Source organism: Chenopodium album, chromosome 14 (genome assembly GCF_948465745.1).
Source record: "Chenopodium album chromosome 14, dcCheAlbu1.1, whole genome shotgun sequence".
NCBI lineage: Eukaryota > Viridiplantae > Streptophyta > Magnoliopsida > Caryophyllales > Amaranthaceae > Chenopodium > Chenopodium album.
Window position 1 is genome coordinate 6153648 of NC_137847.1, and position 72089 is coordinate 6225736.

Genomic DNA, 72089 nt, shown 5'->3' on the forward strand with positions numbered 1-72089 from the left:
ACTAAAATGAACTTATTAGAGCTGAATTGAACTAAATATTTTATGAGAGAAGAAAATTAAGAACTGAACTGAACTGAAAAAAACTGAAGAGAACAGGCCCTAAATCATACGAGTACCATAATTTTGTGATGACAAGAATTTTCAAACAAAGAGTTTTAACTCTCGAAAAAAGATAGTATTGGTTCACAATCAATAGTTTAAATCATACGAGCACCATAATTTTGTGATGACAAGTACTTTCAAACAAAGAGTTTTAACTCTCGAAAAAAGAGAGTATTGGTTCACAATCAGTAATTTAAATCATACGAGTATCATAATTTTGTGATGAGAAGTATTTTCAAACAAAGAGTTTTAACTCTAAATTAGTAATTAAGTCGCTCTATCATTATGTAAAGACAAGTAATTTCGAACAGAGAGATTATTATTTCGTAATCATGATTAGTCTTCTAATTAAGTAAAACAAAATTTGCAGTTGGTCATCATAGTTGGCTGGCTATTGAAATTATAAGTTAATGACTTGATGTTTTCTTGACAAAGAATATGGCCACCTTAAAAAAGGGGCCAGAAGAATATTCTTGTTCATTTCAAGATGATTGGGCTCTAAATTCTAGTACTTGTATTACATTTTTGTAATCTAGTTATATATTTTTAATGCCATTTTCCTCTCCCTTTTTGTACTTGATTTTTCTCTAAAGACTTTGAATATAATTTTTTTTACTAACTTGGGGGCTGGGGTTAGAAGACTTGGAACTTAGAAGGCAATTGACAATAGGTGTTTTATATCTCTAGTTTTAGCAAGCTACATTTCTTGAATATAAGAAAAATTCTAAACTAGATTGCGAAGTTAACTTTTGATTCATCAAAAATAAGGGGAGAAGGAAAACTATTAGAATATATAGTGATATATTCTGTTTTGTTATATTTGTTAGGTGTATAGTTTTGCCTTATACTTAGTCCTTAATTGTAGCTAATCAGTTTAGCATTCTTAGCCTAACTTTATGCTTGTAATTGTGTATATAAGTCAAGCTTAACTAATGAAATATTCACGAAATTGAATTCCTTCATGGTATTAGAGCGCCTAGGGCGAATTTCCGCTGCACCCTAGATGTTCTGCCCCTTCTCTTCTTCTTCCCTTTCATCCTCTTCTTATTTCTTTGCATAGCAGCCATGTCAGACTCCAAATTTCATCCTGCCACGACTGTTTCTAATATCAAAACCAACATTCCCATCACCCTTGAAATGGAGAATGTTGAATACTCCATGTGGGTGGAGCTATTTAAAGTTCACGCTAAATCGCATAAGGTTCTAGACCATATCATTACTCCGAAAACGAAGGCCCCTGCACCTTCAACAGACGAGGAAAAGGAGTTGTGGTCAATTCTAGATGAAACTGTTATCGGCTGGATTTATTCCACAATTTCGCGCGACCTTTTGCACCCTATAATGGAACCTGATTCTACGGCAAAGGAGGCTTGGGATCGATTGCGTGACATTTTCCAAGACAATCAAAACTCTCGTGCCGTAACTCTTGAACAAGAGTTTTCCAACACCAATATGGAGGATTTCCCTAACGTTTCGGCGTACTGTCAAACTTAGTTTTGACCTAATGAGCTTTCTTTACATAACGACTTAAGAGTCTCTCCGATCAGTTGAAAAATGTTGGAGCACTGGTGGATAACAACTGTAGGGAATATTTCAAGAATCCCACACTTGAGCCCCACTGTGATCATACACTTAAGCATGGTGGCGTCCAAAGAAAAGGAAGCTAGAGCAAAAGAGTCGCTAACAAATTTTAGGAACTTATAAACTGTTCACAGGGTGAAGGTTACACCCCTTCACGATCCATAAGATCGCTAACTCCATGGTGGTCTGGAATCATGACTGGATATTCGGGGATGAAAGTACAAATCCAACCTAAAAGAGATTGAACCAGCCCTAAAAATAGGCCTCTACTTTATTCTTCTCATATTCATGTGCGCTTTCTGACTAACATAAAATCAATAGATTAACCCTAAAACCTGTTTAATCTATGTTGGTTGAATATTAACGCACAACAAATCTATTATTGGCGATCACTTGAATTAAAATCACATTAGCCTAAACAAAATTAATAATTATCTTATTAAGCGTGATTTCAAGTACAAATTCCCTTTAAACCTGCAAGAAAGGGTTTGATCAAGCAATAACAATAATATATCAAGCAACATAATAATTATATAGACACAAGTACACAACAAATCATCATCATCATAATCTCAATCTCAACAAAGCATAATAATATTAACAAGATCCTATGCATGATACTAACAAGATTAATAACAAATCCTAGCATGTCACTGAACAATGAAGATCAAAGCTTTATCCTTAACATGATACTAACATGATAGAAGAAAATAGGAAGCAAACCTAAGCATGATACTAGAAAGCAATAAAAGCATCCTAACATGATACTAGGAATTAATATAATTCAAGCATGATTTCTATAGAAATATAACGATTAAAACAACTTACTTCGTTGCCTCGTATCTCTTTCTAATAACAAAATACACCCGTTAGTAACTTCAAGGAAAATATTAAATCAAACAATTAATTTAAATAATTGAAATAGAGATTTTGGACCAAACCCTCAGAAATTATCAACCTTTCACGTCTAGGGTGAAGGCAACTTCGAACTTGGCTAGGTGTGTCTAGAACTCGTGAATGCGGTATTGTATTTGTAAAGAGGGAAGGCTAGAAAGAGGGAGAAAGAACAAGCTATTGCTTTGAGAGAGAGAAGAGAATAGAATTAGATGATTGTTGATTATTGTTGGTGATTTGAAAACGGGGAAATACGACCCTATTTATAAGGAAAATAGGTCCCGAAACGATCAGAAAAAGATCGAATTCGATTCGGAGTAAAACTGCTCCCATCGCGGAGCGACACGGTCCATCGCGACTCGATGGCTCTGTCGTTTCACGATGGTTCACACGCTAACTCAAAGCCGTACAAAGTCCTTAATCTAATTAAATTAGACTAATTAACGTCCGTACTTATATTTTTAAAATCAGATTTAATTCTTTTAAAAACACTTGTTTGATTCCAAATAAAATTCTTTACTTTTCTAAAAGATATAATTACTAATTCTAATTCCACTAGAATTTAAGATAACCTTCTAGATTACTCTAGAAAATTAAAATCAATCCTAATGACTTTAGGAATATTAATTAATAGGCCCTCCACTTGATCATTGGGCCGTATATAAAACTCATTTCAAGCCCAATTTAGTATTTTGGCCATAACTTCCTCATTATTCATCGGAATTGGGCTTATAATATATCGTTGGAAAGCTCTTTTCGAGCCCAATCCAACTACACTATTATTGGACCCTTATCATGGATCAAACTAAACTGTACTGGACATTTTCCATAAAAATAGAGTACGAAAATAAATATTTTCGAAAACAGAAAGAAGTATTTTTATTAAAACGACCGCATCACAAGACTTTTCACATTTCACCTTGTTCAATAATCAATGACATGAAAGATATTCATCATTGGGTTTGGTTTTTGGGGAGACACAATCAGGTGTCTACAACAACCGACTTGTCCTTCAATTGGTTTCGGGTCTCACGGAACCTTATAATGTTGTTGCTACTTTGATTAGGCAGAGGAACCCTCTTCCTCAATTTTACCAAGCTCGTTCAATGCTCACATTGGAGGAGGTTGGTTTGGCAAAGCAGGCGGCTATGGCGTCAGCTATGGTGGCGAGTGCTCCACGAGAATCTTCTAATTTAGGGGGTGATTCCGGGGGTTCTCGTGGCAAAAATAAAAATCAGAAAAAAAGGGAACCGAAAGCAGTCCTGTGGTGGTCGCGGTTCAGGTGGTAGTCAGCCCTCCGGCGGTGGTCGCGGTTCAGGTGGTAGTCAGCCCTCCGGCGGTGGTCGCGGTCAGGGCTCCGGTGGTGGCTCCGGTGGTGTCCCCGATCAACAGCAGCAGCAAGCCTGGATGGCTCCCCCACCCCCCTGTGGCAGCAGTACCAGCAGTACGGGCAGTACCAACCTTGGGGTTGGAATCCTCAATGGGCAGCCCCACCTTACCCATATCCAACCCAAGGTTGGGCTCGTCCACAAGGCCCACAGAAGCAGCAGCCCGGTCTTCTTGGTCCACGACCCCAGCAAGCCTATGCAGCTTCTCAACAGTCCAATTCCTATGCTCCTACGGACATTGACTCGGCCTTGCACACCATGACATTGCAACAACCCGATCCCTCATGGTACATGGACACCGGTGCAACTTCTCACATGATTTCCTCCAACGGTAATCTCTCGTCTTATTTTAATTTGAGCAATCATCATAATGGTATTATTGTTGGTAGTGGTCATACTATTTCGATTCGTGGTTGTGGTCATACTACTTTACCTTCCCCGAACCCACCTTTGTCCCTTTCTAATGTCCTTCATGCACCCAAACTCATTAAAAATCTAATTTCCGTTCGTAAATTTACAACTGAAAATTGTGTGTCTGTTGAGTTTGATCATGGTTTTTCTGTGAAGGATTATCGGACGGGGATGCCAATAATGAGATGTGATAGCCAAGGGGACTTTTATCCTATCACTAACACTTTTTCAAGTTCTTGTCCATCAACCTTTACAGCTTTAGCATCTTCTATTTGGCATGATCGTTTGGGACATCCGGGTTCTTCTATTTTAAGGACTCTTAGTAGTAATAAAAGCATTGAATGTACTCACTCTTCTAGCTCTAGTGTTTGTCATTCTTGTGTACTCGGAAAACATGTTAAGTTGCTTTTAATGTCTTCAAATTCTACTATTTCTATGCCATTTGATATTGTTCATAGTGATCTTTGGACATCTCCGGTGTTAAGTTCATCGGGTCATCGTTATTATATGCTTGTGTTGGATGATTATTCTAAGTTTTTGTGGACTTTTCCTTTAGCCAAAAAGTCAGATGTTTTTGAAAAAATCTTAGCTTTCCAAGCATCTATATGTACCCAATTTGACGACCTATTAAAACTTTTCAATGTGATAATGGGAGAGAGTATGATAATGGACCATTTTGGGCTTTATGTGAGTCTAATGGTATGTCTTTTCGTCTTTCGTGTCCATATACATCATCACAAAATGGAAAAGCCGAGAGAAAAATTAGATCATTGAATAATATAATTCGAACTCTTCTTGCTCATGCATCTTTACCGCCATCTTTTTGGCATCATGCTTTGCAAATGGCAACTTACCTTCATAATATTCTTTCGAGTAAATTACTAGAGTACAAGTCTCCTCTCCAAGTTCTCTCTCAAAAGGAACCATCATACTCTCACTTATGTGTCTTTGGATGTTTATGTTACCCCTTAATTCCGTCAACTACCATTAACAAATTACAACCTCGATCTACACCGTGTGTTTTTTTGGGGTATCCACCGAATCATAGGGGTTACAAATGTTATGATTTATCTTCTAATAAAATCATAATTAGCCGACATGTTATGTTTGATGAAAGTGTCTTTCTTTTTGCTAATTTGCATACTCCCCCTTCCCATGCTTATAATTTCTTGGATGAGGGACTTAGCCCATATGTCGTGCACCATCTTCAATCTTCTGGGCAGCCCACACAGGCCCAAGACACTTCCCCTTCCTCTACTCACACTAGGCCGCGTCATACCCCTACTCCTAACAGCCCAGTTCGGCTCTCAAGCCCAACCTCCCTTTCTCCTTTTTCTGACGAGATGACCTATACTGGGCAGAATAGGTTTCAGCTGGACCGTGGGCCTGTTCAATCAGCCACGGCCCAGTTGAGGCCTACCCAAGCAGCATGGCCGGCTGCTAGCTCTTCCCCACAGCCCACAGCAGCTCCAAAGCCACCCATTTCACATCCACAACCACCTCCACCTAGAGTTGTCACACGGAGTAAAAATGGTATAGTCAAGTCTAATCCGAAATATAAAAATTTAAATGCTATGACTACTAATGTTACGAAATCCCCTTTACCTCGTAACCCCATTTCTGCTCTTCGTGACCCGAATTGGAAATTGGCCATGGATGATGAATTTAATGCTCTTATTAAAAATAAGACGTGGGAGTTGGTGCCCCGTCCACCTGATGTAAATGTTATTCGTTCTATGTGGATTTTTACTCATAAGGTGAAATCTAACGGTGATTTTGAGAGGCATAAAGCCCGTCTTATAGGTGATGGTAAAACACAACAGGTTGACATTGATTGTGGGGAGACTTTTATTCCGGTGGTGAAACCGGCTACCATCCGTGCTGTTCTTAGCTTAGCTTTATCTAAAGCTTGGCAAATTCATCAACTTGATGTGAAGAATGCTTTTTTGCATGGTGAGCTTAATGAGACAGTCTATATGCATCAACCCCTTGGTTTTCGTGATCGGACTCATCCTGATTATGTGTGTTTGCTCCGGAAATCTTTATATGGTACGATCTTAAACAGGCACCTAGCTTAGAGCTTGGTACAAGCGATTTGCTGATTTTGTTGCTTCTATTGGTTTTACTAATAGCAAGAGTGACAATTCACTATTTATTTATCGTGATGGCTTGAATGTGGCTTATTTGTTACTGTATGTTGATGACATAATTCTTACAGCTTCTACTGATGCACTACGGCGTTCTATTATGTCCCTTCTTAGCTCGGAATTTGCTATGAAGGACTTGGGTCCTCTTAATTACTTTCTTGGCATTGCTGTGACAAGACATAAGGGTGGATGATTTTTGTCACAATGGAAATATGCTGAGGAGATCATTGACAGGGCAGGGACGAGCTCATGTAAGTCTTCGGCCACACCAGTTAAAGCTAAGCCGAAGGTCAGTGCTTCGGGTTCCCCATTTGCATATCCCACCTTGTACCGCAGCCTTGCTGGGGCACATCAATACCTCATTTTTACGAGGACGGATATATCTTATGCCGTGCAACAGGTATGCTTACACATGCATGATCCGAAGAAGACTCATATGGCAGATCTTAAACGCATCATTCGGTATATACAAGGTACACTTGACCATGGCTTACATCTTTATTCATCATCTACTTCTTTACTCATATCATATACTGATGCTGATTGGGGTGGGTGCCCCGATACGAGACGTTCCACGTCCGGATATTGTGTATTTTTGGGTGATAATTTGATCTCTTGGTCATCTAAACGCCAAAGCACTACTCTTTCCAAGTCTAGTGCTGAGGCAGAGTATAGGGGTGTGGTCATTGTCGTCTCTAAGTCTTGTTGACTTCGTAATTTGTTATTAGAGCTCCATTGTCCGATTAAGAAGGCAACATTGGTCTATTGTGACAATGTGAGTGCTATTTACCTTTCGGGTAATCCGGCACAACATCAGCGTACCAAGCATATTGAGACGGACATACTTTTTGTCCGTGAGAAGGTGGCTAGGGGCGAAGTCCGAGTTCTCCATGTTCCATCTAGGCACCAAATTGCGGATATTTTTACGAAAGGACTACCACGAGTGCTATTTGAAGATTTTCGGGATAGTCTAAGCGTCCGTCCACCTCCCGCTTTGACCAAGGGGGTGTATTAGAATATATTGTTAGATGTATAGTTTAGCCTTATACTTAGCCCTTAATTGTAGCTAATCAGTTTAGCATTCTTAGCCTAACTTTATGCTTCTAATTGTGTATATAAGTCAAGCTTAACTAATGAAATATTCACGGAATTGAATTCCTTCAAAAACAATTCACAAAATGAGACACCAGTACACCACATATATGGGAACATTATTCTATCCGGCTAACTTGTAGATACTTTTAAGAGACATTTAGATGTTTGGTTAATAACTTTGTATCGATTTACTATGAAATTCAACCTTGAAATTTAGTATACTGATTGATTTTGATCTAAGAATGAAACTTATCCCCGGCCCTTACTAGTATATTTGGCTTAGCCTTTCGGTATTAGAAAGAAGCAGCCATCTCGAAGCTTTCAAACACAATCAACTTGTGATGCTTCAACCTTTACCACACAGCCACACTAGATCAGGTTAGGAGTAACTGCTTGTTGACGACTTTTCAATCCCGACGAAAGACAAGGAAATTGTAGTTGAACCTTTCCTAAGAGTTTATCTAATCGTCGCCTTAGAAAAGGATTGTGTATGCATAAGTTATTAATCTATTCTGGTGTAAATCTTTCTATTACAACGACTACTTTACTAAATTGCCACACTTAATTTTTTGCTCAAATGTCATAAACAACAAAGAAGTTACGGAGTATCTATCATCAAATAGAGGAACAAGCAAGAGGTTGAAAGTGCATGTCTTTCTAGAGGTTGAAAGTGCATGTCTTTCTTTCAGAAAAGATGCCACTTTTTCCTCCAGCAGCCCAAACAGAAAGATTAACAAACATCATTCATTTTGGGCTTATTAATTGAAAAAAGCTCTTTACTTTTTTTATTTTTATTTTATTTTTTTATATTTTTTTTTGGGGTAAGATGGTCCAGTAGCAAGGGAAAATCTTTCTCGAGAATCTAATACTGTCCAGACCTGCAATCAAACATCGTAATATTTCAAACATCACAACAATTTAAGTTTCGCAGGAGGCAAATCTTTGAAGTGCCTAATCAAATCGTCTAAAGGATGGCATTAACCAACAGAAGATGGAGTGACCAGGGAGGCAGATAATTATATACTCGTAATAGTAAACGATACTGATCACGCGCTAAAAACAGCCTACAACCTGTTTCTGCAGTATCCTTGCAAAGTTGTCCAACCATTGTGTTAGTATAATAGGAAAAACATAGAAAAACTGATGAAGACTGGAAAGCATGACTAATCATTAGAATGAGCTAATTATCCAAGTTTGTCCTTCCACATAGTATAATTGCATCGGTTTTGATTACTTCTAGGAACATTGGATGCAGGCGCCACACTGTCTACTAGAACATTGCCCTCACAGTCTATCATATAAGATATGTCTAAGCCTTCCAAATTAAGATGATAAACAATAAGGCTAGGATCACATATTTTGCTTACAGGATTGGAGGTTTCCTCACCTTCACAGTCTTCTACATTAGGAGAAATTTCAGCTGGTTCTACATTTCCTACTGTCGATATGGATTTATGAGGTCGGTGTCTCTGTGATGATGATCGTATGTCCCATGAAAGAACCTGCTCAATCAATTTCTTCATCTCACTGGGTGATGAATACAAACTGCTTCTCTTCTGAAAATAGATTAGAAAAAGTCAATTACATTGGAAAACTATGACACTCAAGATCATGCAGACAAGAACATTACAATTCTGGCATTGACAAGCACTCTTATCTATAACTGGAGTAAATCACTCAGTTTCCGAAAAGGCAAAAAATTGTCAACACTCAGTTTCCGTTGGGCCTACAGCATTGCCAAAATAAAGGCAGGCACATTCTAATCCCAATAAACATGGGGTACCTAAGAGTAATTTTGGAGATAATCTTCAGCATTCTAATACTCGTAGTAATTTTGGGGATGATCTAATCCATTGTGTGAGTTCATAAATGGAGAAACCCCAGGAATATTTAAAATAATCAGCATCTTTTATATTAAATACTTGTAATCAACTAAGCTTTTCTCATAATGCAAGAAGCTTTTCTTATCTTTAAGGACTATAAAGCTGACAAGGTTACCAGCATAGAAATAGTATTTTTGTAGAGATGACGGATATACATACCACTGATTCCCAACAATCTGCAAGAGCAGAGTGGAAGCTCTCAGAGAAAATAACAGAAGCTACAGCTAATAAGCTGTCTTCCTGCAAGAACAAGAAGAGAATTAGGATGGTTCTAATCAAATCATAGACACATATAATATGAAAATGGGAAGACACACAAACAAAATAAATTCATATGTTCAGTACGCCTGATATCTCAAAGTCATATCAGAGATTACAGTCAGAGAAAAGTTGCTTACACTAATACAGTCAAGGATCTTATAGATACAGTCAGAGAAAAGCACATTTAATTTAAAACAGGGAGAGCAAGTGACAGCAAACTTGGAAAAAGATTATAACATTCATCCAGCTAATTACTAGCATGCAAAATTCAATTGCCATATTGGTGCACCAATATTTACTCTCTAGCACACTTATAATTAGAAGAATGACTTAGGACATAAAAGGAACCAATAAGGGACTAGTAAAGGGGGTGGCGGCCTTTCTATTTAAACCAGAAATTTTTCTGGAGTCAAGAATCTCATATCTTGCATGCCAGCCATGTGTAGCTTGAACTCATGAACAGTCAACAAGCATAACAATTAGCATGGAGGAGCAGGAATGACTGAATGAGACTTGAGAGATAAAAGCAATGATCTCATTTTCAGGGGCACCAGGAGAAGAGAGATTGTCAGAGCTGTCAGTTTATCTAATATGATAATACCTCAATTCCTAAAAACTCCTTCCAGACTAATCAGCCTATAAGGTAACTATCCTCACTTAGGCCTAAAGATAAAATCCAACTGTGACTAAGGACAGAAATATTATCTTTCAAGATTTACGCTTTGTTTGGATAGGAAACAAGGAAGGAAAGGAAGGGGATGGATAGAAGAGGAAGGGAAGAGAGAAGAAAGGGAGGGGAAGGTGAGCTCCATTTTCCCTCCAAATCTCTCCAAATTTGGAGGGATTATGCTTATTAAAGAGAGAGGGAAAATGGATCCCTCCCTCTCCTTTCCCTTCCTTCCCCCAATCCTTTACCCAAACAAGAGAGTTTGCCCCCCTCCCTTTCTCTTCCTTTCTTTTCCTTCCATTTCTTTCTATCCAAACAAGGTGTTAGCCTTGAAACCAAACAAAGAACAAAAGCAGGACCAGATGATCATAAAATTTCTAATTCCTCTCTGAGAGTCAAGAAGATTAACATTTTCAAACATATGTAAGTAAACCATCAGAGAAAATTTACCTTAACCCATTCTGGCACCATTGAATCGTGGATGCTGTCACAGTATGGAAGATAAGGCTTCACATCCAGTACTGGCTGTCACAATTTTACATAAACTTAATTGCCACACTTAAAGCCACCAAAAACTTTAACCAGCACCTCAGGCCCTCAGCCCTAGCAGAAAATGCAAGGAATGAAGCACTTACTGTTCCATCTACCAAATCCACACCAGAAAGTAAAATCATATGTCCTTGAAAAGCCTCGATCTGGAGAATGAAAACAATTGCTACCTAAGTTAGCATGTGCTACTCAGTTCAATTACTTGCCCATAACTTGCAGAAATGAATCATATTAAGGCCAAAGGACTTAAAGATTTAACCTATCCTTCTCACTACACTAAGATTATCATGTTTGTTGCCTTGCTTAATGTTTCTAGAACATTTAGAAATTTCTTGGACCTAGCAAGGGATGCAGAATAGGAAATAAAATAAAATTAAATAGAGACTATGTAATATTTTCCTCGGAGAAGATACAATTCTTCAAATTTCCTTCACAATGTCTTTGACACCTCTTTGGCTAATGACAATTATATTCTTAAAATAGTTTTCAAACAATCTCTGTATGTTTTATTTCCTAACATTTTTGTAAGGTATTCTCTTTGAACAATATTCAAACATCTATCCTAAATGTTCCTCTCGAACAAAAAGAGCTACTTCACAAAGGGAGAATACTTGCCTTAGCAACAGTTAGACCAATTGGACTGGGACGATGGGGGGTTCTTGTTGCATATACTCCTTTTTTGCCTCCTTTTAATCGTGGCACCCTCACCTAATCGTTCATATAACAATTGTTAGGAGGGAGGGGGGGAGAGAAGACATAACTAACGTGGTACCAGTAATAAATATAGTGCGAACCTTGGCTTTGATCTTTGATCTGGAAGGCTCTAACCATAACTTATCCAAATCAGTATTTAAGTGGAACACATATATAATCCAAATATGAGAATACTCTTCAAGACCTTCCAAAGATGCCGGAGGAACCCTCATTGGGTCAAACATCAAACATGCTCGAGCAAGTGGCACCAGCAAAGGTTGTCTAGGCGTACCATTCCTACAGTAATTATAATTGGTAATGTTATATAAATTAAAGGTAAACTAGAAACATATCTCACGATTTCACTATACCAGTACACCCTAAAAGATCATTTGAGTTTTGCCGATACTTGATCACCAAATCCTACACATAACTCATACTTGCAACTTAATAGTTTCTACAGCAGTTATTACAAGCAAATAATTAGGCAAGCCTGGTTACATTATCCCTTATCATTTGCGCTCTTCCAATATTTAGTTTTTAGCCATAAGCAAGTTGAATATTAAATTTTACTTTACACCTATCAACTCCTCAAAATTGCTTCAAGTTCTGGCCCAAAAAATCATTAAGTACCTGGTTGAGAAGCAAGATTGGACCATACCAATCGGAATCATGGGATAAGATGTTGGATCCATATTATCTGTCTTCTGTTGCAGAAATGCCTTCCTCAATTCCTAGAGATATATCCAATGAAACATCAGGGACCTCACGAATCAATAAAAACAAAAGAAATCGTCAACATTCTATGCAACAACCATCATACAACAATGTCATATTATAAAGCAAATTTCAATGACACAAGCCAACACTTCTAATCACTACACTTCAAAAACATATGCTAATGATTTCTGAATATAAGAAACATTATCTAAATGACTCGGTGTTCTTCAGCGAGGATTCAACTCAAGAATGAAAAGGGCCATATCATACAAATTGGTTTGCCCTCTTCCATTAGACTATTTACATTACACCCCAACGAATTGAACAACTGTATCATTGGAGTCATCATTGTACATAAAATCAGTTCATTCAGTAGTTTCCTTCTCTTATTTTACATTCACGAATGGTTTCATTCATTTGATCCACAAAAGAATGAAACAAGAGCAATGGAAACCAAACCCATTCCACAACTTCACTTATAAAACTACAAAAAAGAAAAACCATCCAATAGCATTCAAATGGGTAGCTGCAAATGAACTTCTCAGACAGTCAGACCCTATATCTCAGATCAAAAATGTGGGGTTCGGATTCGGGTTCCGGTTCGGTCTCGTACGCAATCATAAACAACATCATTCAAAGTTTTCAAACCCATCAATACATTCATAATAATTGGAATAATCAATCAAAACCTCAAAAAGACAAGAAATTTATAATCAAAATATCTGAAACTTCAATGTAAGATCAACCTGTTGAGCTCTAATTCGGCCTTGTCGTTCAGCAGCACATTTATCAACAGAAGATTGAAGAGATGCCTCCAATTCTTTAACATTTGATTCCATGGCTCTCCATTTTTTTCCCAGTATATAATAAGCTGCTCCATATGAAAACAAATACATATAAGAAGACATTAAAGATGCAATCTTGAAAGAGAGTAAGATAGAGAAGCACCAGTAATGGCTGCAACAGAGAAAGTTAAGGTGAAGGTGGTGGGTAGCCATTGTGATGTTGCTGTGGAGTCGCCCATGAACTTAAGAAAAGGGGGTTCAGGGTTTTGCGCAAAGAGAATAGTTATGTACTTATGTTATATGGCCATATGTGTTAGAGAACCTCAACACTCATGCCTTTTTTGTTCCAATATTTGCGGATTTGGTACTTGGGATTTTGGAATTAGAGAGAACTAGAAAAGGGTAAGAGAATCTTTACCTCTGATTATCCTTACTTGTAGGATTCGAATCTTAGACTTCTAGGATCTGAGGTAAGAGTCTTATTAAGTGAGTCAATACTTTGTTGGTATAGAATTGTCAATTAAAAATTAACAATTTGATTACAAGAAAATACAAGTTTAAAACTGATAAACAACAAGGGGTATATATGTAAATTATAGCCAACTTTAGTTAACTGCTATTTTCTCTCTTCCCTTAGCTTTCTCTCTTCTCCTTCAACCTTCAATTTCAACAGTGAAATTAACACCTTTTTACTACGACATTGAATAAGCCGAAATCAATGGAGGAAGAAAAGCTTTCCTACGTTTTAGGATTAACCATGTCCTTTATTTTCACTTTGTTATTCGAGTTTTGCCGCGCGGGAATGGTGATATTAAGTCAATGTTAAGTCAAAATCAATGGTTAAGCTAATTGATGTGATACATACTAAGATGGAAATTCCTTATTCCTAGTTGAAAGCAAGAACTTTTTGTAACAACAAATTCTATTTGTTACTAACAAAGTCATGCAATACTAAAATGCTGATTATTTGGTACAAAAGTAAACCTTACATGGTACCAAATGACATACTCCAAAAAATTCTGTTGATATTAACAAAGCTGATATATTGTTCAAAAAAAAAAAGTTGTATAGGGTACTAAAAGTAAGTGGTGCTAAACTTAAACTTAAATACTATGTTGTATCAAAATGAGTGAAAAGTGTACATTTACCAAGTTGACTTTTGATAAAGTTTATAAAATCATCACAATTAAAAATTGAGCCGTCTGTATAGACGAGAAGTATTGTAAATCATAGATTTAACCTGAATTTCAATCAAAAATAAAGAGACAAATGATATCGAGATAGTCAAACATTTAAATCCATGCCTTCTTATCAGTTCATAGTTCATAGTTCAAATGTTCAATGAAAGTCCAAGGTAGTAGGAGATTGGAAAGTTCACCCTTACTAATCAATTTCAAAAAGAAAAAAAAAAAAAAAAAAAAAAAAAAAAAAAAAAAAGGATAGAACGATAAACAAAAGTGCAAAACACATCTTGGTTTACAGTAAACTAATTAGAAGTTATACTTCGTAACTGATTAATTTAATTTAATTAAGCAGCACACGACAAACCAATTAAAACTATGCATCAAACATAAACAAATGAATCAAAAATTCAACTCTTTATCCAATTACTCCTCCTTACAATTCAGAAATTGGAGTACACCTGAAGTCACAGAATTGAAGGTAAGAGAATGTTCTGCTATTTCCAAGATTCAATTTTTGTTTTAAACACATCAATTTATAGCTCTTTCGATAATGTGGGTTAAAGTTAATTAATTGTTAGCACATACAATATATCTGATCATCTGATATATATGTGTATTCCCTTTTGATTTTAATGCAGATTTATCACATAAAAAAGAATGTTGAAATCAGTTCAATTTCTACTTCCATACATTTTGTTTTCTTTTTACTTCTTTGAGGTTGATGTTGATTCTATCAATGCCCATTTATATTTGCATTCCAATTTTAGCAGGTGGGTATTTTTGGTTTCAATTATTTCAGCATTTATTTTTGGTTTTCTAGGGTTTAGGGTTTATGGGAATTGACTGTTTTGAATTAAAATGTGATTGATTAAAATTTTGGTAAGTGGGTTTATGATTAGCTCATCATATATGCACTAATTAGTAGTAATTATAGCAGGGGAGAAGCTGAAGCAGTGAGAAACGATACCATGTTAACAATTTTGAAAGAGGAGTTCACATTTCCTGTCGATTCGCCCCTGTTTAAAAACTGTCATGCTTCTACCATTGTTGAGGTGACTAATTTAGATGAATTCATGATTTGTTTACTTGGCATTGTTGTAGTGTATGTAGCTGAAGATTAGAGTTTTGTAGGTTGAGAAGGATCATTTTTTGGTTGCTTATTTTGGGGGAACTGAGGAAGGCGCACCGGATGTTAAGATATGGTTGCAAAGATATAAGGTAGTATCATTGTAGTCAGCAATGTGAACTCATACTTTGTGAATTTGTTTCAATTTATTTTGCGTAGGGCATAAGTTTGATTGCTGCGAGCAATTTAATTTGTTGTATGTAGGATGGCTCTTGGAGCTCACCTACTGTTGCCGATGAAGAACCTTTGGTTCCAATGTGGAATCCTGTACTTTTTAAGGCATGTGATCAGCTGCTTCTGTTTTATAGGGTTGGTCAAGGCGTTCAGAAGTAAATTCTATTTCTTTGCTCTTGACCTGTTGTTGGATCCTTATTGTTCTTGCTTGGAATGAAAATGTTAGAACTTCTTTGATTCATGGAAAACTTAAGTGAATTAAGTCTATCTTAACCCAAGTAATTTAGTAGAATGTTTGAAGAAAACTTAATGTAACTAGTGTTTATTGAATAAAAATATATATATTCTATCATTTTTAACTTAAATGTCTTGCTAAGCTGTAAGTTCTGGTATGTACAGAGCAGTCGGTAATTTTTGAATCAATTTGTTCATGTATTTTGGTGTTCTGACAGCCTTAAGCTTGGTTATTCTCAATAATGTGATGGATGAGTTGAAAATATCGACAATGCTGCAATGAAGTAGCTGTTTCTCTGTGTTTAGCTCTTGAGCTGGAATGTTTTTCCATCAAACAGCCTAAATGTTTTCTTTGCTACACGCACACACATTAAACTTTCCATCAAACAGCCTAAATGTTTTCTTTGCTACACACACACACATCAAATATTGTTTTCTCACTTTTCTGTGTTTCAAAATCAAATTTGTTTTCAAATGTTCAGTTACTCTTTCCTCTCCTATAATTATTTTGAAGTAGTAGATCAGAGTTCTCAGAATCTTATTTGCTTTTATATCCTTGCTTTATTCACTTCTAAGTGAAAAACTTATAGCTCAAAAGAGTAATAGGCTAGATCATTCCTAGAGGATAGTTAACATACCTGAATACAACCAGCTTAACCAAAAAACATTGAAATAATTCGAAATTTATCGTTGATCCTTTTACGCATAGAGTTGAAGTAAAATTCCTGCAAGCTGTTCCTATAGATTATTTCTATCCTAATGTTATTTTGAAAGATTTTACTTAAGACTCATCTCTAAACAGGCTATATAATAAGACCGGGGTATGCACCCCCATTCCCTTTACAAATCTACTTAAGTCTCATACTCACATTGACTCATTGTACGCCTATCTTGTGCAAGGCTTGCTTACGTATTTCATTTGACATAGATTGTCATTTTTCTAAACGTCTTTTGTATAGATAAGTGAGTGTCATAACTTCTGATAGAAGACACAAATTTTCATTACTACTGCATAGTCTTTAACAGTTTAACCCAGCGCTTTTGGCTTCCTTTAGCAGTTAAGCTAACTTCGATAGCTACAGCTCTTTCTGACCAAGGATTGTTCCCTTGACATATTTTTTTTGTTGGCTTCTTAAATAATAATGGAGGATCCAGCATGAGTACTAAATTACCTAATCTAAGAGTCTGCTGGTGGGAAGCGTCTATCACGTGTTATCTGGCTTTCTGCACTGTGAATAATAATGTTGAGTACTTTAATGTTAATGGAGTCAAGGACTGTAGAAATCAGCTGGATAATTGCTTATTGTAATTGTTTACTTGTTCTCATTGTTTGGTCAATGAACTTCAGTTGGACTGGATGCATGATGCGTTCATTTGATGGAGGTTATACTTGGACAAATAGAGAACAACTTCCTCCTGGTGTATTAGGACCTATAAAAAATAAGGTTCAGAACTTCAGAGTGCCCTTATATTTTTCACCTTTTCTATTTTGTAATCATTAGTTTGCCAATCATACATTCACACTCAAATATTGTGTTTTGTTCCTGTTCAGCCTATTCTGTTGGACAATGGGCAGATGATCTGTGGGTCTTCTGTTGAAAGCTGGAACTCTTGGGGGGCTTGGGTGGAGGTATGGCATTCTAAAATCATAAAAATTTGATCGTCCTTGCTCTGCTTTGAATTTGACTCCTTTTTCCCTTTTTCTAGGTAACATCAGATTTAGGTAAAACTTGGAGAAAAAATGGACCAATATACATCCCTGGTGAAGGTCTGAGTGTGATTCAACCCGTACCTTACCAGACAGCAAATGGGAGTTTACGGGTCCTTCTTAGGTCTGCTATTGATAGAGTTTGTATGTCTGAATCCTTAGATGGTGGTCACACCTGGAGCTACGCGCAGCCGACTGCACTCCCAAATCCTAATTCAGGTTTTTTGCCAGGACACATTTCAAGTAGTGATTCTTATTAAATCTTTTAGCAGAAATTTATGTGGACAAAGTGAATTAATGTCGTTATTTCAATCTAATGTATACTTGAGTGACAAAGCTATACTTGCAAGGGCAGAAAGCCTGCAACTGCTCAACCCTTGATTAAAAATATATACTCCCTCCGTCCCCAAAAGAACGATCCTTTTGGGTTGATTTCGCAGGTATTAAGAAAGTTAAATAAAAAGAAGTAAAAGTATATTGGAAAGATAAATTTACATGAGGTTTGTAAAAAAGTAGAGAGAGAAAATATTAAAAGTACATGAAAAAATAAAATTTTATATGGGGAAGCTATTTTTACACAAATATTGTTGTAAATTGGTGGGTATTTTAGTGCAAATGGGTCAATCATTTCGGGACTAAAAGTAGGCCAAAAGTGTCGAACTTTTGGGGACGGAAGGAGTACTAACTTACTAAGATTACACCTTGCATTAAGTAGTAGAAGATGTTAAGTTTGGTTGTACACATCAAACTATATATATACATCTTAACTTGATTTCTATCTATTTTTGCACTTGTGAATTGTAACTTCTTTGGCCAGATTAAGGAAAACAAATAAAATTCCCCAACTCTTTAGTTAAGAATTTTTGGGTTTACAGTCCACTAACTTAAACCAGATTGTTATTTACTAGGAATTGATGGGGTGAAGTTGAAGGATGGTCGTCTTGTGCTTGCTTACAACATTGAAACACGGGGATTACTCAAGGTTGCTGTGTCGTGTGATGATGGTGACTCATGGATTGATGCTTTGACACTAGAGGATACTTCAGACATGGAGTTCTCTTATCCTGCTGTCATCCAGGCCAGTGATGGATCAGTGCACATCACTTACACTTACAAAAGGGAACAAATTAAGGTGCATTCAACTTTCTCCCCACCCCCTCTATAACTTCTAGCTAATTAACTATTGTGCTCAATATCTAATAAAAACTGTCATAATGTTGGGTTTACAGTGATTGATTGATGTGTATCTAATATGGGATTTAGGCTTTGATTGATTGATTGCTCAATATCTAATAAAAACTGTCATAATGTTGGGTTTACAGTGATTGATTGATGTGTATCTAATATGGGATTGAGGCATTCATTAATTGATTGATTGATTGCTCAATATCTAATAATAACTGTCATAATTTTTGAGAACTGTCACCTTCAAGTTTTGACTATAACAATTTGTTCTTGACTTCCTCATCAATCAAACATCCGATCTATCCTTTTAGAAGTGTTGCATTCATTCTTGTTTGTCAGATGCCTGATTAAAAATTGCAATAACAATGTGAAATTTATCACACATTGTACAGTAGATAGTGTGAAGTCTCTTGATTGGGCATTTAGCTAAACCTTTGTCTTGCTTTTGGTCCAGCATGTTGTACTACAGCTCAATTGACGCGGTGAACCTTAAATTCCGTGGCAAGCCTGCTGAGGTATGAATAGTGTTTGCTTGATAGATCTGATATTTTTGCTTCTCAGGTTCTAATGTTTGTAACTGCAGCTTGTGTGTGTGTGTGTGTGTGTGTGTGTGTGTGTGTGTGTGTGTGTGTGTGTGTGTTTTCTCTGGCATTTCATATCCAAATGTGTAATTTGTTGAGATCGAGTGACATCTTCTTCTGTTAAGAAACTATTCTTTTTCTTGACAGCTGACGCTCAGTGCGTGCTTGTAGACTTCTCCCTCTACTCGGACTGCTGGATTGTTGCTGATTTTAAGCTGTGTTGCATTGACACACAAATGGACATAGATACTAGCAGGAATTCAATAATAATGTGTAATAAACTAACTATTCAGAAATAAACTGGTTACGTATTATTTATGCTTCTATACATCCTACATCGGCTATGTGTATTGGTGTTTGAGTATGTTACTTGTGACATTAATGTTTGGTTTTAAGGTCTTCATGATCTGATTATATGCCTAAGCTGTAGCAGCAGTGTAACGCTCTAGCGTGTATCACGCCAGTGGATTGTCACTCACTGAACGAGTAGACACGTGTGTACTCTAGGTTGTAAGTTAAGTTTGAAGTCGCAATTATTGTAGCTGTGTCAAGGTTTTGTTAAGGCCTTAAGGGCCTCCCAGTATATACAGCCAATTAAGTACTCAATTCCCCGACTCTTCGAGGATGTTGAAGTGGCCTGAGGCAAACAACCCGTGCACGTAAGATATTATCTGAAAATAATGTTTGAGGTTGACATCTGAAATTTGAAGTAATAAACGAAATAACAGGCTTGTACATTGAATTAGGATAATTTGGTCTTTTTGTTGGTCCGAAATCCGAATGAGCTACAAGGGCAAGTTGAGAGATTTGAACTTATGATGTACTTCGTATGAAGTATCACATACAAGTCCTCTATTTTAACCATTAGACTAAGATCTCATTGTTATATTTTGATCCTTAAATAACAGTGTTAAGTAGTTAACTATTAGAAATAGGAAAAAAAAAATTAACATAAATAATCTCAACTTTGTTTGTCGTTCTCATTTTGATCCTTACTTTTATTTTAATAATAACTCGGTTCAATCCTAATGATTTATGTCACATTTTCAAATTAGTCTGAGGAGGACTATAACTCTTACGGTCTCACCTAACATGATCCATCACGTGGCATCACTTGTTCCATTGTTTTGTTTCAAAGGAAGTATATATTGTAGTGGGTAGAGTAAGAACTATGAAGCTCATCTCTTTATCTAACAAATTTTCATGGCTTCCGGTGGCAATCAAGGGAAATTTGAAGCTAAGGTGATATGTCATCACAAATGTTGATGCTAGATTGAGGGTTGTCGACAACTCGATAATGGTGGAGCGTATACAGGGAAGAGGTTCTACGCAATTAGAAAGTTCCCAGTAAGTGTTATTGTTAAAGTTCCTAGCATATTGCTGTCATTTTAGTTAACCATATTCTGGTTGAATGTAATGTTACACAGTTTGTGCTTTTTTTTTTTTTGGTGTTCACACAGTTTGTGCTTTGAGAATATGACATACTGAGTTAAATAAATGTACGGGTTAAAATGAGGACAAAAGAAATTGGGATTATTTATGTTTAGATATATACTATGTAACACAACTCTATAACATTTTAAGAGAAGTTACCTTACCCGTAAATAACATTAACCCAATGGCTAATATTCGGGTTTACTCCGTTCACAAATTTCTGAATTATATAAATCAACTACAAATAGATAGAAATTAAAAATTTGTAAGTTAAACAAAGAGTAAAGCTTAAGAATTTGGAATTTCAAAGTTTATTGATGGTTCTTGAAGTTTAGATACCATACTCAATACCTTTTGCTATATAAAAAAGATTCTATTTTGTGATAAAATTGCTGCAATTTATGCCACTAAATTACTATAATTAATTAGCTAATCTGCAATTGTTTTGTGATTAGCAACATGCTATAAGAGTATTATATTACAAATTGTTACCACACATATAAATAAACTAAGAGATGGAGGCTTTTTATAATGAAATTTGGCCTGACTAATCACAAAGTCAATGATAATTGCCATGTTTACACATTTAATACACTCCATTTGCCAAATAAATGAAGAACTTTTAGATCAAGTTAGAAGAACAGCTTGTCTTAGCTTCTTTTATCATTTACACCTAGATTACTGCATTATTAAGGTTATGATGAACTAATGGCTGTTCTTTTGTGTGTCCATTCGAGTCGTTTTGATGATTGCATGTTCATTTTCTGATATAATTCAGCTATTGCAGTCTTGCAGGTATTTGGTCTGAACTTACATACAGTATGAAGTTCATTAAGCTTTGGGATGGTAAAAAGAGTTGCATCTGCACTGTCGTATTACTTATCCTTTTCTTTCTTTTGATTGAGGGAGGCAAAACAGAATCTTCCATGTTAAAGGTGGTGCAAGAGGAGTTCACATTTGATGAAGTTTCGCGCTCTTTCAACATGTGCCATGCTTCTACAATCGTCGAGGTAATTGTGAAAAATAACTGTGTAGTGTAACTTGCTCATTCTTCATCTCTGCAAGATTTATACATGTTTATTAGCTTTTGTAGGTTGAAAAGGGTCATTTTTTGGTTGCTTATTTTGGAGGCTCCGGTGAGGGTGCACCTGATGTTAAAATTTATACACAAAGATATAAGGTAAGTGTGTGTAATAATACAGTCCAATGAATTTATGCATTGAAAAGAATCATGTACTTAATTCATTTGAACTACATAGTATTGTAGTTACATAAAATGAGATGTAGGTGAATGTTTTCGTGCAGGATGGTTCATGGAGCTCTCCTATCGCTATCGAACAAGAATCTGAAGCTTCAGTCTGGAGTCCTGTGTTGGTTAAAGCTAATGATGAGTTGCTCCTGTTTTTTAGAGTTGGTCCAACCTTTCAAACGTTCGTAATTTGTTCTGTTCTGTTGTACATTCTGAAATTTAGCGCGATACTCCATATATCTTTGCACCCTCCCCCCTCCCTAGGAGACCAAAAGACAATTAAAATGAACTCAGACATACCAATCATCAATAGAATGACAGCTTAATTATTATTTTTTCAGCTAATAACAAACAATATGACATATGAAAGTTTAGTTATAACTTTGTGAATATATTAGTACGGAGTATTAACAGTTTGTGCTCGTGCAGTTGGACCGGTGCTATGAGACGTTCAGTTGATGGAGGAGTCACTTGGTCATCGCGAGAACAGCTCCCTGCTGGTATAATTGGACCTGTCAAAGTTAAGGTTAGGATCATATTATGATTAATTCTTACTATTAATTCATCTTCCTAATTTCATTAATGCTACGTTATAATTGTGTAATTTGAATTTGCAATGCAAGATTCTTAATGTACATGTACTTTTGTTTCTTCATACATATTCAGCCTCTTTTAATGGAAAATGGAGAATTGATATGTGGATCCTCTGTGCAAACATGGAATGCTTGGGCATCTTGGGTGGAGGTAATTACGTTCATGGATCAAATATTGTTTACTTCGTGAAGTTTTTGAGACGGTATTCTAAAGACATGGGATCGAATTTTGTTTATAAACATAACTTCGTGATTTTCTTATATACACCAATGAACTTACATTATGGTTTGTCTTTGAGACGAGTCTTTTTTATTGAATACGTTATGGCTTTAATACGCACTTTTAGATGACCCCGGATTTGGGAAGAACATGGAAGAAATATGGACCCATAGTGGTTCCAAATCATAATATGAGTGTGCTTCAACCAGTACCTTATCTCACAAAGAAGGGACATATTCGCATTCTTATGAAATCACACTCGAGCATTGGTAGAGTTTGCCTAGCTGAATCTCGAGATGGCGGTCGCACTTGGAGCGATGCTGTGCCTACTCAACTCCCAGATCCTAATTCAGGTACTAGTGTACTGGCTAAGGACTTTACTATTAGTCTATTAGCACACTTAGCAAAATTGATTCGTATTCAATTTTGAGATTGAATTTTGACTCTCAGTCTTAAATTGAGTGGTACAGTTTGTCTAACGTGTGTCTATGGGCACATGCTAACCTCTACGAACGCCATATAATTTCTGTTCGACAATTTTGCTGCCAAATTACAAAAAATGGTCTATATATCTTGGGATAGTTTCTTACTGACTTGATTTACTTCCATGATCAGCAATCGATGCAATCAAGTTACGTGATGGGCGTCTAGTGATCGTTTACAACACAACTTCGAGGGGAATTCTCAAGGTTGCCATCTCTTGCGATGATGGCGATTCATGGCTTGAAGTTTTGACACTCGAAGACACTCAAGGAATGGAATTCTCATACCCAGCCATTATTCAAGACAACAATGGATTAATTCACATTACGTACACTTCCAAGAGGACACAAATTAAGGTAATTTTTGCTTTTCATTTAGTTAATTTTGTCAATCAATTTATACAATTTAATTTCTATTGATAAAAGGATAAATTAAGGTGATTTTTCTTGTTCATTTTGAAAGTCAATGCTAATATTACACTTATTTATCATAACCTCTTTTCTCCTTGCAGCATGTTGTTCTTCAGCCTTGAGGGCCCTCGACACTTGTATTGTGATGACTGATGAGGATAAAAAGCATAATTTATTATGCACAAAATATATGTTATATTCTTGTTTAATTATGTAACAATTATTTGTATATAGATCTAGGTATTTGATAATCAAGTACATTTTATATACAAAAGTGTTTGACTTTAATGATGGATCTCACATGAATACATGATATCTAATATTTGATGATCGATGATCGATAATTACTAATAATTGGTACCATGTCGAGATCTAAGTAAGTTATTACATGATTAAGGTGAATACATAAATCTGAATATTAAATCAGTCTTTTATATTGTGTTTGGTCATCTACCTTAGTTTGAGCCTAAAGGTAGAAATTGTTTATGATTCATAATAATTGTAGCACTTAATAATTGACACAAATTTTAACAAAAATAGAAAGAAAAAGTAATTCGATTGTTTGATTGTGTAGATTAAGAATTAAATGAAAAGAAAATGAGTAGTTGAACTTTGTTTTTAGGTGCCATCCCCCAAAAAGTTGGCATTTGAAAGTTGTTTGTTGCATTTAACTTTCATTAATCCTAGTTTCTTTTTTTGATTGCATGAACAATAACTAATAGACACCATAATACATGTGAATATGTGATAATGTACCTATTTCATGTTCGTTTAATTGCGATGTGGAAATCCAAATTTATTTTAGGAAGAGATTATAGATTAAAAAAAATGACTCGTGTAATGAAACGAAAGATGGAGAGGAAAATTAGCCACTTAATAAAAATGTTGCAGAATGTTGTGATTAAAGAACGAGAAAAATATATTGTCGGTTTGAGAATTTATGTGCATGTAGCTTAATAATTTATGGCTTTTATATTTAATTTGATAAGCTTAAACTTCTTTAAGCATGGTTCATGGAGCTCTCCCGTTTATCTACAACAACTAGTTTTGATAGATACCATGTTAAATGATCAAATCAACAAAAAACTTAAGCTAATGGTTGAGAATTGAGATATAGGAATATATAGCCCATTTATGGCCTTAGTAGTTGTACTAATTTAGGGTTTTAGACAAGTCTTATTAGCTGAATTTATTTGAGTTCATTAGTTCCTATCCTTCTTAATCATGGATAGTGTGTGAAATTGTACTTTGATGGGCTTTACCCCAAGAAGTGGCCCAGTACAGTAAGACTGTAATTTGAGGCTTTTGTTCGTTTTTTGTTTGGGCTTAAATTTTGAGTACAGTACTTTTAGGATTTTTCTTCCCCTTTCTATTCTTTTTTTTTTTTTTTTTTTTTTTTTTAAGGGCGTTTTAAGTTTTTACAAGATGGGTAGTGTTTTTGAAAGAAGAAATAAGTAAAAATTTCCTTTTATATTTCCAACATTTTCTAAAAATTTGTAACAAATTGGATATTATACTTTTTAATTTTTACGTTTTGACAATTTTTTTCTTGTGGAAAGATTTCAAGTGTGATTTAAAAGTATGGAAGGAATTATTTATTAATGTACAACTTTGGTTATTTATATTTAATTATCAATTAGCATCTCATTTTATCTTGAATACTTTTGTTTTAAAAAAAATACTCCAATTTCTTGATTAATAAATTATAACATTGATCAATAAACTGATTAGTTGATAGGAAGTACATATTTTATCTTAATACATTGAAGTCAGCAAAATTACATGAAATCATATGTCGAACATAGTGTAACACTTTTTACAAAAATAGAGGGAATAAATAAGATATATGATCGATAAATTGAGACACTCATTAAAAAAATATATAAAAATGAACAAAGGAATTTCGCTTTTTACAATCTAGTTTTAAACACTATCTAAACTTAGAAAATTTTTATTTTTTTTTTCCAATTAATATTTATCATCTTTTTTAAGATTAAATTTAAGAAGTATGGAAGTCTTATAAACCAAAAATAAAAGGGGGATGCTTTGAATACTTTTAAAACTAGGTTTTCTTTACAGTGCAATAATGCATGACTTTTAAAAGGGTTGATGTTGCTTCATTATAAATACGTTGTGGGAGTGATTAGAGGCTTTTGCAAAAAGTCATACTTAACAAAAACTTTATAGAATAGGACATTCAACGTTAAAAAAAATTCAGTCCACATAACATTAATTCTATTTCTTAAAAACAAAACAATTCTGTAACATTATTTATATTAGCGCATTTATGTGCGACTGTCCAAATTATGTGGCCGCTTATAAAAAAATAAAGTAATCCTTATAACTCTGGACAAATAACTCTTATAATATTGATCGAGTAATCCCTGTAACACTAACAGATTAAGGCGCTATTCTTTTGAGCTTTTAGACAAGCAGAGTGAGGCCCTATTCTTTTGAGCTTCTGGGTAAGTAAAGCAGATTTTAACAGAGCAGAATAGGTGTCAGCAGAACAGAGCAAAGTAAATTGAGTCAATAGAGAAGAGTAGAGCAAACAACTTAAAAGAACAGGATCTAACCCTGTAAATCTGTAACATTGACAAAGTAACTCATCTAAAACTAATCAAGTAACCAACACTAACAAAATAACCCCTATGATTGCTTAGCTGGTCACACCCTTCGGTCAGCCACATATAAAAATTTATTATTATTCTTATTATTTATTTATTTAAATGAGTAAAAAAGAATGTGCGCAACTTTTGCAAGTTGGTAGTGAAAAATGGGCACACAAGGTTCAACTTTTAGCATTAAATGAGAAGTAGTGAGTCTGCAAAATGGTGCTGTATTGGTTTTTTGTTTGGTGATGACATTCATTTCAAAAGGTAACAAGGACAAGTAACAGGTCAATAAACCCTTCTTTATTCTGCCATAAAGTTGTTACAGATACACAAATATGGGTGTTTTTTGTTTATTGTTTTCCAACTTAAAGCTTTCTTTTGGGTGTACTTCTACTTCCCTTCTTTCAATAACTTTTTATATTTTAAGAAATTTTTACTTTTTAATAAATATTCCCGGTTTTGCTATACTATATGCGATATTGATAGCCCTAGGATTTAAGTTCTTGATTAACAATTGGTTGTTGTTGGTTATTCATTGTATGACTGTATGTAAGTCGTTGGTTGTTGATGTTTTACAATTTAAAATAGTGATTACAGTTTTCTATTTTAATTATTTTCAGTTAATATTACATCTCACTCTATTTAACCATGTGTGCCATTTTAAAATAAAATTTAGGCCAACATATATAAGGCTCAACCAGACCGACGTGAGAATGGACAATCTACCAAAAATCTAATGCAGTATGAGAGGCATACCAATAGGATATGATTGTGCATAAATATCATTTTTAAAAGTTGACATGATCACAACGAGACAGCTTACATGTTGGCCTCATAGACAGACCTAGGGGGTGGCCTGCCCAGGCCATGGCCCGGCCCATGATCCTAAATAATTATATATAATTCAGGTTGTAATATTATACAATACGTTGATTTGGCTAAGTTGGTTCTGTGCTTCCACTTTGTCACAATTGGTTTGGAGTTCGACTCCAGTAACGTACAAAATTCAGCATTGAATTATTATTATTTATTTTTCTCTATTTTTGGTTGGGTAAAAGCTATTAATGTCAAATTTGTATTTCTTAGTTCCCTTGCTTCTTTTTTATTCTTTGCTGTAAATCTAAAGTTGAGTTTATTTTTACTAAAGAAAAAAAAAAGAAAAAGCTGAGTTTATTTAATTATGAATAAGCTTTAGACAATTGGTCCGGTCTATATAAAATTCCTAGATCCGCCCTTGGTTGGCCTGCTTTTATAACGTACTAACTTATTTCCAAATATATAAATTTAAGGTATTACTAAATGGCCGGACACCATACTGACACGACCCAACCCAACATAATAACCAAGTATACATAATCGGTTTATACATGTGTTTTTTTATGGTTGACATAATTCTAATCATCATGAAATACGAGTATTTTTTTAACCAATTTTAAATATGACCCACATGAGTCACGCAAGCACAAAAGGCTTAGCCCGACCTCACCAATTCACCATAGCCGAGACTCGGGAGTAATACGGTTAATACAAGTTTAGAAATAAGTAATGGGCAAATTTGTTTCTTGTTTTGATGTTTTTATGATGTGTGAAAGTTTGTGGATGAGACAGGCTTTTTGGTAAGCCTAAGGCACAAATATCAATGCAAAGTAATTAATTTTGTCATTAAAAGCAAAGTTTAAAAAAGTGAGTGAGTAGTATCTTTCTCTTTCTATGTCTAAATCTGAGGGTAGATTTTCATTCTTACCTTTGCATGGGCATGTTGTTGTTGGCATGCTTAATGTTTTTTGGTTCAGTATATAAAACTTTCAGTAGGAATCTCTGAAGGCAGACCAGCTTTTCTGTTTAGGTTATTGTGCACTCACTTCTATCTATTTGTAATTTGTTGCATTTCTCTTCTTTTGTGCTCCACTATTTTCCTTTGTGTGTTTCCTTTTATGAAGTGGTACAACTTTATTTTTTGATGACACGGTAGTATATTAAGGACATCTTCACTTCAACTTCATTTTAGTTCAGTTTAGTTTCAATCAGTTTAGTTCAGGTTTTAATTTTCTTTTCACAAAATATTCAGTTTAATTCAGTTCAGCTCCAATCAGTTCAGTTCAGTTCAGTAAATGTAAACAAGCCCTAAGTCTTGTTCTTTTGAACTGATATAGTCTGGTCTACCTTTGAGTATAAATAAGTTGCTCTTTTTTGCTGACACCTGCTCTACTCAATAACTCAAAAGAACAGGACCTATCAGTAGTACCCAACAAGTAGCTTAAACGTGGTGTGCTCATCATTAACTTATTTTGATTATATATGGTGAATAAAAAATTAATGATTAAATATATATTTTTATTATTAATCGCTATTGATTTAAATTGTTCAAAATTGACATTAGATGGCAAGTAATTTAGTTATATATATATACTTCGCAAAATCTGCTTTTACCGATCAAGTTGGCTAGCTTTACTAATATAAGTAGATGAAACTCGTGCGATGTACGGTTTGTTTGAATTTTTAAAAATAATTATATATATATGTGTGTGTCCTTTATATATATATATATATTAAACTTTGTAAAGAATGTAGATGGTTTTTTTTATTTATATATGAGTATATAATTTGAAGAAATCACGACCTTACTAGGAAATATTTATGGATTCTAAAATCACCTTGTCACGGGTGTTATCAATCAATCAATTGTATAACTAATATATAAAGCTAAACTTTTAGTCAGGTTACGAGATTGCGACACTTGGCGTTCTAACTTTTCGCCAAGTGTCGCGCCACGTTAGATAGATTTAAATAGACTTCATAAGATAAAAAATTAGTTTAGAATTCTATTTTGATAGAATTTTAGGATAAAATTGTTAATTTAGAGTTTTATTATCGATAAAATACCAATATTTTAGATGTACAAATAAAATTATAATTTTATTCAAAAAAATTATTAGATTAATATAAATTTAGTTTTTATATCATAATATTTTTAGAGCGAAGGAAGTAGTTCAAAGCGTAAAACATTCATTTATAATATATACTAATCGGTTAAAATTATACACTTCACAATCTAATTGAATTGAGACATGTCAATTAGGGTTGGGTCATGAGTTATCTCAGATTGGATCACTTCAGGTTACGAGTCAAGAAATGTTCAACCCTTACCCAAAGTTTTGGGTTCGGGTCAATCCAACGTGCTTTGAACATTTATTTTATTTAGTTTATTTTTTGCTATTTTTTTTTTAATGTATAAATCGAACATTTTCACCAACATTATTATTAGTCATTACATGCCTACTAGATAACAAATCGTCAGAAAAGCATATCAGTTCCTAACTAATTTTGTATCAATGATGTATTTTAAAATTTGACATATAGATTATAAATTTAGCTTAAAATTCAATAAATAACCCGGGCATCGCACGGGGCACAAAACTAGTAATCAATAACTTAATACTAAAACAGACACCGGAAGTGAACGTGTCACATCTTGGTGCTGTTTTTTCCCTCCAAAACTCCTCTTCTTCTTTTGATTTTTTTTTTTTTTTGTTAATATTTGATTCTATAATAATATCATTTCAAATCTTTTATATTATCTTTATGACAAATATATATTCCTTCTTATTTGGTGTCCATAATTATTCTATATACATTTAATTACCTAAATAATTATTTCAACTTCTTTTAAAAAAAATAAAAAATTCAACTCCTTTTTAACTATCTTTTAAATGGAGTATTATTAGACTTTGCCAAAAAAGTTATAATGATAGATGTTAAAGAAATTACTTTAAAATATCACTTAATTTTATTTTTTTCAAATACCTCTAGCTAATATTTTATTTCTATTTCTATTCAATATAACTATATATATTCAAGTTAATTACAATTTTGTTTACGAAATTTTACTACTATACGTACATATTATCACAAATTGATTTATAGAGTATAGTATAGCTATAAAATAAATGTTGTGTTTAACAAATGATTTTTTAGATATAAAGATGACATGCACATATTATTTGTAATTTTGTGTATATTTGCACTTTTGCTAATAATTTTTTTTGGAGATTTTAGTTTGTTGTTCGATTGATTTTTTATGTTTATTAAAAATGCATTTATAATATTCACTAATATAGTCACTAGACCTGATCAAGCCCCGCCTGAAAAATTCTCAAGTTCGGGCAGACTAAAAAGTTCAATTTTTACATAATTTGTTGCTTTGCCTATTAATATAGATTATTATGACATTATAATTTCTATATATTTGATTTATATGCTTTATCAAATTTAATTTGTTGGATATAATTAATTTTCTTAAAAAAAAATAGACTTACCGTGTGTGGCACGGACCTTAAACTAGTTTTCTAATATAGGCGTGTTTGAATTGGCAGTGTTTCTTTAGCAATTTATTGTTCTCTATTAGAACGTTTATTTGTGCCCTAATATATATATTTTTGATGCAGTGCCCTAATATATATATAACTATACAAGCGTAGGATATCCAATAATGTATTCCGCAATTCTCATTTTAATAATTTCAATTATTTTTCTTAAAAAAAATATTCTATTCAGAATCAAATACACACATCATTTTAACATTAAGGAGCTCATTAATGCCCACTATTGATTAGAATGAGCCAATTTAATTTCTATGGCAATCATCAATTCACTAAAGGGTTTCCATCTCTACCATTTGTTAGGTCAATTAATGGATCAATACTTAGTACTCCCTCCGTCCCCAAAATTTCGACCCTTTTGGGTTGATTTCGCGGTTATTAAAAAACTTAAATAAAAAAGAAATAAAAACATATTGGAAAGATAAATTTACACGGGGTTTGTAAAAAAGTAGAGAGATAAAGTATTAAGACAAAATTTTATATGGGGAAGCTGATTTTGCATAAATATTATTGTAAATTAATGGGTATTTTAATGCAAATGGATCGATCATTTTGGGACTAAAATTAAGGGTCGAAGTTTTGGGGATGGAGGGAGTACTATAACAATTAATATCCACCCTAGCATGTGGATATTAAAAAGAAATTAACCATCCTAGCTAATATAATTTAAAATTAATAAATTGGAATCTTTACCATAAAATTGGAGAATATTCATCCACTAATAGTAGTAGTTGGCTTTAACTAGTTTTAGGTATTTGCTTTAATAATGTCAGATTTATCACATGCTAATTCATACACAATTCCTATACTGTTTGAGATTTTGAAAATGTAGGGCATATAATTATTGGACTAATTTTGCTTAGTAGTAAATTATTATATACATATAACTCTTTGGCCTAGCTAGCTTCCTACTCTAAAATTGGCATCCTTTTTATTACCATAGTTATGTAATAAAAGCATAGTCCTATGAGCTATGTATAAGAGGTAGAAGAAGAAATATAGAACTAAACTTCTAATTATAAACAAATTACAAATTTTATTACTTGTACTTTGTACAAAGTATATTATTTTTCTATATTGATCATCGTTCATTTGAACCTTAATTACTGAAATTACTTGAATCACTTGATATAATAAAATCCAATTAAATAAAGATTAAAAACAAGACTACATAATCTTTATTATTCACTTATCAAATCATACATTAATCAACACTAATAAATCAATCATCAATAAGTTAAACATTAGATTCCTTCCACACTTGATCGGGATGTTAACTAATTATACTCGTAAACTAATTATACTCGTAATAAATTTATATGTCACATCTTGAAACGAAAAGAGTACCCCAAAAAAATTAACATTACCATTACCATAATTTATTATCGAATTGCTAAAAAAAAATCCCCTCAGAGAAATAGCTAGTTCGAGTGCATTCAAGTAATACCATGAAGATTGGATGAGTAGAAATTATTGTAGTGAATGCTAAAAGGGATTATAAAATTATAGTATAAAGTCTAGAGCATATAGTGCCCACACATGAAATATAATGCTAGCTACTTGCAATTTGTTGCAAAAGATAATCTTTGGGGGAAATTGTCAATTTAGATGTCTTGTTCATGAGTTGCCATCTGCATTAAGTATCGCAATTCGCAACTAACTAAGTTGATTAATGTTACGGATAAGAAGATTGATGAATTCAAGACCCAGATGACATGCTTTTATTTTGTGGATATTATTGTCATCATATATACTGATTTTACTGCTCTAGAATTTCCTTTACCTTAATAATTCTATTATCCTACGGCCGCTTTAATATAAAGAATTTACAGAATATGTATTACATCCGTTAATCATTATACACAACAATGGAATATTTTATATTTTACAAATAATACCTCTTTATTGCACATACTAATTAACGGATGTAGCAGATTACAATTCATATTAATTATGGTTTTTCATATACTTTTACAGATTTTTACTTTTATTCATACTGTTTAGTATTTTCAAGTTTAACTCCCATGTTGTATATAGCTTTGGGTCCTTTGGTCTCAAATCATCAAAATATATAGTAGATACCACATATATTACATACAACACAAAGTTTTTATATGCGGCTGATCGCATCGTGCGGCCAGCACAATTATTTTTTTTAATTTTTTTTTTATTTTCTCTCTCTCCCTCTCTCTCTCCTCTCCTCTCCTCCATTTTCTCCTCGAAGCTCTAAACCAACCCAGACCTTCGTCGTCGTCGTCTTCGTCTTCATCTTTGTCGGCGAAATCAGCCAAATCGACCTCCGCCTCCGCCTCTGCTGCCGTCTTCATCTACTTTGTGGTGAATCGCAGATTTGAAGGAGAGATTATGAGGAATTACAACCAAAATTTGAAGCTCCAAACCCTAACATTTCCCCCAAATTTCAAGAGATTCAGGTACAAATTCATCAATTCATTCCAATTAAACAAGTTTTCGCAGCTGAACTGGTGACTATTGCTGTCGTCGTCTTCGTTAGTCTTCTTTTGTGGTGAATTTCGACGTAGGTGAGATGTGTGAGATAGGAGGTTGTTGCGGTGGTCTAGTGGCCTAAGTTTGACGCGGGTTGAGAGGAAGGTGAGGTGGTCAGGTGCGGTGGTCAAATGGCTTGAGATTGATGCGGGTTGTGAGGAAGGTGAGGTGGTCAGGTGCGGTGGAGGAGCGAGTGGTCAGGTGTGAAGGTGGTGGCTGCTACAACTAAGGTGGTCAAGGGTTACTAGGTCGGGTAGGGGTTACTTGGTCAGGGATAGGGGTTACTTGGTCAAGGATTACTAGGTCGGGTAGGGGTTACTTAGTTGGTCAAGGATTACTAGGCCAGTCAGGGATTACTCGGTCAGAAATTACTTGGTCGGTCAGGGATTACTAGGTTAAAGGGATTAATGGTTTGATCAGGGGTTACTAGGTTGGAAGGGGTACTTGTGTGTTAGCTGGTCACACCGTATGACCAGCCACACACAAAACTTGCTGTACATACAAAAGATAACCTTTAGAAAGTCTTCCTTGTTTTTCTTTACTTAATAATAAGGAACTCTCCCATACCACAATAGATACATACATTCAACATATAAACATATTGGCCGGTGCGTTGATGAACATGATGATGTGGATGTATTGTTATTCTCATTTTGAAGTTATTAGAATTTTCTATAGAAGTGTTAGGGTAAATAATGTATATGAGAAGTATAATCTACTTAGTACTCGTCGAATACTTTAACCAAGGTAACTAACATTTGTCACAAACACTTGTTTAATACGGAGTATATTTCTTTTGAGAATACACGCATAACAAATAACTAAAGGCTTGTTTGGTATTGTTTTTTGTTTTCAGTTTTCTATTTTTTTGAAAATAAAAAATCAAAAACAAAAAACAAGAAAAAGGTGTTTTCACTTTTCTGTTGTTAGTTTTCAAATTTATCATGATTTTAGTAAGTTTGTCTAATTTTTATTTTATTATATGACATATATCATATGAGTTTGAAATCAAAAAACCAAAAAACAGAAAACCACAACGATGCCAAACAAACCCTAAGTATTTTTATTTTCTTAATTGAATATTACAAAAATATTACGGAGCTATTTAGAAATAAATTAAATTATTTCTTGTAATGTATGTGTAATTAGAAATCATGTTAATGCCAAATAGAGTGCAAGAAAATAAACAAAAGTATTAAGTATGTATAGATCATGCTAATAGATTATATGTCAATATATATTCTCGCTAATTAATACCTTTTCTCACCTATAAAGAAACACCTTTAATCACCTTTTAAGGAATTATTATTAGTGCAATTTGTACATGCCTTTCTACAATGAAAGATAACATATGCATTAACTTTAAACAACATATCTTCGTTAAAGCCTAACCTTTTGGGTTTGGTGAACCCCATAAGTAGTTCTAATCGCATTTTAATTTAATTAACTTTATGTAGTTTCTCACGTAGGTATTTTTTATTTTATTTTTTATTTCTTTCTTTTATACAAGAAACCAAAAGAGTCAGTTACTCTTGAAGAAAAAACTACTTTTTTATTTTAATCTATTACATAAAGTTTATGCTTATGGGTAAAGACTAATTGATTATTAGTGCATGATAATGATCATATTAATATGATCATTAGTGGAGAAAATGAAAAGTAGCTTTCTGCTCGGCCTCTTCTAAGTGGGATTTTCTGATATAGAATTCTTGAGGATTCCCTTTTAATTTTTTACAAGATATAAAAGAATGATATGATGATGCTATATATTCCCTATACCAAAAAGCTTTTCAACACCGGATTTGGCATCTTTTATTTGTACTCTTTTTAATGAGAAAGAGATAACACAAAGTATTTTGAAGGAGTTATGAGAAACTTTATTCCTAATAAATTAAGCAAATTAAGGGTTAAGATAAGACTTAAGGGTATATTCTATTCGTTTGAATTTATTATACGAGTAGTAGAAGTTAACTTATAATAAGACCTAATTATCCCTTATTTTTACTACCTCCGTTTTTTTTAGTTGACACGTTTTGACTTTAGCACTATTCATACACTTTCCTTTGACCGTGTTTTGTGATTCATACGTGATGAAAAATATGGTCATGTGGAGTCTTGTTATATTTGTCACGGTATGTATTTTCAAAATATCAATTTTTTATAATTTTTGCTTATCCATAATCAAAGATACTAACGATTGAATCTGTGCATTGGCAAACGTGACTAAAGAAACGTGTCAACTAAAAAGAAACGGAGGAAGTATATCATATGTACATCTAATAGGACCTCAACTCATTAAACCTAATTAAAGTTGTTGATTACCCATAACACATTTTTTTTAAAGGTGAACCGAACACATGCATAATCTAACTTGTGAACTCGAAAGTCAGGCCGCACACATATTACTCAAAATTGAGCCGATTAGAAATCAATCCAAATAGCTCAGTCGTCACCTATGAGTCAAGATTAATAAAGATTGGAAAAGGAGGAAAATCAACTGGGTACTTGGGAGGAGACTTAGAACTTGTTTAGTTCCCCTTATTATTTTTGTTTATTTGAACTTGTCTGGTCTGATCTGATCTGATTTTCAGATTTGACCAAATTTTGACCTTAAGTATACAATAATCTATAAGGAAAAAATATATCAAGTGGGGTCTTGTTAGATTCGTAACAATGTGTATTTTATTAATATGTAATTTTCATAATTTTTTTTCACTATGAAATTAATGATATTTAGTGATTTTAATTGCACATAAAACGATGATATAATCTGAACTTATTTTTTCTGATCAGAACTGATCTGTACTTATTTTTCTGAAATAAGTTGAACTAAACAAGGTTTTAGGTCAAAAAAAAATAATTGTATGCACCAATATACAATACTTTTTATAAAATAACGCCTATTGTACTTTTAATCAGTTTTGAATAACTTTTAGCCTGTTAGGACTATGGTTTTTCTTTTTTTAAAATAGCCTGCTATGATAAAAAAAATTGGTCATGAATGGTTATAGCTAGATTATGATGAGGCTACAAAAAAAAAAAACATCAAGAGCATGGATACAATGTTGTATCTAATCAATCGCCTGTTATATAGTTAATCTTTTTCACAAATATATGTATACTCATTTTTCCCATATTCAAACTCTACAAGAAAGATTGTATCACTGGTTTCAAAAAAAAAAAAAAGAAAGATTGTATCACTCAATTTACTAAGAAAATGATGGTAGGTCTTCCTCGTATGTTAAGTAACGTAACATATCAATGATATTAGAGTATTTATTAGGAAATTTAAACAGTAGGTGCATTATTCATATTTTTTCTACTCACATATGCGTAGTACATCTGTACATGATGAACATAAATAAGAGCTTTATTCATGTGAAAACGGGTGCTTGGATTTGTTTTGTTCAATTGATCGAATTTAGTACTCTCTCCGTCCTTAATTAGATTCCTAATTTTAGTATTTAATCCTCACATAATAGAAAGAAGTAGGAATCTAATAAAGGCACGGAGGGAGTACAAGTTAATGTTGCTAATATAATGTTGCTGATAATAACAATTTGTTTTTAAGAAAAAAACACATATATGATATGTGTAACATATGTTGGCCAAAATAATGGCACTTCCATGGTAACATACTTCTTTTGTCTTAAAAAGCTATTCACGTTTAAAATCTTGCAACTATTTACAATTTAATATAATTGATTACCAATATATAAGAAAAATTTATAGTCACATATAAGTATGGTTTAGTTTGATTCGATTATTTTTTTTGGTGAAGTGTTTGATTCGTTTCTACTAGTGGTTTTACAATATCAAATATAATGAAACCTTAGAAAGAAAGAATAATTTGCACACAATTCTCTCTGATAAGATCTCATTATATCTTTCTCATGAAGCATCATAGATCTCCTTTTCCATGATAATAATAATATTTTTTCCTCTCAATCTAATATATATATATATATATATATATATATATAAAGGGGAGTTTTTTCCCCGAATTTTTAGAAAGTCACATAAGATTTAATTTTTTCAGCGCGCCGTGTAGGATAATAAATTTTAGTGGTAGCCAATTAAATACGAGATTATTAATTTCTTTTAGAATTAAATAATTTAAATGACACTTAAGCAAAATTGACGAATGAGATTTTCCAGTTTAAATTAATTAAATATAAAATATTATCTTTTGATATTAGGAATTTTATCTAAATATATAACAAATTTTAGCACATAAATATATATATAAAAAAAAATTTAAAAATTCAAATAAACCGTGCATCGCACGGATTTCATCTAATTTTTTTAAAAAAGAAATTAAGTGGAGAGCCAATAGCTAGCACCTTTAGCCTAATTAGTGCCTTGCTATTACACTCATACTAATAATAATTAAAGAAAAGGTCCCTTTAGTCCTTTTTCTTGCTCTAATCTGAAAGCTTTAATAAGTTAGGGAAATTAAAAAGGAAAGGGACCTTACTTTTTGATGGAAATGAGTGAGTTAGGCAAAGTGATGTTTATAAAGATAGAAGTTCTCAAATATATATTTGCTTTTAAGTGAAAGAAGCTACCAAAACCTTTTTAATTTAGCCCAGCTGTGTTAGTGTTTGTTGTCATATCTTTGCTTAAAGTTTGACCCAAGTGAGATGATTGTATAACATTCATATATTATAAGTGAATGAATAATATAAAGAGCACTAATATAGGTAGGATCTTTTGCTTGCACTAGTGAAAAGATATAACTATATATATGAGTCTTCTTTTGTATCATCATATATTCTATCAATTAGACTTTAAGATGAACCTTTTTATCAATCGAAATTATTTTTGAATTTATGCGCCGACAATGGTCTCTTTGGTACTCTAATGGAACATCTTTTTGAATTAACTTGGCTTTTTAAAACCGTGACTTGCATGAGTTTGTATGTTCATGTATACTTTTTGTGATGGAGGTAGAGGATGAGGAAAAAAGCAACGGTGAAAAACGTTTGAAATGATGATGTTTATATATGTAGAGTTGGACATGAACCCGACTGACATTCATAAGAATCAATCAAATATATTATGAAAATTGATTAGATGTAATATGACTAGATAACATGTCCGATATGGCATGAAAGGCACGTTTGTGGGCTATGAGCTTATACACGGACATCATCTTTAAAATATGACATGAACTCAGTCCAGTCCAGACAATTCAGTTCGTGTGTTATGGCATGTTCTCTTCAGCTTAATTTCAGTTCAATTCAGCTCCAATCAGTTTAGTTCATTTTAGTTCAGTTCCTAATTTCCTTCTCTCATAAACAGTTCAGTTCAATTCAGCTCTAATCAATTTAGTTCAGTTCAGTAAATCAAAACAGTCCCTTAGTGTGTTACCTTTGGCCAATTTAGAAAAACAAAATATAGGGACTCATTGGCACAACACCTAAGTAGGGATATGGATGGTATTGTTTATGAGAGATCGACACACATAATTTTTTCTTAGTCTGTTTTAGGCACGACCTATTTGAGTATGAGACATGTTAACATCATTGGGCAACAAGGATTGCATACTCTAACCACTCTTGCCCGGCCAAATCTATTTATATGAGTATTGTAAAAAATATGCCTTGAATATGATTTCAAGTCTAAGTAGCAGCAGCGAGCTATAGGCTTGTGAGGCAGCTCAGTATTTCGGAAGTAATTCAAAGTTATGACAAATGTGGCACTAAAAGCATGATCCGAGACGGCTAAGTATATGTAAAGCGTCTCCTTAGGCAAAAGGCTTACAAGTCTTGCAAGTCTCCCCCCAAGTACCTAGGGTTATTATAAATACTCCTAGCTTATTTCCTAGTCGCTACAATCATAAGTTGAGTGATTATTCAGAAATTTAAGAGTCTTTTGGGTATCAAAATAACATAGTCATAAATAATTAAGTTGTAGAGGGAGAGTATTGATGAATGTTGATATGTTAATAACTGGTTCTTCAATGGAAAAACAATATTATCCACCAATTCCACTTATTATTTACTTAAATTAGTTCAGTAAGTTGTAGAAGTTTTACATCAACTGGCAAGACAATATTCGCAAAGTTTAAATTTTTACCTGTCAAAGACCAAAGAGGTAAAAAAAAATACTTGTAAGTAGAAACGATAATTAATAGGGGTGAAAGTTCGGTTTGCGGTTTGGATTATAGCCAAAACCGAATCCAATCCGAATTAATTCGGTTTCGGAAATCTCAATCCGAATCCAAACCGAATTAAGATTCAATCCAATCCAATCCAAACCGAATTAATTCGGTTTTTCAAATTAGAATCCAATCCAAACTGAAATTTGTTCCTTTCTTTTGCAACATTCAAATCCGAAACTCAAATTTTACCCGAAAATTCCTACAATCATTTATTGTTAACTACATTCTTTGTGAGAGAGTAAGATATCGAGAAAGGAGAATTGAGAATTAGGAATTAGGTTCTTTTTTTTAAGTTTATATATGAAAGGGGAAAGTGGTTGGATACTTTGAAAAAGAAAATGGGCTTAAAGTATTGGGTTAAAATTCGGTTTGTAATTCGGTTTTCGGTTTTTTAATACCCCAAACCGAATCCAACCCGTAATCCATAATTTTTAATTTTTCCAATCCGATCCAATCCGAATTCAAAAAAAATCCAAACCGAATTACTAATTCGGTTTGGTTTTCGGTTCAGTTCGGTTTTAATCCGAATTACTTTCACCCCTAATAATTAATAAGTGATAAACAAGACAAAAGTCAAAATGACGGAAAGAATTGGAATGATTTCAATTTGGAATGATTAAATGACTTTTTGGAGCGTGGGGATAGTATTATTATGGGCTCTTTTTTGGTGATTATATCTAATAATTATTGGATTACCACAAAATTGAACACTAATTCATCCGAGAATTCTGGTTTTAATTATGAGATGCATTGCGTGCAACAAATAGTTCAAATCTATTATGCAATTGTTTGTTAAACATAATAATAAATTTTTCTACTTTCAACTTTTCAAGTAGATGCTATTTTTTGGTACATGTGGAATAATATCAATTGCCCTTCGAAAATTTCACCATACATCCGGGTGTACTATGAGCATGGTACACTCGGTCATAATACAAGGTTATTAAAAATTGTGAAGAGAACATTGCAAACAAATTAAAGTACATGAGTCAAAAAAAAAAAAAAAAATCAAAACGATTCCCTCCTTGATTTAAGGTATTGATTTGTTATTTATATTCCTTAATTCATGAAATTGATTTATTATTACATTTTATATATTAATAGAATACTTTTGGTGAATAGAAGTTCATTTTTTTTGTTAGGGAGAAAAATTGAATTTATAGAGAGAGAGAAACCATGGTAAATTTTGTATTTCTAAGTGATTCAATGTTATAATAGAGTTGATTTTATCGTTCCAGTATAATCTCTTAATGATGTAATTGATTAATTCATTGTTGAGAGAAAAGGTATTTAAAATTTTTTTTTTCCTTGTTTTCGTGCTATTTTCTGAGGTTGAAGATAATGTTCTTTGTATTATGATAATAAATGTTCTTTTATCATTTCTTGATACATATTCTTTTTTTATTGGAATGTATTATGTTCTTTAAATTTGATCAATATGTTCCTTGTATATGAACTATATGTTCTTTACATTATAAACATTGTACTTTAATATATGTAGATTAAAAATATTCTTTGTTGGGTTTCATTAATACAAATAATGTTCTTTTAAGTTAGATAATATGTTCTTCTATATTAATATGCGTTTGCTTTAAACCTTGTATTATTATTCTTTTTTTTATTCATTGCGCTCTCTTGTTTTTATCCCTTATGTTTTTTTGGTTATGGTGAAAATATATGATTAATTTTTGTACATATTTTTTAAAAAAAAAAATGAAATAAAGTATATTGAAAATAAAATTTTAAATTTGAATTTTTGAAATTTGAAAATGAAATCTTGAATTATTTTTGGTATAATATAATCTTAGATGAAGAAATTATGGAAAATCCAATATTTTGAAATGATTTGACTTTAAATGCGTGGTAAAAATCAATTAGTAACTATCTATTACCTTTTTTTTAAATTAGTTTCTCATAACTTATCATGTTCATCATTGAATGATGTGTTCTTTTATAATTTAATGATGTTCTTTGCATTTATAAGCTATGTTTTTTTTTGTTTTAATCCGGGTGTATGAACCAACCATTAATTGTCGTTGAGTTTAGAATGTTTTTAACTGATCATGAGACAAGTTTTTTAAAAACTTTTTTAAAAAAATAAATTGGTGGAGAACAAAGCTATAGGCTATGGCTCTATTCTTTTAAGCTGTTTTGCTCTGCTAATCCTTGCTTTATCTAGAAGCTTAAAAGAATAGGAGCTAAGTTTAGTACTTCATCTTAATTTTGCTTATCTGATTTTATTTTATTTTTTTAATCTGATTTTTTTTTTCTTTTCTAATATGATATTATTATCTACTTTGACTATAATTTAACCTTATATGTACACTAATCTGAAATGCAAATTATATCAAATAAGGTTTATTAATAGATTGTATTAATGTGTATTTTCTATATCTTTCGTAATTTTTTCATTACAAAATTAAAGATATTTAACTATAAAAAAAATTTGATCTTAACTTATTTTTTATTGGATCTAAAATAAATAAGAGATCTTAAAATAAGGTAAATAAAACTTAGCCTTAGTTGTTGACATCAATTAGATTAAGGCCCTGTTTGGGAGAAAGCTGAAAGCTGAAAGCTGAAAGCTGAAGCTGATTGAGTTAGCTGATTTTGACTAGCTGATTTTATTAACTGATTTGACTAACTTATTGTATTAACTGATTATATAAAAGTGTTTGGTAAATAGCTGATAGCTTAAAGGTGTTAGAGTATATGAAATGACCAATAAGCTAATTGTAGGGTAGGTAGTTTAGATAGGATTTTAAATTAAATGAAGTTATAAGTGTCATTTCACAATAATTAATGAATAAGCTAATTGAAAAAGCTCCTAAAATGAGCTTTTTCAAAAAGAGCTTATTTAGTGGAATAAGCTCTTTCAATAAGCTTACTACCAAACACTTGTATTAGCTTGTTTGACTAGTCAATCAGCTAAAGTTAGTCAAATAAGCTAATATACCCCCAATAAGCTTTCTTCCAAGCATGGCCTAAATCATACAAGGTGCTGGATCATCAGTTAGAGTACATTGATATATAGTTTCATCAATTTATTTGTAATGATTCAGTTTAACCTATAGTATTAAAGAAAACGGAAGGAGTATTGAGTATACAATAATTTACAAAAAACTTCAGGAAAATTGGCATTTAACAATTAACATTCTGCCAATTACTTTGTACTAGTACAATGGCTAATCACCGTTACTATTTATAACAATGCGATATCTATTTTTGCCGAACATAACCTAAGCCAAAAACGAATAAGAAAAGGACAATAGAAAAAGCGGCAAAGTAGTCGACGCGCTAAAGAGAAGAAATGGGGAAGGTATATAGCATGCCACAAGGCAGGGGAACGTACAAAAAGTATGTGGATTAGGGAACCGAAGAAAGAGAGAAAAGATGGTCGTAAAAAAGCGTGATTTTGATGAATTGAAAGTTGGCTCGATATACGCGTAAAAGCCAAGGGAGGGGAAACGAGGGCGTGCGTTACCAAAAGGGAATATATGATCATCATTTTTTGTTTCTCTAAAAGTTGTGCATTTTTACTCTCAAAAACATCATTTTTTTTTTTTTAAAGAGAATGATAAAAAAGGAACCTTTTAAAAGGTGAAGATTCCCCTTGTCAAAAAAAAAAGGTGAAAATTCCCAAAAAGTTACAATGATGGGATATCATTTACCGGTGTTCTTTTGATCTGCTCTGATCTGCTGAAATATATTCAGCTTTATTTTACAGCATTAGAAGTTGCTATTAAAATATGCTCTATTCTGCTCTATAGTGTTGGAAGTTGCTGCTCTGCTAAGTTGAAATCTATTCTGTCCAGAAGCTAAAAAAAATACAAGGCCTAAATCTCTTTAGGTATTCCTTAAACTATTAATCATTTTTTAATTTAGAAAAATGAAAAATGATTAATACATCTGATTTTGTTAAACTAAATAATTGGATTTATTAAAATAAATTATAAATTAATTATATTGATTAATAAGTGTTTTTGTTTCAAATACTTATATTGTAAATGAAATCTCTAATGACCAAGTTTTACTTCTAGTCTCCATTAATCTTAATTACCAAGTTACTTCTAAATTCTAATCCCAATTCAAATGCAATAATGCATGATCTGTGCCCCAGGGTGCACCATGCGCATTGTACACCCGGTTAAATAAAAAAAAGGCGGAAAGAACATTCAATTGTTTGAAAAAGAACATTCAGTTGTTTGAAAAAGAACATGTTCATTTTTGACAAAAGAACGTGCATTACTAAAGAACATCAAGACATTACAAAAAAGAACATGATAAAAACTTTATTGAAATTTCAGAAAAAATTACACATAAACTTTACGAAAGATAATATTTCCTCAAAAATAGTTTTCTCTCTTTAATTTTCCATAACAACTTTAGTTCTCTCTCTAAAATTATTTTCAACTAAAAATAATTCAAGATTTCATTTTCAAATTAAAAATTCAAAACAACATATGTTAAAAGAATAGAAGTTATAATGTAAAGAACATATAATTCATACCCAAAGAATAAACTGATCAATTAACTCAAAGAACATACGATAATAAAAAATTTAAAAATTTAAAAATTAAAAAAAAAAATTAAATATGATATATGATTAAAAAAAAATGTCATGTGTGTCACTTGTTACCTTAAAGAGCATACGAACCAATTTCAGAGAACATACTTTGTATCATTGAAACCCAAAAAACATGTTTAGTGAACATGTGTTAAAGAATAAAAGAATAAAAGAACATATTATCAAACATATAAATATAGGTATATTCTTTGTCAAACACGGTATGTTCTTTGTGAAACAACAGTGTGTTCTTTCTGCCTTTTGGGTGCACCATGCGCATGGTGCACCCTGGTGTACTATCCTATTTTCAATTTGGGATTGTCTAGAGATGAGCATTAGGGATGTTCATTATTGGGATAAAAATCGAAATCCAATCCAATCCAAATCGAATTATTAATTTAGATTGGATCCAAATTTTAATTCGAATCGGATCAAATTGAATTTTTTTAAAAATTCGGATTTTCGAATCGGATCGGACTGGCCTTGTTTGGATCCAAAATAACCGAATTAACCGAAATGTGAAACCATACTTTTACAAATAATGATTGTTTATATTAAATTATTAAGCACGTAATATTATGTTGATAATTACATTAATATAAATTATGTAAAACTATGTTTTCAATACTTATATTAATAATGTACAACTTTATAATTGCATTTTTATTTTTATAATCACTCTAGCCCCTATAAATTTACAATGTATTTTAATTGGGATTCTCGAATCTGATCCAAATAACCGAATTGTAATTCCGATTGGATCGAATTGAATTGATGAGAAATTCGGATCGGATTGGATTTGAAAATTAAAAACCGAATTTTGTTTCGGATCGGATTGGATTTGGCAATAATCCAAATCGAAAACCGAATGGACATTCCTAATAGGCATAAGTTAGGTCAACACAAAAATGATCTGACCCAATAGAAACCCAATACAAGCTTAACACGACACAAAAAGCACGATGGTGGGTCATGACACATGGGTCATGGCCTCATGAATTGTACATGAGCATCATTTTCAAAAGCTAACACGGCCTTAAGGTGATAAAAATTCGAGTCGAATCGTGCCTTACACATAAAATATCATACCCAAACCCAATTAAAAAAATGGTGGGTTTGTCGGGCCAAAGCCTATTTTTTTGGGGCCAATTTTAAGTTTTTAACTAAAAATATGTGTTTAGGCTTCCTAAGTTATACTTTTTTCGGGTCAGTCCAGATTAAGCTAGAAAACTGGGTCATTGATTATCATCTCTACATGATTCGGTATAAACACGGTGATTTAAACCTCTATCTTTTAATCGATTTATAAAACAAATTACCAAGGGACGCAGCTTGTTGCATGCTACGACTCTAGATGATTCACGATAAGTTGTGCACATGCTTCATTTTTTATGATTGACACAAGACTAACACGACACGAAAAACGTATATATTGCATTATTCATAAGATTTATAGTTAATGTAATTTATCAATACTAAATTTAACTCATACTCATGGGAATGGGAAGTAAAAATAAAAAATCATGGGATTTTGAACTTCACACAAAATGAGGAAAACAAAATACATTATCCCCTTTTGGTCAATTAAAATTCACATAAATTTTAATCTAATCCAAACAAGATTACAAATATCCTTAATAATATAAGGATGTAATTTTCCATGTAATATAATTCCCTATAGAAATTTTCTTCCCATACAAACCAAACAAACCCTTAAGGTATAAAATTACATTACAATTAAAAAGAGACGGATAATAATTACTACGCATATCATTTGTTTCAAGCTAAGCCAAGTTAAGGGCCTATCCTGTTCAGCTTAATTTCAGTTTAGTTCAGTTCTTGTTTTCCTTCTCTCATAAACAATTCATTTTAGCTCAATTCAGTTCAGCCCCAATCACTTCATTTCAGTTCATTTGTTTTCAGTAAATCGGAACAAGCCCTAAGTTGTGTAGGAGAGAGACTTCATGGTGTAGTGGCTTAGAGGTGTCCTCGCATCCTAGAGGTGCAAGGTTCGATCCTCATCAGTCACAATTCTCACAAATCCCCTGCCTTTACCCGTTAGAGCAGTTAGAGCAGATTGAGTCTACAGAGCAATGCAACTCTAAAGAACATGACCTTATTGTGATAGGAGCCTCAGCTGGGGTTCAATTGACCTTACCGTGTAAAAAAAAGGGGGGGGGGGTTAAATTATGTAGGATTTTTATATTGACAAGTTACTTGAAATTTTGTACTCCCTTCGTCTCATGATATAGTTCATATTTGTGTTTTTTCACGGTATTTAAGAAATATGAGGAGAAAATGGATGAAGTACATCAATAAAAGTGAAAGTACAATTATAATTATAGACAAAAGTTAGAGAGAGAAAGTGGAGAAAAGTATAAGACATGTGCAAAATTCTAGGATAATGTATGAAGTAGAATGAATAAAGTTAGAAAAGTGAGGGTAAAATAATCTTTACAGATTATCCAAAAATAGAAACAGGTGAATTTATTATGGGACGAAGAAAATACTTTTTATTTCAAAAATAAAAACATTTTGATTTTTTAAAATAGGAAAACATGAACTATATTATGGAACAAAAGAAGTACTTCTTATTTAAAAAATAAAACAAATAAACTTATTTACTTCGTATTAATTTTTAATTTTGAAAAGGTACATGTCAAGTAAGGTGTAATTGTAATACAGTGTAATCAAAATGTAAAGCTTACCTTTAAAAGAAATTTATTTATAAAAAAATACAAGTAAAAAAAAGGGAGTATATAGATGGAAAAAAGAAGCCAAATTAAATAAGAAAAGGCGGGAGTGGCTCTGAAAAGTGGCAGAGAATATTATAGTCAGTAGTTAAAATTAAGAAAATAAAATAATAATTGAAGAGAGGAGAGCACTTAATAAAAAATAAAAATGATAAAAGGTTGGAGTAAGTATGAAAAGGTGGAAGCCGTGCGATACCTTTTGCAGCAGGTTGCGTGTGAAAAGCAGAAAATTGGTTGAAATCCCTTTTCATTTCCATTTACACCACACTCTTTTACCCCCGTGTACTTTCACCTTTTTTTTTTTTTTAGAAAATGTACTTTCAATTCACTCCTTATTTATCATTACTTTCCTAATTCCTTTTTTGCCATCTTTGTTTTGTAAACCTTATTTTTGTCGACTGATTATTGCCATATGAAATGCATGGAATAATTAGGGATCTTAATGGGGCAGCGCGAGTTCAATATTGAACCACTTTTTTCATTTTATAATAATCACAAATTGCACAATATTAATATTTGTAATTATATACTTGTATTATTAAGAAGTATAAAAGATTAATATAATGAAAATATGCATGAAAATTTATCCAAAAATATTTTACATGATACTCCATAACATATGTTTTTTTTTTAATTTTATATATATATATATATATATATATATATATATATATATATATATATATATATATATATATATATATATATATATATATATATATATATTAGTCAAAAGTAAATTAAAAATCTAAAATCATCCTTGTGCCACCCTCCTTAGTGGCATGTTAGCCAATTAAGGATTTAGGATGCATCCTTTGTACAAAAAGTACAACTTTTTTTTTTTTTTTTTTTTTTTTTTTCCGGGAGCTTTTGAACAGAGCAGATGTTAGCATAGTGGAGCAAGGCTCAGCAAAATAAAGCATAGCAGACCACATCAGCTAAAAGAATAGGGCCTGCATAGGTGTGTAACCTGAGTTGATCTTGTTTATATAATTTAAAAGCTATTTGATTCAAATTATAGTTCATGTATAAAATAACACACCCTTTATTTATTTTCGATAACAAAAAGAGTTAGGGCCTTATCTGATTTATTGAATTGAGCTGAACTGAATTGAACTGAATATTTTATAAGAGAAGTAAATTTAGAACTGAATTGAATTGAACTGAAATTAAGCTAAAAAGAACAGGTCCTTATCCCCTAAATTATTACAGCTCAACCTATTTTATCATTTGTTGATTTTGTTAATTATCACTTTCCCAAATAGCATGAATTCGTTTTATTTTATTTGGCTAACTCTTGTGTATTGTGGGTTAAGCCTAATTTAGAGCCGAGGAAAATCATTTCGTAAAAAGCTTGATATGGTATCAAAACCAGATCGACACATATATGAAAAACTTTAATATTATGTGTCAAATACTCAAATGTCAATTAAATAGGAATATTATCAAATATCATTTCATTCATTAGAACTTTAGAAGTAGTCCATCTAATCTTTAAAAGAAAAAATTTATTAACGTTGTCCCTTTATCATAGAAGTTTTTGTACCCTCCAAATTAAAACACATGCTCGGTAGTCCACAGTGGATAATGCACATTGTTGGAACTTGGAAGAATGACTTGAATTTGAAACTGCATGAACTGACTTTCATAAGCAATATTAATTTCCAAAATGATTAGTGACTAAGGGTTGTTCTTTTCAGCTTAATTTCAGTTCAGCTACTAATTTTCTTCTCTCATAAACAATTCATTTCAGTTCAGTTAAGTTCAGCTTCTAATTTCCTTTTATGATAAACAATTCATTTCAATTCAGTGAAGTTCAGCTCCAATCAGTTCAGTTCAGTAAATCAGAACATGCCTTAATAAGATCGACATCATTTGGTAAGCTAACTACTAGATCAGATTTGATTGAAGTGCATGTAAGATAATATGGTGTTATACTCCGTATTAGTAAAAACAGCTAATCTATGATCTATAAAATCTTAATGATGTATGAATGAATAAATCAAAGGAAAAAAAAAAAAATAGTCCTTAAAAAACTGCTCTGATGGTATTGTTTGATAACCTTTAAATTGAAATCCAAAAATTACTATTTAAAATATTCTCTTTTCTTCAATTAGATACACAAAGATCATTGTATTGAACTTTATAAAACAAGATTAGATCACATACTAAAATACAATTTTCATGTACATAAAAAGCATATAGGTATCCATCTGTCCAAATAACCAAATATAAATCTAATCTTATCCTATCTTCAAGCCCGTGGACAACACGCAACATGCATGCGAGTGAGGAATTAAAATTAAGGAAAAATGAATAAATGTAGAAAGGACAGTCAAATGAGTCATAGAGAGAGAAAGAAAAGGCAAAATCCCCTTTGATGATACTCTTTCTTTCTCATCTCTCTAAAAAGCTACTTTCTCTCTCTTCATCATCTCTAATGTCACTCAATCAACTATAGCTTTTTCCTTTCTTTTTTCCCCAGAAATCCTTGCACCCCCAAAAAGTACTTTTTCTCTCTCCTTCTAAAAATAATTTAACTTTTATGTATTTTTTTTTTAAAAAATAATAATAATTTCAACTTTCTCTCTCCGCAATCAATGAAAACAAACAATTTTAATCCACGTAATATAATGCCACCAAACATTTCTTTTTCTAGCGTAATTTTTTTTACATCCTTATTTGTATTACCCATCAAGCAACAATGATTATAAATTTTGTAAGAAGAAATGAAAAAGGATATATTTGAGTGTATATAAGAGCAACTCCAATGGTTGTAGCTAGGGACTTGCTAGCAATTTTAAATAATCTTTAGCTACTAGCTTGACCATCGGAGCAAAAATATGCAATTAGCTTAGTCTAGCAAATTAGCTTTGCCAAGCTAATTTGCTTGAAAAAAAACTTGCCAAATAGAAAATGCCAAAAGTTAATTAGTAATTAAGATAAAAATAATAAATTAATAATTTAAATAATAAGCTAATAGCTAGCCGTTGGGGCTCAAACTAGTTACAGAGATAATTAGCTTGAAAGCTTATGTGGCATGACAAGCTAATTTGACAATTAGCTTGCCATTGAAGTTGCTCTAAGTATAACAGGATTTCATCATTTCTAAAATTATAATTTTACCAAATTTATTTCAATTATTTTTCATTGAAAAGTTAAATTGTAGATGAGACAAGAATATCCAATACATTGATTGATGATAAAAAAGTTTAGATAATTCATTTAATCCATCGTTAGTACTCCATACTATTCGTTATATATACGAGTATAATTATAACATTCAATTTCACTCAGTTAATTTAAGTAGAATAGATTCATTTAAAACAAAAAATCAGAAAAAAAAAGATTAAATTGTTTGAGTTAACTGAATATATTCTAACTTTCTTTGTTTAAAATTATGAGTTTGTTTGAATTTATTAATCCGTACATTTAAACTTATATACTATTTGAACCAATTGAATACTTCAATATGTGCCCTTGAATACTTTAGTGACGGTTTTCACCAATTGAAAAATGATTCTTAACAAAGTTCAAATAAATGTTAATAAAGGTTAACTAAATTTAGTCAACAAGTACAATAAATTTTAAAAAAGATTTATTTGAGTAAAATATTGTAAAGAATACTCATTAATCAAAATCTACATTTCAATAAATAGGTGTAAAAGAAGATGATCTTTTACCGAGTACTCTTATCGCTTCCTTCATTTCGGAATAATTACAAGGGCTTAAAAGAATAAATTTGATTTTTGTACTATTTACACACTTAAACTTGACTATCAAAATGTTATTGTCAAATGCTCCGTATTGTATACTATTTTGAAATATCAATATATCTATAAGAACATGGTTTTTTTTATAGAGTAATTTTGCTAATTGACTATTGGTACATAGGTGATTAGGACTGCATTAAGGGCCTGTTCACATTAACTGAACTTAGTTGAACTGAAATGAAATAAATATTTTATAAGAGAGGGAAATTAGGAGCGGAGCTGGACTGAACTGAACTGAATGGAGCTGAACTGAAATTAAGTAAATGTGAACATACCCTAAGTCGGAAGTACCCATATGCAATCCTTCGCAACAACAATTGGTAGGAGATTAGAACCTAACTATTTAGAACTGAACTTCGGACCCGAATTAGCTTAAAAGATGAATGAGGTGGAAAAAAAAAACTCATTAAATGTACATCTTTGAATTAAAAAACTTGAATAATTAAATTTATATGTTGACAAATAATACTCTTTTTTTTTTTAAAAGGGTAGACAAATAGAAGAAAGGAGTAAAAACTTGAATTAAAAAATAAGCCAAAGGGGAAAGTAAGAGAAAAAAGAGAGATAAAAAAAAAAAAAAAAAAAGTAGAAATTTCAATTCAGTTAAGTTATGCAAAGAAGGTGATGTGATCTTTCCCTTTCGCGTTGAATTCTCTCTTCCAAAAAACACTCCTTTTTTTTTTTCCTTTTTACATGTACTCTTTCACGCCTTAAAAAATCCAACCTTTATTTTATTAAAAAAAAATAAAAAATAAAGAAGGAAATGTGGAGCTTAAAAAAGCTGAGCTCCTACTTTTAGATGTTCGTTTGTTGGGTTCTGTAGATGGAGGAATTTTAGTTTCCAAAGTTTTTTCTGTCTCTTTCTTTCTTTCTCTTATTTACTGGGTCGGTTTGTGTCGTTGAGTTTGATTTTTACATTTTTCATTTATCATTTTCCCTCGGGCCTCCAAAATGTGAATTTCGTCAACTTGTTTTTAATTTTGCTATTTCACACTCTTTCTTTCCTTCTCTTTTGTGGGTCATAAAACATAGATAGATAAGAAGTTGTAGTTTACAATTCTTAATATCATATCATTCATTTCTCTTTCTCTTCTCTTGCCCTCTTACCACTCTCAAGAACCACCCCCATAAATCATCTTAATTATACTCCTTAATTTGTTTAATTATCGGATTCGATTCCGAATTGGGTTAAATATAGTGAAATTTAAGAGGAGATCATTCCGATGAGGGGCGGATTGAGCGCGATCCAGCAAACCCTAACGCCGGAGGCGGCGAGTGTGTTAAGCCACTCGATCGCCGAAGCTGGCCGGAGGAACCACGGCCAAACCACCCCTTTACATGTAGCAGCCACCCTTTTATCATCACCAACCGGGTTCCTCCGGCAAGCTTGTATCCGGTCCCACCCCAATTCTTCACACCCACTTCAGTGCAGAGCTCTAGAGCTCTGTTTTAGCGTCGCTTTAGAGCGGTTACCGACGGCACAAAGCGGTGGTAATGGTAGCAGTGGATCAGTTCATGAGCCGCCGATATCGAATGCGTTAATGGCGGCCTTAAAGCGGGCTCAAGCTCATCAAAGGAGGGGGTGTCCTGAGCAACAGCAACAGCCGTTGTTGGCTGTAAAGGTTGAATTAGAGCAGCTGATTATTTCGATACTTGATGATCCTAGTGTTAGCCGGGTCATGAGGGAGGCTTCGTTTTCGAGCCCGGCGGTTAAGGCTGCTATTGAGCAGGTTGTTAGCACACAACCCAATTCTGGGCCCGGTGGGGTCGGGCCTAGAATTGGGTTGGGTTTTAGGTCCGGACCCGGCGGCCCATCTCCGTTGGGTGCCGGACTACAAAGGAACTTGTACTTGAATCCTAGATTACAACAGCAGCAGCAGCAACATCAAGGGAATGGAATGTTGCAAGGAAAAGGGGATGATGTAAAAAAAGTGATGGACATCTTGTCAAGGTCTAAGAAACGGAACCCGATTCTAGTAGGCGAATCGGGGCCGGAGGAGGTGGTCAGGGAAGTGATTAAACGAATCAAGGATGAAATACGCGACGGGGTGTTGCAAGGGGTGGAGGTCATATCAGTAGAGAAGGAACTCGGGTCGGATCGTGCGCAATTGGGAAGCAAATTGATGGAATTAGGGGCATTGATTGAAAAGAAAATGGTGTTGAATTGTAAAGGAGGAAATGGGGTGGTAATTGATTTGGGTGACTTGAAATGGCTGGTTGATCAGCCTGCTAGTCAAGGTGTATCCGAGGCGGCTCGAGGGGCGGTTACTGAGATGGGGAAGATTTTAAGGAAATATGGTGAAGGGAGTAAAATTTGGTTTATTGGAACAGCTACTTGTGAAACTTATTTAAGATGTCAAGTTTATCATACTGCAATGGAGAATGAATGGGATCTTCAGGTTGTTTCAATTGTTGCTAGACCCCCTTTTACTGGGATGTTGCCTAGGTAACATAATCTTAAACCCCCTCTTTTTAATTTTTATATTAATTTGATGTTTTTTATATTCTAATTGTTTGTTAAAAATTGACTAATTCTATTAGATATGCTTTCAGTTTTAAGTTGAATTTTCTTGAGAGCCAAAAAAAAAAAAAAATCAAATTAGTCCACCTTTGTTATAAAGATTCTGTAGTTTTTTAGTCATACAACTATTGATAGTTTATCATTTTGATTGATGAGAATTTGTGGAATATAGGATCTAGTATAGTATACGTGTGTACCATGAAAGTACAATATTTGAGTTGAACATATAATCAATCAACATTTATATATGTTTGTGTGCAGGTTGGGGTCTAATGGAGGAATATTAAGTAGCTCAGTTGAGTGTTTAAGCCCGATGAAAGGCTTTCCGATGCCTGCTTCGTCTTTAACTAGGCGGGTTTCTGAAAATGTGGATCCTACTAGAAGATTTAGCTGCTGCCCTCAGTGTACAGAGAAGTATGATCAGGAGCATGCAGATGTTGCTGCTGGGCAGACAGAGAAGCAATCTTCTGATGTAAAATCGGATGCAACTCGACAGTTGTTGCCCCCTTGGTTACAGAATGCAAAATCGAATAGTGATGAGACACTTCAGGTCTGTTCATATTTAAATTTTGATGTATTTGGTGTATTAGATGAAGTTTACTGTCTAGAAGATTAAGGTTTGTTTGTTGTGGATTGCAGTGTAAGGAGCAAGATATGATCTTGAGACAGAAAACGCAAGAATTGCAGAAGAAATGGAGAGAGACATGTTTGCAACTCCATCCTAGTTTTCACAATAATATGAGCTCTGAGAGAATCGTTCCATCACCCCTCTCAATGACGGGCTTGTACAATCCGAATCTACTTGTGCGCCAACCATTTCAACCGAAATTACAGCAACAACCCAGAGGCCTTGGGGATGGCCTGCAGCTCAATCTTTGCTCTCCTGTTACTCAGCAACTTAATTCGGGAAATCCCAAAAGTACACCAGGGAGCCCGGTGAGAACAGAACTTGTTCTAGGTCCAACAAAGACTATGGGTACAGCTCAAGACAATGGCCAAAAGGACGGCCTTAAAGACTTCCTCGGCTGCATTTCATCTGAATCAGCTGACAAACCTGTGTCTGCCATTCCTGATGATGTAGACTCGTTCAAGAGGCTGCTTAAAGGTCTGATTGCCAAGGTGTGGTGGCAGACAGATGCAGCATCTGCTGTAGCTGCTGCCGTAACACAATGTAGATTAGGAAGTGGAAAACGTCGAGTTGGAGGGTCAAAAGGTGACATATGGTTGCTATTCTCCGGTCCTGATAGGATGGGTAAGAAGAAGATGGCTGCTGCTTTATCGGAGCTTGTTTCTGGTGTGGGTCCTATTATGATCTCTCTTGGCTCTAGACATGATGGTGATGAATCTGAATTTAATTTCCGTGGTAAAACCGTGATCGATAGAATCGTAGAGGCGGTTAGGAGAAACCCATTTTCGGTGATAATGCTGCAAGATATTGATGAGGCTGATATGCTAGTTAGAGGGAATGTCAAACGGGCAATGGAAAGGGGAAGGATTACCGATTCTCATGGCCGTGAAATCAGTCTTGGTAATGTCGTTTTCATTGTTACATCAAGTTGGATGCCAGAAAGGCTGCGAAATTCATCCGATGGCGTGGTTACACTTAATGAAGAGAAGATGACCTCCTTAGCAAGTGGTGGTTGGCAGTTGAAAATATCAATAGGTGAAAAGATTACCAATGCAGGGAAAAGATCACCAAGTTGGCTGAGTGATGGTGATCAGGAAAGGTCAACAAAGCAAAGGAAGGAGGAAATGGGTCAGGAAAATTCATTTGATCTCAATCAAATGGCTGATATTGATGATGATCGACTCGATGGATCCCACAACTCGAGCGATCTCACCATTGATCACGAGGAGGAGCATGGCCAGGAGAACAGGGGATCTCCCACAACCTCTTCAGAAGCACCCAATGAGCTGCTAACTTCAGTAGACGAGGCTATCATCTTCAAAGCAGTCGACTTTAAACCAATCAGACAAAATATCGAAAGGTCCATCTTATCAAAATTCTCATCTACAATAGGTGAATCACTGTCAGTTAAGATTGAGGGGGAAGCCCTTGAAAAGATCCTAAGTGGGATTTGGTTAGGACAAACCACATTAGAATCTTGGATAGAGAAGATCTTGGCACCAAGCATTAATCAGCTCAAAACAAAATTGCCCTCATTGGCTACCGGGGAGGGTAAATTGGTTGCTCGGCTTGAGCTAGATCAAGAATCTGATAGCCGGAGTCCTGGCGATTGGCTACCAGGAAGAATCATGGTGGTATCTAATGCACAGTAATATTATGGTGTATGTAGGAGAGATGTATATATACTTGAAAGTTAGTCTTTTGGCGGGATATTATGGAATTGTTCTAGGAGAAATACAGTTGAGGGAAGACCAAATACAGGGGATACTTTAGGATGGTTTTAAAAAAAAAAATTCTTTAGTACAAAAGTATATGGTCTCTCTCCTTATTATTTAATTTCTTTTTGATGTTTTTATCCACTTAATTTTTCACAAACATATATATATATATATAAAATATGTTGATCACATATAGTATAAGATTAGATTATATTCTGTTACATGAACAGATGATTTAGATTATATTCTGTTACATGAACAGATGATTAAAATAATAAGATGAGGGATTCCTCACTTTGACTATCACTTACATTTCTTTTTGCTCTTTTTGAAGTTACAATATGAAGGCATTGTTTAGGGTAAAAATACCCCAGGTACGTGGCCCAATCTCATGGTGACACGTGGCCCAATAAACAGGCGACACGTGGCCCTATGAGAGTGAGACACGTGTCCACTTGTCATGGTGACACCTGTCAGCCATCTCTAAATGCCCCAATGCCGCAATCAGAATGAGAAAAGGGCCCTGATGACCTCAGGCCCAAATCCCGAGAAAACCTTGAAAGCCGTAAAACGGCGCCCCCCACGACACGTGGCGACTTTGATTGCGCAGCCAATCATGTCACGAAATTCTAGGGCATAAACCCTAGAGGGGTACATGTTCCCACCCCTATAAATACCCCAATCATTTATGATGGGAGGGGTGGATTGTGACATAACATAAATATAGAGCATTAAAGAGCTCCAACTTCTCTCTACTTTCTCTCTCTAGCCTTTTCCGTTTCCGTTCACTAACTTGAGCGTCGAAGGCGAATATTCCGAACACCGGAATATTCGTTATTTTGCAGGTGTCCGAGTCTTTGTCAACAGAGCGTGACCAGTATCCGAGGGAATCACAAAAAACCCCGAAACATTTGGCGCCGTCTGTGGGGATACTCGTCCGTTATGGCAATAGATGGTCAGACACCTAATTCTGGACCTCGTCCAGGCGAGGATGGATATGTAGAGGACATACGTACTACCATACACTCAAGCAATCCTTTGACTGCCTCATTTGAAGAGGCCGAACAACTTCCTGTCACCCCAGCTACCCTAATGGCCGAGCTGACTAAGCTCCGCAAGGAGTTGGCGGCTACCCAGCAAAAGGGGAGAGGAGGCACTTCCAAGAAAGCCAACAACAAGACCAACGCAACTGATGCTGGTAACATCCCATTCCGCCGTCCGCATGGAAGGTCTCCCCGAGTCCCACGGACCAACTTCTCTAGCCTGCTGGCGAAAACACAGTCGGCTGGGGGGAGGGGCAGACAGCCAAAAAGAGTTGAGACTGAGCCGTCACAGCGTTTCAAAGACGCAAGGGATTACATTCGGCACAGGCAAAGGGAGAGGGCCGCATACTCTGACACGGCCTCTACCCCAACCATGCCGGAGGAAGTCTCCAACCAATCTTTCTCCCAATACACCAACACGGCTGCTTCCAGCAAGAGCCATACTATTACTCCCCGTCCAATTCAGCCATTGCCATATCAGCCCCCTCAAGTACTCAATGGGTTGATACAACCAACTCCCCAAGTTTTTGGGCAATATGGGCCGTATGGTCAGATGTTCGGCCAGACTCCCTACCTGGATGGAACGTCCGCTCAGCCTCAGCCTATTGATTGGCAAATGCGTTTGTTGAATTTGGGAGATAAGCCGCCTCCGTTTTCGCAAGACATACTAGCATCCCCTCAACCAGCAAAAGTGAAGAGTGTACTAGTGGGTGCCTATGATGGTACGGGCAACCCAGAAGAGCATGTTACCTCGTACAGGAACTTGATGTACTTGCAAAGTGTAGATGATGCTACATGGTGTAGATGCTTCCCGACCATTCTCAAAGGGGTGGCCCAGGACTGGTTTAACAGCCTTCCAGCCGGATGCATCAATTGCTTTACCACCCTCAGTTTGTTGTTTGTGGGAAACTTCTCATACAACATCCCACCAAGAAAGACAAGTCTCAACTTGACTACAATTGTCCAAGGAAAGAATGAAGGACTACGCTCGTACGTCCAAAGGTTTAACCAAGAAAAAGCCCAAATTCATAATCTTCCGGACGAAATGGCTTACTCAGAATTTCTCCGGGGATTAAGGCGTAATGGTTTTAAGTTTGATCTAGTAAGAAAAAAGATTCGGTCATACGCAGGTGTATTGCGGGAAGCCGAAGCCTATATTGAGGCCGCGGATTTTTGTTCGCTTACCAAATCAGAACAGCCGGCCAAGGGGGCTGAGAAGAAGCAATCTTCTCAGCAAGACTCGGCCGGTCGAAAGAAGGAAGGAAACAAAAGAAAAGAAATCTGGGTAGCTGATGACAAGCAACCCAAGTCAAAGAAAAGCAAGACATACGAGCCTCAGTATGAGTTCAACAAGGATGGTTACTCCATTTTGATGGAGATAAAAGACAAGTTTGAGTTTGAGAAGCCTCAGCCTTTGAGAGGCTCGGCCCAGTACAGAAACAAAAACAAGTATTGTCATTACCACAAGGATGTGGGTCATGACACGAATGAGTGTATCAACTTGAAGAGACTGTTGGATAAGTTGGCCGACAAGGGTCTGCTGAAACCCTATGTGACCAAGTCCAAATTCACCTTCAAGCAGACAGACAACACGTTCGAGAAAAAGCAACAAAGTGAAAAGAAGAATGACAAGGAAGATGATGGGAATAGCACTGATTCAGGTTTTGTGGCCGTCATATCAGGAGGCTTTGCTTCAGGCGGCCCTACCATGAAAGGAATCAAGCAGGACGCTCGAAACCTGTCAAATGTGATGCAAACGGACGTTGTTAAGGCCGAGCCATTTCCTGAAGTGATCATAAGTGAGGCTGACCGTGGAGAGGTCAAAGCTTTGCACAATGATCCCATGGTCTTCGTAATGAAAATAGCAAATTTGAAGGTGGGACGGATATTGATTGATACGGGCAGTTCGGCCGATATCATAAGTCTCTCTGCCTTGAGGAATTTAAGCTTCCCAGAAGATGCTCTCCAAGATATAACTCACCCCTTAGTAGGATTTGGGGGGAATATCATTCATCCAGTCGGACGGATTGACCTTCCCATCCGTTTCGGGCAGAAGGGAGAAGGAAGAGACATGGTCGTCCGTTTCCTTGTGGTAAAAGAGTTGACTAGGTACAATGTAATCCTTGGCCGCCCTACTCTCAATGCAGCCAAGGCGGTCATAGTGCCCCATTTGATGTTGCTGAAGTTTGAAAGGTCGGACGGAAAAATTGGAACAATTCAAGGAAGTCAGAAAATGGCTAAGGAATGTAATCAGCTGGCCGTGAAGCCAACAGCACGCGGCCCAAAATTGTCCGAGATTAAGGAAGAAGGAACCTCACTCCCAGCATACCAGGTCGGCCAGAAGCGTACGGCGACCAGGGCAGAAGAAGCCTAGCAACTAATGACTGTCGGCCGGCCAGATGAGTTGAGGCCCCAGCCGGCCGGCAGCCACCAGGATATAGTGCTTGACTCCAACCACCCAGAACGGACAGTTAGTGTCGGCACTATAGCCTTGGAATTGCTTGGGGATGAGTTGGTTCAGCTGTTAAGGGAATTCAAAGATGTGTTTGCATTTGAAGTTGGTGAAATGCCAGGAATAAGTCCTGACCTGGCCGTGCACAAGTTGGCCGTGAATCCTTTGATAAAGCCTGTCCGCCAGAAGAAGAGAAATCACGGGGAGAAGAGGAATCAGGCGGCCGCAGCAGAGGTAAAAAAGCTGCTGGACGCCGGTTTCATTCGGCAGTGCTTTTACCCAGATTGGGTGGCCAATGTAGTTCTTGTGAAAAAGCCGAATGGGACTTGGAGGATGTGCGTGGATTACACGGACTTGAACAAGGCGTGTCCTAAGGATAGCTTCCCCTTGCCTAAGATTGACCGTTTGGTTGACTCTACGGCCGGACACGCCCTTATGAGCTTCATGGACGCATACTCCGGATTCCATCAAATTCCTTTGTGGGAAGAAGATCAAGAGAAAACAGCGTTTGTGACCGAGCAGGGGTCGTACTGTTACAAGGTTATGCCGTTCGGCCTCAAGAATGCTCCTGCTACATTTTAGAGGCTTGTTAATACAGTCTTTATAGACCAGCTCGGCCGGAACATGGAGGCATATATTGATGACATGATTGTCAAGTCAAAAGAGCCGGCCGACCATCTCAAGGATCTACGAGAAACGTTCGCCGAACTCAGGCGGCATAAGATGATGTTAAATCCAAAGAAGTGTGTATTTGGTGTTGAGTCCGACAAGTTTCTCGGATTTTTGATTGATCAACGTAGAATCGAGGCCAACCCTGAAAAAATTCAAGCCGTCCTTGACATGAAGTCTCCAAGAACAATCAAGGAAGTGCAAAGACTGACCGGCTGTTTAGCAGCCCCTGGAAGATTTTTGTCAAGATCAGGGGATAAGTGTCGTTACTTTTTTCAAACCATTAAAAAGAAAGCCATGTTCGAGTGGACAAAGGAGGCCGAGGAAGCATTCGTACAGTTGAAAAATCACTTGCATACATTGCCTCGCCTCGTCAGTCCGCTCAAGAATGAGAAGCTATATATCTATCTTGCCATCTCCGAACACTCTCTAAGTGCCGTCCTTCTTGCTGAAAGGGACGGCCATCAGGTCCCGGTGTATTTTATCAGTCATGTACTTCACAATGCTGAGCTGAAGTACCCCCCAATTGAAAAATTTGGCCTGGCCTTGTACATGGCATCAAAGAAGCTGCGGCCATACTTTTTAGCACATTCAATTGTGGTCTATACAGACCAACCCTTGAAGAAGCCGTTCTCAACTTTAGAGGCAAGTGGCCGCATGCTCAAGTGGGCCTTAGAGCTCAAAGGTTTTGATCTTGTGTTTGAACCAAGGAAGGCAATCAAGGGGCAAGCCTTTGCGGATTTTTTGGCTGAAATGACACGGCCTGATCTTCAGCCGGCCGGGGACCAAGTCTGGAAAGTGTTTGTGGATGGTAGTGCAACAGCGACCGGGTGTGGCGCTGGTATTATATGTGAATCTCCTGAGGGAGACAAGTATGAGTACGCGTTGAGGTTTCAGTTTCAAGCGTCAAACAATGAAGCTGAGTACGAAGCATTGTTGGCCGGCCTAAGGATGTGTAAAGCGGCCGGGGCAACCAAAATTGAAGTATGCTCGGACTCCCGGCTAATAGTCCACCAAGTCAATGGTGGCTTTGAGGCCAGGGAGCCGGCTATGATGAAGTACATGCAGCTAGTTAAAAATGAGGCCGAAGGCCTAGAGCTTTTTTTCTCTCAAGCTAGTTCCCCGTTCAGAGAATCATCAAGCGGACGCCCTCTCCAAATTGGCTTCCTCGGCGTCATGTGATACTCCAAGATCAGTGTTTTGGGAAGTAAAGGAAAAAAGGAGCATTGATGCCGAGCCCGTTCAGATAATAGATAGAAGTTCAACCTGGATGGACGGAATTATTTCCTACTTAAGGGATGGAATACTTCCGGACGATCCGAAAGAGAGTTGGCTATTGAAGAGGAAGGCGGCCTGGTTTGAGATGAAAGATGGGGAGGTATTCAAAAGAGCCTTTGTGAAGCCTTACCTTAAATGTTTAACTCTTGAAAGAGGGCATGATGTGTTGGATGACCTTCATCAGGGGCATTGTGGTTCGCATATTGGAGGACGAGCCTTAGCTGAAAAGGCGACACATTTGGGATATTACTGGCCGAGCCTGAAGTCGGACGCCATGAAAATGGTGAAAAAATGTGACAAGTGCCAGAGATTCTCAACCCTTATTCATCGTCCAGCAAATAGTCTATCAGCCATCAGTAGTCCGCTTCCCTTTGCCAAATGGGTAGGGCTGGCAAAAACTGACCCGATCCGAAAACCCGACCCGAACCCGACCTGAAAAAAGCGGGTTAGGGTTGAGTTTTTCGACCCGAAAACTTAAATGGGTCAACACGAAACCGAACCCGAAATTAAATGGGTTAGGTTAAGGTTGAAAATCTCAACCCGAAAACGACCCACTTAACTCGAAATAAATTTCAGGTCAAAATCAGGTCGGGTCAACCCGAACCCGACCTGATAACCCGAGCATTATAAGGTAAAAAATATAATAATAACGAAAAAAAACAACAAAACTGATAAAAATTAAGCCCAAGCCCAATATATGTGACTAATATCTAAAACCCTAAAATCCAAAATGCCTCCTCCTCACAAATCAGCCGTTTAGGCTATCTCTCTCTCTCTCTCTCTCTCTCTCTCTCTCTCTCTTCAACTCTCAACTCTTCAAACCTCTGATCCAAATCAACCATTTTCAGTTTTTCCATTCTTAAATCTTCCTCTCCTTCATAATTTAAGTGTTTAAAGATTCACCACTTCAACCTTCAAGGTAATTACTATTTTGGATTTTGCTTTTATACCATTTTTTTTTTTGGTTGTTGTTTGAATACGAATCTTGCATGTTTATTGTTGTTGTTTTTCTTTGCTATTCAAAGCCTAATTTTGATGTTATTTGTTGTTTTAATTGTTATTCAAACCATAATTTATATGATATTGTATTTTTGTTTTAATTGTTGTTTGTGTTTGTTATATTATTGTATTGTAGGGATTGAGTCCTTTATTATTGACGTTTGCTTTTATTGTTTTTAGTAGATTTGGATCCTCACACGCAACAAACATAGCCCCTGCTTCAGCTTGCTTCAAGTCTCCATCATTGTACAATATTTGATGACTATGTTGTATAAAGTCTTATAAAAAATTAAAAACATTGATTGCTTTTAAATTCTGGTTTGTAATTTATTTAGTATACTATATTTTTGTATCTAATCTTTAATTAGACGTGCTAAATAACTTAATTTAAATATCAGGTTGAATTCGGATTGACCCGAACGTGGCTACTATCAGGTCATTTTCATGATTTAAACCCAAATAAAAAAAATCAGGTCAATTCAGGTTACTTTCGGGTTGACCCGAACCCGAAAATATCAGGTTCAGGTTGGGATTCTCAACCCGAAAACTTAAATGGATCAGGTTCGGGTTGAGGGGTAGCTGACCCGAAATCAGCTGACCCGAACACGAACCCGACCCGACCTGATCCATTTGCCAGCCCTACAAATGGGGCATGGACATTTTGGGGCCGTATACTCCTGCATCCGGCCAGAGACGATATGTACTAGTGGCAGTAGACTACTTCACTAAATGGGTTGAAGCTGAGGCCGTCCGGGGCATTAAATGGACGGATGTGTCAGCCTTCATTTGGAAAAGCATAATCACTCGGTATGGGGTACCTCAGTCAATGATGTTCGACAATGGACCCCAGTTTGAGACGCGTCAACTCAAAGAATGGTTGGGAGACCAAGGCATTACTCATTGTTTTGCCTCAGTTGGCCGACCCCAAGCCAATGGTCAAGTTGAGGCCTACAACAAGTTGATTTCAAATGGGATCAAGCGCAAGCTTGAAAAGGCAGGCGGCCTATGGACAGACGAGTTGGTCAATGTGCTATGGTCCATACGGACAACAACAAAGAGTTCTACAGGGGAGACTCCATTCTTTTTGGTCTATGGAGCTGAGGCTGTACTCCCAATTGAAATGTACGAGCCCACTTTGCGGGTAATGCTTTATGATGAATCGGCCAATTGGGAGGCCATGAAGACCGCCCTAGATTTCCTTCCAGAAGCTAGGGGCAATGCGGCGCTTAGGCATGAAATTTATCGCTTAAGGATGACAAGGGCATATAACCGCCGAGTGTCTAAGCGGCCGCTCAAAATGGGGGATCTAGTGTTGAGAAAAATGGAAGCTGTTGGCCGTGCCAATGAGGACGGCAAGTTGACTCCAAACTGGGAGGGGCCGTACAGAATCAGGGAAGAAGTCCGAGACGGCACATATCGCCTTGAGGCAATTGATGGCCGTCAGATCCCACGGACATGGAACACTGATAACTTGAAGAAGTATCATGTTTGAGTTTTGTTTCTTTAAGTACTTAGCCAAAAAGCTGTTTATACAGCTAGGTCTACTGACCGAGCCTTGTAATTAAAGCCATACGGCCACAACAATGTACTTATGACAAAAATTAATGAAAAGTCAGGCATTGTTGAATTATTTGTTGTTATTTATGATTAAAGGCCGAATGAAATGATTTACTAAGTTGCTTCCAATATGGCAACACGGCTTACCATTCTTAATAAATGGCCGAAGTGAAAAGGAAGCAAGGTTGCTCCCAATATAGCAATTCGGCCACACCAAAAAAAAAAAAAAAAAAAACAACTGATTTAATCAATGCGTCCGCCCAACTTTAGGCGGACGATTGAGGCAAGGTATTCCGAACTTGTGTAGAAAACAAGTCCTTTACAAATAGGGCAAGGGCATACCTAGGCATTTAGCCCGGCCGAGTAAGGAATCTCTAAGTTGAGATAATACTTGGGATTTCTAGGGTGCGTCCGAGCGATAGATTCAACGGACTACTCGTACAATGATAGCCGAACGGCCAATTAAATTGATTCGGTGCTTCACCTAGTCCAAGGGCAATCATTACTATGATTTGATTAACTTGCTAGTCGTCATACCCTTTTAAGGAATAAAAACTACCAAGTTAATCAAACCACTTAGAGAATGGACTAGGCGAACACCGAATAAAGGGGCATACCCCTGGGAGCGTACGAAAAGGCATAATATTGAGACGTACGAAAAACTTGCAAAAAGCAGAAAATTTGCAAAAAACTGCTAAGTATGAAACAGAAGTAAAAGCCGCTCAAAAGGCGGACAAAATTTTCATTAATAAGACCGCACAAAGGCGGCCGAAATGTTTACAAAACCGCTCGAACAGGCGGCCTCAAAAGAAGAACAAAAAAAAGAGAAGTACAAAATAAGCTAAGTACACAGTAAGATGAAAAGAAAAGGAAAGCTGAGCAGACGGCTGCTGGAGAACCTGAGCTCTACTTAGCCGTGTTATCTGTGGCAAGCTCCTCCGCTGTCTTGGCGTCCTTGGCCGGGGCAGCCTTTTTGTCCGCCTCCTCCTCCTCCTCATCCCCGTCCTCTCCGGACTCGGGGGAAGTAACTACTAGTTCTGGAGGAGGCATGCCGGCCTTCCTTGCTTCTTCTTTAAGGCAGACGTACTGAAGCCGCTTCTTGAAGCGTTCCTCGTAATAGGCGGCTTCACCTTCGTCCACCATCAAGTTGAAGGCATCAAAGAAGTATGCCTTAAGCTTGTCTTCGGCATTTTGCTCGATGCGGATGACTTCTTCAACGCTGATCGGATGCCTTAAGCCTGTTCATGCGGAGGTTGAACTCCGCGTCCTGAGTTTTGACACGGTAGAAGCGGTGCTTCCAGTCCCTCCACTTACTGACACGGTCGACCACGACCATGTAATCCCTGGTTGCACTCAAGATGAGCCAACAATTCACTTCCTTTTCCAGCCGGGTGAGTGAGTGCATCTCACAAAAGACCGCAAAGCCTGGCGTAAATTTCTTAGCGATGCACGTCACTAAGTACCCAAAAATGTTCAACCAACTGTTTGGCGTCAGTTGGAAGAGGCCGATGTCGTACTCGTCCAGGACAGTCCGGATGAATGGGTGAAGAGGGAAGCGGAGCCCCACATCCAAGGCGGCCCTGTAGACGCAAAACGCTCGTTTGCGCGGCTTCTCCTCATCCCAGGTAGCCACAGCAATGGCCTTCCTGGGGACTTGAATTTCGAATCCCTCCCCCAAATGGAGGGACTCCTTGTACTTCTCAAAATCCTTCTTTAAAAACTTCAGGGCTGTCTCCCCAACTGTACAGGCGTACGGGTCCCTGAAGTTGTCTATGTTGGCGACAGTTTCTTCGGCCGCCGCCTCGCCTTCGGCCGTCTCACCCACGACCTCTTTCTCAACTTCTTCTTCTTCCATTTGGTGAGAAGGGGCACTCCCAAACTCCGAAGACAGCACTCTGTCCAAATCTGCTGCCTCGGCCGAGCTTCGGCCCCTTGAGCTTGGAACGCCCATTGAAGAAGGAACGTCCTCCTCGAACATTGGACGCTTGCCTTTATCCTTGGCAGCGTCCACCTCATTTCCCGAAGGAGGGGCGTTGCGAATAGGCAGGGCGGACGGTTCGCGGATTGAGATTCCTGTTAAGGGTCTGTCCGCCCCACCCAGTTGAGGCCGAGGTTGAGAAGAAGTGGGGATGGACGAACCAGAAGCGTCCGCCCCAGGATCGGAAGGGTTGTCTTTGCAAGCTACCAGCTCGGCCCCATCCATGACCGAGCTGGCGAAATGAGGGAACCTAAGTTTCAGAGCAGGGGCGGACGAGGTGCCTTCAGCTTGAAGGCGTTCCTCGAAAGAAGAAGTGACCTCCACGGCCAAATGATGGGAGCCAGTGGAGGCGGTTGTTGTTTGGGTGGTGGAGTCAGTCTCCACCATTGTACTTGGGTTACTAGGGTCATAAGGGACCCTAGGACTAACCAGACTCCCGTCTGGGTTCCTGGCCGCGTGAAGCTCGCGCGTACGCATTGTTCTAGCCATTGCCTGTTGGGACAGAGAAGAATAAGGTGGGGTGAGTATGTACGCATCAGACATAGACTCACTCCAAGGAGGAGACAACTCTTCTCCGTCCACTCTAGATTCCTCAGTCCCAGGCGAACGGCCGGCCTCATGAGAAGAGTCGGACGAAGCCGAGTATGGATCCAGAATTGAAGTAAAAGAAAGATAAAACAAGGAAAAAATAAAAAAAAAGGGAAATGTAGGCGGCCTATCTCTGTACGTTCTGAAAACTTTGAAGGTGGTGGTGAAGCTCTTGAAAGTTGACCGGAAAACTCAAACTCACGGCGGCGCTCTTGAAGATTAAGGAAAAAGTAACTTTCTCTCATTAGAATGCTCTGCCTTCTCTCTAGAATTCACAATTGGATAAAGTGTGAAAATGAGAATTCACTCCCCATATTTATAGAATGAATTCATGGGGGTAAAATGGTAAAATCATTTTTCCCGCCTAAACATTCAAACGGTAATTTCTTGAGAAATTACTCGAAGAAAGGGCCAGGACGACGTTAGGGTTCTGTTAACTTGTGAAAAAGACCAGACGAACAATTAACGACACGTTAAAGTGAATTGAAATAAGTGGAAAATTCAAGAATTTTACACCTTCAACACTTAGTCTCCAAAACTTGAGAAAATCTAAGAGGAAAAACGTCCGCCCAGTTCTCAGACGTTTAGTCTAAAACAGGAATTCAGACGTACGAAGCATGATTAGAAAGCCAGGAAGTACGTCTGAAATCATGGAAGCCCAGATTACCCCAAAGAAGATAGGTGGCCGTTCTGGGTGGTTAGGAGATAAGCTCCTCCCAGAGTATCAGAACGTCCAGTCTCATTGCTGTGGCCGTTCTGGGTGGTTAGGAGATAAGCTCCTCCCAGAGTATCAGAACGTCCAGTCTCATTGCTGTGGCCGTTCTGGGTGGTTAGGAGATAAGCTCCTCCCAGGGTATCAGAACGTCCAGTCTCATTGATGTGGCCGTCCTGGACAGTTAGGAGATCAACTCCTCCCAGAGTATCAGAACGTCCAGTCTCATTGATGTGGCCGTTCTGGACAATTAGGAGATCAACTCCTCCCAGAGTATCAGAACGTCCAGTCTCATTGATGTGGCCGTTCTGGGCAGTTAGGAGATCAACTCCTCCCAGGGTATGAGGACGTCCATCTTGAAACAAGTGGACGACCACATGAATTCAGAGGTTAAGCCTCTCAGAATACAAGAGCGTCCAGTACAAAGTATGGACGTCCAGATAAGCAAAAAGCCAAGCTCATTTCAGACTACGAGAACGTCCAGGGCAAAATATATGGACGTCCATGTAGCAAAAAGAGCCTTGAGCCAAAAGTATATGGACGTCCAGGGCATATGGGAAGCAAACCCAACCCAGAGTACCAGGACGTCCAGAGCGCAAGATCAGAGGAGGCGGCCAGTAAGTGTACGAGCCACCCCCTCTGAGGGGCAAATGTTTAGGGTAAAAATACCCCAGGTACGTGGCCCAATATCATGGTGACACGTGGCCCAATAAACAGGCGACACGTGGCCCTATGAGAGTGAGACACGTGTCCACTTGTCATGGTGACACCTGTCAGCCATCTCTAAATGCCCCAATGCTGCAATCAGAATGAGAAAAGGGCCCTGATGACCTCAGGCCCAAATCCCGAGAAAACCTTGAAAGCCGTAAAACGGCGCCCCCCACGACACGTGGCGACTTTGATTGCGCAGCCAATCATGTCACGAAATTCTAGGGCATAAACCCTAGAGGGGTACATGTTCCCACCCCTATAAATACCCCAATCATTTATGATGGGAGGGGTGGATTGTGACATAACATAAATATAGAGCATTAAAGAGCTCCAACTTCTCTCTACTTTCTCTCTCTAGCCTTTTCCGTTTCCGTTCACTAACTTGAGCGTCGAAGGCGAATATTCCGAACACCGGAATATTCGTTATTTTGCAGGTGTCCGAGTCTTTGTCAACAGAGCGTGACCAGTATCCGAGGGAATCACAAAAAACCCCGAAACAGGCATTGCCTTCGCTTCTACAGATGTAACACTTTTTAAGGTTTCACGTCTCGTTGTGTAGGGTTTATTACATATTCTAATGGTTAAATAATTTTGAAAGAGCATGACACATAGTGCCGTGTAAGTCCGACTGTGGCCACATCAAACCAATATCTTTTTCAATCTCGAGAGAAGACTGTCTTAACTTTTGTTTACTTTAAAAAAATGAATTATTTTGTTGGACACCTCTTGCAAGGTCAACCTCAGATGTGTTCGGCCCTTATTACTCGTAGTGTCTGATCATTTTAGGTCACGTAGAAATTATTGTCATTATCAACACATGATTTTGACACGAGCTAATTGCGAGACAGTCTTATACAAAAGGTTGCGTTTTATCATGTATTCGTATTCCGATGTCAAAAGAAAGGTGTAGGGAAATTCTAGAAGGAACTTCTTGTGCAGTTGTGCTTGCTTAAGCATATGAATACATCATGTGTATTGGTATAGAGCATGATTTCAAAAAAAAAAACAATGGTAGGTTTGGAAGTAGGTAAAGATATTCATGCATCTAGTATGAAATTGAGAGCTTTTCAGGTTCATGTCAGCCACCCAATCCAACTTAACCCTTTTTCTTTTGTTTGGCTGCCTTTTTTTTTTTTTTTTTAACACTTCATAAATGCTGATTTCATTTCCAAATTGGGGTTTTAGACAGTCTTTCACTTGCCAAACTTGCCTACTACTTTTGCAATGTATCTTTGATTTGACTTAAGACTGAAGATGGTCTAATATTTGGGTAAATTTTCTAATTAATTTCCTATTATTAATCAATTAGAGGGGGTACTTTTAATTAATATAATGTGTAAAGCATCTTGTTAATTATGGGGATTGGCTTCAAATTCATAGAAAATTCAAAGTCAATGCATACTTTGTGTATATCCTAGTACAAATCGATTGGTAAGAAAATTGACCTAAAGTATGACTTCATACAAATAAAACACTCATTGTCCACAAGATTATAAGACAATCTATAAGATCTTAAATATTATTAATATAAGTACTTCTTTCAAATAGCTGTACTTTATTAAGCACTTTTCATTTTAATTTGAAATAGTTTGAACATATTATTGTATATTAAATTTTTTTACGAATGACTTTATTATTATTATTATTATTATTATTATTATTAATACTCTATATTATTTTTACCAAAACCTTTCTTGTGATGGTATTAGTTATTAAGGAGTGTTAGACCCTGTTCTGCTGAAATTTGCTCTGCCGATCCTTGCTTTGTTAACTTAATCGATATAATTAATGGTTGAATATGCTTAATATTGTCTCTTTTATTTCTTTATTTACAATCTTTAAACGGTATATATCAATGTGAATACATAAAATCCATCCACTAAATTCTAGTCTTTTGTCAATGAAAATGGAAGAACCATGATATATAACGGAAAGTCCATCAATACACTTTCAATTTTCTTATGATAGGATTGATTTTGTCCACCTTTTGAAATACACAATCATGAAAATAGCTAAATAAGAATAGAAGCAATTAGGCTACGAACGAAAAAAAGTTTAGCAATTTGGCCAAAAGTCAAAATTCAATGGTACAAAATATCAACACGGTTTTCTTTGTTTGAGCTACTAATGCACACCACCTAAATAAGAAACAAAACAAGGAGAAATCTTACACTACAATCTCATCACTAATTTACAACCAACATTTCTCAAGGTAAACAAATTAAGAACTCAAAATGTAATTTTGTTTCAAAAGTCTTCTATGTGGACCCGATACACAACAATAACGTGTAATTGCCAAAAAAAATTAACTCCGAATTGTGAATTTGAGCTTATATTCACACAAGTTACAATTTCTATAACTGTTTTCATTCACTGAACTAAACTGAATTGAACTGGATATTTTATGAGAGAAGAAAATTAGGAACTGAAATAAACTGAAAATAAGCTGAAAAGAACAGACCATTAATTCGTTAAATACTTTGTGTAATTCTTATAAAATTAACTACTTAAACCCGTAGTCCTGCTATCACATATTATAAATTTTAAATGATTATAATATAGGCTTGACATACGTTATTGTAGATCACCAATAAAAATGATTGGATTACTCCAAGATTTCTCATGCTTACAATAATTTACCTGTAAAATGTCATATAGCTTTTCCGGGGCGAAGCCAAGGAGTTTTGGCAGGCTCCCCGCCTCCCCTGTGGCCTAAAAATTTCATTGGAGTGGATTATGCTGAGTTTTAACTTATGATTCCTAGTTTCGGCCTTAGTAATTTATGATTCCTAAGTTCACTTCTAGCTTTTTGTCTTTACTAAGAAAATATCTATTGTCCATATACAAAATATAAAGTATATATAAAATATATATCACAATAAATAATTATAAGTCCGGCTCACCTAATATGTCGAACAGATGGAAGATATTTGGTACCTTACCCTTAGATGAGGAAAACAGGAAAGGGGCAGTTCACAAAAAATAGTGTGTGTGCGACCCAAAAAGAATGAAAACCACTGGAGTGTAAACAGTTGGTGATGCGACTGCCTAATAATGATGAAAACAAAGGAAAATAAAAAGGAGGTTTTTAATGAAACAAATAAATACACCCCATTCAATTTATTATTTATTCTATTTTTTTTATTTATTAATTATTTATATTTATTAAATTATACAGCTAGATAGCTTGGCTACTATAAATGTTCACTTTTGGGTCGGTTTCACCTAAGCCGAAAGTCTATTATTCCTTTTTAAATTTTTGGAGGTCAAAAATTAACTTTTTGCTTGAAATTTTTATTTTTCTGTTGAATATTTTTTGGGAGATTTTTTTTTTTTTTTAAAAAAGAAGACCAAATTCAGTGGACCGGTCATTGGCGTTTACTTGACTTAATTTTCTCTCTCCAAATTTGCATGGAATACACGTGGGAAGTTCTTAGTTGTATCATATAACATGATTTTCGTTTGACGTTAACTTAACACCGTTTGTTTACTACTACACACTTTGCATGATTTTGGACTAGATAATTTATACATTATCGTTTTTATTTTGTTGTTATCAATTAAAGTACAATAATGTCGTTCATGATTTCGTATGGAGCTGTGTCATTGCGTATGCTTGTTGATCTCTTGCTCAACTACCTTATTGAGTTCGATAGTGAATGGTTATTGGTTTTCCTTGTTCGGAATTAGTTGTCCGGGATTAATAACATATCAACATTGATTCAAGTTTTACCAACAACTATTATTAAATTAAATTGAGATAATATTTTGACATTTTGGCAATCGTTTAGAATTTTATGCAAATTAGTTTCTTACAATTGATATTGTATTATTGCTGGAATAAACTATAGATTACAAATTTACAACGCTTCTATCCTTGGCATTAATGATTGGTTTTCAAGGATTACATGTAAGTTTTTCCGATTCCCATTGATAAAGAAAAAGAAGAACAAAGAGTATGTAATTAACTATATTGTCAGAATACAATACAAAGTTGCTCACTTTCTACACCCAACAATATATGAAATTACATTTTTCAATCTAACAATGCACCCGACCATTATTGTGAGTATGATGAAATTTCCATTTTTCTATCTAACAAATAATAATACACTCGACTATCATTGTGATATGATGAAATTATAGATTTATTGTATTTTATTTGTACTTATGTAACCTTTTAAATCAATATTAGTTTTACATTTAAAATAACCTTATTCCCCCCCCACCCCCCTATAATCTAACCAACAAGTGGCTATATTTACATAAATTTTTTCCCAATACTACTCGTTTACTCAAACTATTATTCTTTTTCTTTCTTCATTGATTAATTTTTCAAAGTGTTCACATCTCTTTTAATTCATTATTTATAAATGTGAAATTAAGTCAAACCTTTTTTTTTTTTTTTTTTTTTTGGGGGAAGCATATAATGATATAAGCTAAGATCGTGTAGTACTTTCGACATATGCAACCTTTTGAACAACTCGATTGTGTGTAGTGTATATATATATATATATATATATATATATATATGTATATATATATATATATATATATATATATATATATATATACATACATACATATATATATATACATACATACATATATATATATACATACATACATATATATATATATACATACATACATATATATATATATATATACATACATATATATATATATATATATATATATATATATATATATATATATA

General features: G+C 35.3%; 4 protein-coding genes across 7 annotated transcripts; 3 read left to right on the top strand and 1 right to left on the bottom strand.

The window, feature by feature from the left end:
* Positions 1-8802: 8802 nt before the first annotated feature.
* On the bottom strand, positions 8803-13464 carry LOC145577660 (uncharacterized). Its single transcript, XM_081635138.1, has 9 exons — positions 13340-13464; positions 13138-13262; positions 12305-12405; positions 11773-11968; positions 11594-11686; positions 11065-11124; positions 10880-10954; positions 9661-9741; positions 8803-9174 (listed from the first exon to the last, which is right to left on the bottom strand). Exons 1-9 carry the CDS (start codon positions 13413-13415, stop codon positions 8803-8805), a joined length of 1179 nt encoding a protein of 392 aa, XP_081491264.1. The 5' UTR covers positions 13416-13464.
* A 1136-nt stretch (positions 13465-14600) lies between these two features.
* LOC145578721 (uncharacterized) lies at positions 14601-19712 on the top strand. Of its 4 annotated transcripts, none has more exons than XM_081636024.1 (10): positions 14601-14838; positions 15295-15412; positions 15492-15578; positions 15691-15815; positions 17243-17339; positions 17447-17524; positions 17602-17821; positions 18496-18734; positions 19242-19302; positions 19516-19712. In XM_081636024.1, the coding sequence occupies exons 2-9, from the start codon at positions 15329-15331 to the stop codon at positions 19263-19265; spliced, it is 954 nt and encodes a 317-aa protein (XP_081492150.1). In that variant the 5' UTR covers positions 14601-14838; positions 15295-15328; the 3' UTR covers positions 19266-19302; positions 19516-19712. The 4 variants fall into 4 exon arrangements, with proteins under 4 accessions (XP_081492150.1, XP_081492149.1, XP_081492146.1 ...); XM_081636023.1 differs by having other exon boundaries at positions 15298-15412; XM_081636020.1 differs by lacking the exon at positions 14601-14838 and adding an exon at positions 14998-15130 and having other exon boundaries at positions 15298-15412.
* Positions 19713-20556: 844 nt separating this feature from the next.
* Positions 20557-24089, top strand: LOC145578723 (uncharacterized). The gene is made up of 9 exons (XM_081636025.1): positions 20557-20715; positions 21590-21812; positions 21896-21982; positions 22108-22232; positions 22481-22577; positions 22718-22795; positions 22992-23217; positions 23480-23703; positions 23859-24089. The coding sequence occupies exons 1-9, from the start codon at positions 20666-20668 to the stop codon at positions 23877-23879; spliced, it is 1131 nt and encodes a 376-aa protein (XP_081492151.1). The 5' UTR covers positions 20557-20665; the 3' UTR covers positions 23880-24089.
* A 27191-nt stretch (positions 24090-51280) lies between these two features.
* LOC145579956 (protein SUPPRESSOR OF MAX2 1-like) lies at positions 51281-55573 on the top strand. Its single transcript, XM_081637268.1, has 3 exons — positions 51281-52961; positions 53298-53586; positions 53676-55573. The coding sequence occupies exons 1-3, from the start codon at positions 51739-51741 to the stop codon at positions 55314-55316; spliced, it is 3153 nt and encodes a 1050-aa protein (XP_081493394.1). The 5' UTR covers positions 51281-51738; the 3' UTR covers positions 55317-55573.
* The last annotated feature ends 16516 nt before the right edge of the window (positions 55574-72089 follow it).

What these genes read in the sequence shown, in the direction of transcription:
- LOC145578723 (XM_081636025.1), top strand. Translation starts at nt 20,666, where the DNA reads ATGGTGGAGCGTATACAGGGAAGAGGTTCTACGCAATTAGAAAGTTCC. An exon ending in TTTATACACAAAGATATAAG is followed by an intron (nt 21,983 to 22,107) that starts GTAAGTGTGTGT and finishes GTTTTCGTGCAG; the next exon opens with GATGGTTCATGGAGCTCTCC. An exon ending in CTTGGGCATCTTGGGTGGAG is followed by an intron (nt 22,796 to 22,991) that starts GTAATTACGTTC and finishes ACGCACTTTTAG; the next exon opens with ATGACCCCGGATTTGGGAAG.
- LOC145579956 (XM_081637268.1), top strand. Translation starts at nt 51,739, where the DNA reads ATGAGGGGCGGATTGAGCGCGATCCAGCAAACCCTAACGCCGGAGGCG. An exon ending in TTTACTGGGATGTTGCCTAG is followed by an intron (nt 52,962 to 53,297) that starts GTAACATAATCT and finishes GTTTGTGTGCAG; the next exon opens with GTTGGGGTCTAATGGAGGAA. An exon ending in ATAGTGATGAGACACTTCAG is followed by an intron (nt 53,587 to 53,675) that starts GTCTGTTCATAT and finishes TGTGGATTGCAG; the next exon opens with TGTAAGGAGCAAGATATGAT.
- LOC145577660 (XM_081635138.1), bottom strand. Translation starts at nt 13,415, where the DNA reads ATGGGCGACTCCACAGCAACATCACAATGGCTACCCACCACCTTCACC. An exon ending in CTCTGTTGCAGCCATTACTG is followed by an intron (nt 13,263 to 13,339) that starts GTGCTTCTCTAT and finishes CATATGGAGCAG; the next exon opens with CTTATTATATACTGGGAAAA. An exon ending in TTGGTCTAACTGTTGCTAAG is followed by an intron (nt 11,125 to 11,593) that starts GCAAGTATTCTC and finishes TTCATTCTCCAG; the next exon opens with ATCGAGGCTTTTCAAGGACA.
- LOC145578721 (XM_081636020.1), top strand. Translation starts at nt 15,018, where the DNA reads ATGTTGAAATCAGTTCAATTTCTACTTCCATACATTTTGTTTTCTTTT. An exon ending in TTGCATTCCAATTTTAGCAG is followed by an intron (nt 15,131 to 15,297) that starts GTGGGTATTTTT and finishes TAATTATAGCAG; the next exon opens with GGGAGAAGCTGAAGCAGTGA. An exon ending in ACAAAAGGGAACAAATTAAG is followed by an intron (nt 18,735 to 19,241) that starts GTGCATTCAACT and finishes CTTTTGGTCCAG; the next exon opens with CATGTTGTACTACAGCTCAA.